Source organism: Oreochromis aureus, linkage group 4, assembly GCF_013358895.1.
Source record: "Oreochromis aureus strain Israel breed Guangdong linkage group 4, ZZ_aureus, whole genome shotgun sequence".
Taxonomy (NCBI): Eukaryota; Metazoa; Chordata; class Actinopteri; order Cichliformes; family Cichlidae; genus Oreochromis; species Oreochromis aureus.
In genome coordinates, this window is record NC_052945.1 from 10,608,477 (window position 1) to 10,678,964 (window position 70,488).

At 39.0% G+C, this 70,488-nt stretch overlaps 5 protein-coding genes across 11 annotated transcripts; 2 read left to right on the forward strand and 3 right to left on the reverse strand.

Moving 5' to 3' along the window:
* Positions 1-3,349: 3,349 nt before the first annotated feature.
* Positions 3,350-29,743, forward strand: zc3h7a (zinc finger CCCH-type containing 7A). Of its 2 annotated transcripts, none has more exons than XM_031737364.2 (23): positions 3,350-3,519; positions 4,787-4,889; positions 9,784-9,823; positions 10,031-10,234; positions 15,799-15,957; positions 19,653-19,733; positions 20,949-21,002; positions 21,089-21,128; positions 21,224-21,567; positions 21,655-21,907; positions 22,003-22,037; positions 22,127-22,271; positions 22,411-22,569; positions 23,704-23,909; positions 24,399-24,499; positions 24,659-24,840; positions 24,989-25,062; positions 26,990-27,126; positions 27,211-27,316; positions 27,440-27,548; positions 27,639-27,772; positions 28,776-28,939; positions 29,031-29,743. In XM_031737364.2, the coding sequence occupies exons 2-23, from the start codon at positions 4,822-4,824 to the stop codon at positions 29,218-29,220; spliced, it is 2,985 nt and encodes a 994-aa protein (XP_031593224.1). In that variant the 5' UTR covers positions 3,350-3,519; positions 4,787-4,821; the 3' UTR covers positions 29,221-29,743. The 2 variants fall into 2 exon arrangements, with proteins under 2 accessions (XP_031593224.1, XP_031593225.1); XM_031737365.2 differs by having other exon boundaries at positions 26,993-27,126.
* Positions 29,744-30,215: 472 nt separating this feature from the next.
* rmi2 (RecQ mediated genome instability 2) lies at positions 30,216-31,495 on the reverse strand. Its single transcript, XM_031737366.2, has 2 exons — positions 31,101-31,495; positions 30,216-30,538 (listed from the first exon to the last, which is right to left on the reverse strand). Exons 1-2 carry the CDS (start codon positions 31,387-31,389, stop codon positions 30,387-30,389), a joined length of 441 nt encoding a protein of 146 aa, XP_031593226.1. The 5' UTR covers positions 31,390-31,495; the 3' UTR covers positions 30,216-30,386.
* A 1,498-nt stretch (positions 31,496-32,993) lies between these two features.
* On the reverse strand, positions 32,994-40,477 carry ubfd1 (ubiquitin family domain containing 1). 2 transcript variants are annotated; one of them, XM_031737401.2, is made up of 7 exons: positions 40,414-40,477; positions 36,857-37,126; positions 36,532-36,740; positions 36,377-36,442; positions 36,157-36,262; positions 35,996-36,078; positions 32,994-33,474 (listed from the first exon to the last, which is right to left on the reverse strand). In XM_031737401.2, the coding sequence occupies exons 2-7, from the start codon at positions 37,107-37,109 to the stop codon at positions 33,364-33,366; spliced, it is 828 nt and encodes a 275-aa protein (XP_031593261.1). In that variant the 5' UTR covers positions 37,110-37,126; positions 40,414-40,477; the 3' UTR covers positions 32,994-33,363. The 2 variants fall into 2 exon arrangements, with proteins under 2 accessions (XP_031593261.1, XP_031593260.1); XM_031737400.2 differs by lacking the exon at positions 40,414-40,477 and adding an exon at positions 40,003-40,355.
* Positions 40,478-43,818: 3,341 nt separating this feature from the next.
* LOC116318381 (UNC93-like protein MFSD11) lies at positions 43,819-54,757 on the forward strand. Its single transcript, XM_031737367.2, has 13 exons — positions 43,819-44,354; positions 44,739-44,794; positions 44,891-44,998; positions 45,080-45,159; positions 46,192-46,288; positions 48,917-48,975; positions 49,119-49,263; positions 50,206-50,255; positions 51,906-51,971; positions 52,056-52,181; positions 52,276-52,450; positions 52,534-52,669; positions 53,818-54,757. The coding sequence occupies exons 1-13, from the start codon at positions 44,265-44,267 to the stop codon at positions 53,968-53,970; spliced, it is 1,341 nt and encodes a 446-aa protein (XP_031593227.1). The 5' UTR covers positions 43,819-44,264; the 3' UTR covers positions 53,971-54,757.
* Positions 54,758-57,109: 2,352 nt separating this feature from the next.
* Positions 57,110-68,410, reverse strand: kdm8 (lysine (K)-specific demethylase 8). Of its 5 annotated transcripts, none has more exons than XM_039611556.1 (8): positions 68,239-68,410; positions 61,995-62,479; positions 61,090-61,262; positions 60,196-60,328; positions 59,607-59,684; positions 58,338-58,487; positions 58,146-58,238; positions 57,110-58,061 (listed from the first exon to the last, which is right to left on the reverse strand). In XM_039611556.1, the coding sequence occupies exons 2-8, from the start codon at positions 62,454-62,456 to the stop codon at positions 57,897-57,899; spliced, it is 1,254 nt and encodes a 417-aa protein (XP_039467490.1). In that variant the 5' UTR covers positions 62,457-62,479; positions 68,239-68,410; the 3' UTR covers positions 57,110-57,896. The 5 variants fall into 5 exon arrangements, with proteins under 5 accessions (XP_039467490.1, XP_039467491.1, XP_031593266.2 ...); XM_039611557.1 differs by lacking the exon at positions 68,239-68,410 and adding an exon at positions 63,763-63,855 and having other exon boundaries at positions 62,001-62,479; XM_031737406.2 differs by lacking the exon at positions 68,239-68,410 and adding an exon at positions 63,763-63,855 and having other exon boundaries at positions 59,607-59,657.
* Positions 68,411-70,488: the final 2,078 nt, after the last annotated feature.

Here is a 70,488-nt window from a genome sequence, read left to right on the forward strand (position 1 = left end):
AGTCATTGTATAATCCACTCATACTTATGGATTAGTATTTGTAAGCTAAACCTGGACCATAATTTTGGCCATATTCCATAATTTCAATATTTTCCTGAACAATTCAAGTTTTTGTTGCCAGATGATCTACCAATGTATAATAGGATCATTATCCAATCATTTCCTATTTTCAGCTTGCTATTTAATACGTATTGTTTGTAGTTATTCAGTCAATTGTTTTCTATTTATTGCTTTTAGATTAATTTTACACTGCCACAATCTTCTTGACTCAATTTTCTTTTTAATCAACTTGTACTTTACAAAAGAAAGTACAACTTTAAGGTTTAACTTATTCAGTCATAAAAAAAAAGATCCCTCCTTAGCTGTTAACACACCTGACCTGCAAACTGCTAAAACCTCTTTTCACACTTGGTGGTGATTAATTAATTAGCAGCACCTGGCTGCTATTCCTCCTCCTAATTCTTATGGACGCGTGTACTTAGTTTTTCACACATGACCTCTGCATTTTGGCTCAGTTTTTGTTCAGTGAATAATGATTTTGTGTAATGAGTCATGTTTTGTAGTTCATCTAAGGTTGCATTTCCTAATTTTAAGGACCCAGTTATTTTTATTTTATCCTGACATGTAGAACTGAAAGAGGGTGTGCTTTCTTTTTACTATGACACTATCTGTTTTATTTTTTAAACACCACACAATTGCAACTTTTCAAGTATCCCTTGGAAACTACAAAAGTACCAACAAAGTTACAATTACCCTTGGCTGAGAATCACCGTCTTAAGGTATAGAAGCTTTCAAACAGCGCATCATTATTTATACGTCTCCACTTCTTCACAACAATTGCAACCAGACAAGCTAATTACGGTCATTATACCCTAATAATATATCTTTTCTTCCTTAATTATAAAGAGATGTGCTCATGTGTCTCATCTGTCATTCTTCTTTTTCTAAATAAACAATTCAGTGAGGAGAACAGAAGAGGCTTTCACTGCTTAAAACTCTCAGCATATATTGCAGCTATCATTATTGTCAGTTTGATTTACAGAGCGCCACTTCAAGTGTCTAACTTCTGAAACTGTTTCGTTGACAAATTTCAAGCCTGATTTGAAAATGGCACGCACTGTGTCGTATCACTGCTTCTCATCTTTTTTATTATGTTTTTCTGAGAGTATTTTTCCAGATCTGTCACACTTGACTCTGTCGTCATCAATAATGTGCCAATGTCAGGGAAGCTAAATCATAAAAAGGATCCCCGCTTTGGATTTTGATAGCTAAGACATACAGTATTCTTCACTTCTTTTGTGATTCAGCTCCTCTGGGATGGTTCTGCACAGTATGAGATAAGCGCCTCCTCCTGGCAGTTATTACACCTGGCAGACTGCTTCCTGAGGCACACATCCTTCAGTTCTTGTTTATCCGATCAACCTTATCTCAACGTAGCCATTGCCACAAAATATCCAGCCAGCAGTAAGATCCCATCAGCCTCAATGCACACTGCTGAAAATGTTAATGTTAAACATGAGCAAACTACAAATGTAAAATGAGTCAAATAGCACTAAGCACAATCCCCAGTCACTGGTGACATTCAGTGTGTTGCTTCTTCTTCTTTCTTTCTTTTTTTTTTTTTTTAAACATAAAACTCCCTAAAACTGGAAGCAATACTAATACATGAACAGTATTTGATCCTGGTTCAGACATTGTAGTTTACCCAGTTAGGACCAACCTGGGTTTGCTTGATGAATGACTAGATGTTACTGTGAGTCACAGATTACTAAACTGCTTTTATAATGAATTTGACATTTTAGTCATCATTTAGAAACTGCAGAAAGATGAAGGCACTTTTGAAGGTTTCCATGGTACCAGAGGATGATTACTGGCTTTTTACTGTTATTTTTAAAATGTCTTAAATGTTAAATATTTAAATGTGCGCTATCGGCCCTGCTGCCAACCTGTGGTCAAAATTTCCTGAATTTCCTGTAATACAGTACCTCCAACTGAGTTTGGAAGGGGAAAAGAAGCAAAAAAGAGGTTGTGTGCTTGCTCAAAAAGATCTGTGCAGCTATGTCTTTTTTTAAAAAATCAACCAACACTTAATATATACACACTAAAACCACTTTATGTCCTTATCACACACACTTTATGTGTGTGTCTATGTGTATATATACATATCGGCCCCGCTGACAACCTGTGGCCAAAATTTCCTGAATTTCCTGTATATATTATCACATCCTCTTCCCTTACAAAAACAGAATAATGAGTGTGTTGTGCAGACTGTGTTAGTAAAGTAACCTCGAGTTTGGTTTGTTTATAAGTGTGAAGCTCAATGTGAAGCAGTGGAACACTAATAGTTTTTTTTTTCTTTTTTTTCAGTTACAGTGGAGTAACATATTTTTTAAACTGATTTTTAGTCTTCTTCTTCTTCTTTCAAGTTGTTCCCAGCCTATCCCTAATGTCCTCCTCTGTTACACCAATCATACATATCTTCTCTCACCACTTCCATAAATCTCTGTGCTTATCTTCTTTTCCTCCTGCCTTGCAGCTCCATATGTCCTTTATTCAATATATCCACCATCCCTCCTCTGCACATGTCCAGAGTATACCCAACCTTGCCTGTCCAGCTTTGTCTCCAAATCACTCAACCTGAGCTGTTTGCAGGTTGCTCCGACAAAAAATGAACCTTATTTTACCTTTATCACCCGAAAGTCTCTTATGGGCTCCTCCCTCTAGTTTTTGAGCCACACTTCTATTTTTAAATGCTTTGTGTGCTGATAAATTCAAGGAGGAAACGCGCTGTCAAAGAAAGATTTGCACAAGAGTTGATGGAGAGGAGCTGTGGATGCCTCAGGCTCAGCGGTCTGAAATGTTGTGCTTTGTAGATTGTAAGGAGATTAAAACTGGGTGCCTTGCCAATGTATATGTATTAGAGAGAGTCTGAAGTACTGACAATCTTAGAATTAGGGTGAGCCCCATGTATGGATTTTAAAGAAGGGGAAAAAAAGAAAGAAAAAAGAATCAGTCAATGTATTATGTAATATATTGTAGAATTATATGCAAATTATACAGGTAACTATAATTTCTCTATATGTATATTTTAATGCATTTGATAATAATCACAACAGCAAGACTTACATACTGTAAGACAAACACTTAAACATAACAATAAAAATGAAAAGTGCTAAGCAGATTGATATTGTTGAGGTTATTATTATTGTTGTTGTTGTTGTTGTTGTTTTATTATTTGTTGTTGCTAATAAGAAAAAACAAATATCCACGTGTTTTGTCTTATTATTAATCGCCACACACCTAAATCCTACTTGCCACAACCTTTCAGCGCCTGTAGGGGGCACCAGAGCTAATGGACTCGATGTTTGCGCTCGCTTGCATCAGAGCAGAAAAAGAAGCAAAGGGCGGCCTTCAGCGATATCCCACATTTAGCCAAGTTCTTTTAGCTTTAACGAAAAATCACTTTCCCTCCCTTTAGATAGCCGATGTAAGGTTTGTGCGGAATAAAGGCTCATTCATGTAAGTGTGAACGACAGCTACTTCTTATCCATTTCTTTGATATTTATTGTGTGTTAGCTACAGCTAAACAGCTACACCTCGCTATTGTTTGCGTTGAGGAACTAGTTTAACTTAGGCATGCCTATGCTTTGTTAGGTTCAGTCTACTTCCTAGAAACTTAGGCGAGTAGCGTCGTGTTTTTGCTAACGTCCGCGTGTTTCCAGCATCCATAGAAGACGTGTGTTGTATCACTTCGGTATATTTTGGAACAGTATGAAAATTGCTAATATTTGCTAGCCGATGATGATGGCTGGTGAGAACTGGACGGTCCCTGGCCGCGGGTAACACACGTGCGCTAACTGTTATGCGCCCATTATCGGACATATCCACGAAGCGCTTTCCCTCCTCTCCTGTAAAACTTTGTTGAAATGAATGTATTCTCCACACTGTGCTGTCTTCATATAGAGGAGAGTGCTTAGTGGCTAGAAGAAGAAAAAAACGTGTCTAAACACAAAAGCACTGCAATAATAAAGTTAATTTTGGTCCGACCGTTAAGTTAATGGAACATAACGGGTGACTGTCTAAAGCTAGAATAACCGTCCGCATGACTCGGGAGCAGCCCATATTCTCTTCCGATTAGCAACCACAATTAAGAAGTGCCTTTGAAAATGTTTATAAATGACACCTGATATCATGTTATCTATGAGCATCCAGGGTTGACTGCTTCATTTACCGGGTTTATGCGCCGTGGCCGCAGTACTGTCAGAAGGTGATAAATGCTCGAATACTTACGCACATTGTTTAGCACACAGTGTGCATTCTTTGTTGATGAAATTCGTGACAAACCCAAAAATATTTACATGAGGCAATGAGCTGTCCGATGATGGAGCGCTTGATTTCAGATGCTAAGTTTAAATGGATCCTAACGGCTCTGCTTATTGTCAAACTCTTCAGGTGTGTAGATTTTGTAGCTTTCTATCGTTCTTTAACGTTATACTAACCCGTATCTGCTCTGTTGTTACTGTTATTACTTCGCAAGCTAACAAAATGTGTAGCGTTACTTTCCGGAACTAAAAGCATGTCGTCATTACTAAATGCGGAAGCTAGAAATAATTGAAGGCAATCGGCAAAGAAGCCCCTGATAAGTTGAAATCATATACTGAATGTTAACACTGAGCAAAGGAGCTTTTTAGTTAGTACAGTCTGCCCTTGTCCAGTCAATAATGAGCAGTATTTTATTTATTTATTTATTTTGCACCTGTCATTTTAAAATACTCTACAATTTCAGGTGCTGACTAAGTAAAAGGGACAAAACACGCAAACATGTCTGGAGCGTGTCTGGACAGAAGGAGCCGCTGGCAGGAGATTCAAAAAGGCCTCCAGTTCATCCAGTAAGTGTCCCTGGTTGTTTCTTTTTTTTCAGTGTGTGACTGTTTTCCTGAGCCCATTTATTAGTTAGTTTTGGTCCGCTTTGGCAACTATTTTGATAATCTGATAATCATCTTATTGGTTTGTTTATACATAAAAAATTAGGTCTGTGAAAGTGTGGTTTTTCATACTATTATGGTTTTGCATGTGATGTCATTTGCATATTGCTCAAGAGTTGTCTGCCTCATTAGATGTGATAACCGGTAGAGATCACATCCAATAACTCGTATTTTGTTTACATATTTATATCGCTGCCTCTTCTTCATCTGGCTCCTTCACCACTACTCTCTCCTGCTCATTGGTATCTCATCCTCTTTCTCCTCACTCCTGAACTGAAGTTAGTTGCCATACTTATGCTAGAACCCTATGCTTACTTATAATAATGTTTAGTAGGTTATTCACTCACTTGACGTGTCAGGATTGCTAAACATCTAAAATGGACGAAAAGTTAATGCCACATGGTAAGCGATCACGTGTCTGCAAAACCACAATCTCTCATTTATGATTTAAGATTCGTACATTAAAATTTTCATCATCTTTCTCTTCCTCCTCTTCTTCATCCGCCTCCTCCCTCGTCTCCACCTTATCGACTTCCTCCTCACTTCAAGCCTTCTTCTCGTCTTCTCTTGATTTCAATTTAGGGCTATAACATAAGAAAAGTGTATATAAAAATGTTTATTTATAATGAGTATTGTCACAGTAGGTAGGTTATTGTCACTAGATGTCATCAGACATGCAACCCTACTGTCTCTGGACAGCCGACGACAGCTGGTTGTAAGCTAATGTTATGCTAGTGTCCTAAAAAACTGTGACTTTGACTCACACTTTGATTACATTGTCAGACCGTTTGTGAGTTTATTTGCTAAGTTTACGAGTCGTTAACAACATTACACCCACTTCAAAGAAAGTTTGATTAATAAGCTGTGCTTACTTAAGTTCAGGAGATCCTCAGAAACTCTCCTTAGTATTGTGGTCAGAGGTGAGGTTCACTGACTCATTGACTCATCACTACAGGTTAAGGGAGAAACATGCTGGTACAAAAGCTTAAAATTCATAGGCAAAAGGAATCCTTGACAATAATATATCCTTGTATCAGAATATTAGATTACTTGAGTATTCAAACAAGTTACTTTTGAATTTATATATATATATATATATATATATATATATATATATATATATATATATAATTTTTTTTTTTTTTTTTTTTTTTTAACATCAGTTTGACTCACCCAAATTCAAAGGAGGAAAAAGTATCATTAACATATCTAGCGATGCCACGATACCAAAACATTTAGTAGTCAGTACTCAATAGAATCGCATGATTCTAGATACTCAAACAAAATGATCATCTTACGTAGTTAAACAAACTACGTATTAAACAGTTGTTGTAAAACATGGAGGCAGATCTTTTATTTAAAATGCATGCCTATTGTGTTGACAGAATACAGACTGAAAGGATGTTTGCAGAGTAGCCTTCTAATATTACAGCTACATTACATCAGCATTAGGGCTGCAACTAAAGGTTAGTAATACAAATTAAAGTGCTAGTAGGATTTAAACAAAAATTAATGTGCAAATAGGAAACTAAAAACGGCTTCTGTCCATAAGTTTGGGTTCAAATTAACTCAAAAAGATTTTCTTTCCAGTTCATGAATTCACGGTTGCAGTGGACATGCTCTGGAGTGACGCTTGCTCTTATCTTTGAGATGATGTTCCCAGCTGCCGATAACCATCCTAAAGATGCTCTCTGTCATTACTTGAGCCATTTGAGAGGTGCAAAGCCTGGAAACTCATCTTAATACTTGTAAAACAGAATTAGAAAAAACAGTTACTTATCAGAAATTTAGTTATATATCATAGTTTCTCAGATGGCGTAGTGTTCAATGTCAATTAAACTAAATAATTATTGACATGATCCAACCTACAGATTAACTACCTAATGATAGGTGGAAGACGTTTACTTTTCAGAAGAAACGTTAATGTGTGAGGGGAGGGAAAAAAACTTAAGAGTGTGGCTACTTCTGTTTAATTGTTTACTCTTGCGTATCACTCATCAGCTAACAAAATTTCCATAGTGTTCGCTTAGCAAGCATCATGCTGAGAAGTTTTCCAACAGGTAAGCTAACATAAACATTACTGTAAAAACTTAAACATTATCGTACAAACATTAACATAAATGAGACATCAACACAATGCACTAACTTAACTTCCTAAATCTGATCCATTCAGAGTTGACGTCACAGCTCCAGGGTGCTGGCATTTTAAATGTTCGTGCACTGCAGTATTGCTGTCGTGGAAGGTTTGGTTTATTTGAACACTGCTTTTTAAGAGTGAACCATCATCCCTTTGTCAGCCACCCTTGAATGCAAAGTACTCTCATAGCTGAATCTGCCTTTCTTGAGTTGGAGCAGAGCTGCACTACTTGCCATCTTCCACGTGTAGTTTTTGCTGTCCCATTTGTATTTTTCCCTGTGCTTGTGGGCTTTGTTTCTAGTATTGTACTTCAGCATGTTTGGTTAGATTAGACCACTTGTAGCCTTCTTCAGTTTCAGAAGAATTGCCACCTCCGTGCATACAGCGCCTGTGGATGTTGGTATGGAATCATAAGTAGTTTTGATTCTGGTGACATCCCTGACGTCCACCCTACAGTGTAATCCTGTCACACAACTTGTCTGAGCAATAAATATATATATATATATATACATATATGTATGCCTATAAATTAAGTAACAAATTATGTGAAAAAGATTTCTTGAGGTTTTAAGCGTGTAGCACATGGCTTTATCATATGATATTACACTAATTTTGCTCTGCACTCTACTCTGAGCCCCTCCCAGATGGATTAACTCCTCATACTATCTCTAAGGGAGAAAGCTGATTTTTAACGCTTGTATCTGTGATACTGTTCTTTCAGTCACTACCCAAAGCTCATGACTGTAGGGGAAAGTAGGGACGTCAACCAGTAAAACGAGAGCTTTGCTTTTACACTCAGCTCTCTCTTCACCACAATGGACCCGTACAGTGTCCGCATCACTGCAGCCGCAGCGCCAATCCGTCTGTCGATCTCGCGCTCCCCTCTCTGCTGACTCATGAGCAAGACCCCGAATACTTGAACTCCACTACTTAAAATACTTAGTCAGATAACACAATACCCATTGAATGATTGTAAAGGAACAGAGTGAAAATAAAATCTTGTCATTTTAACAGTAACAGTTAGTAACAGTAACTAACAGTCCACCACAATCTTATTGGGTTATTAAGATCAGTTGGAGGTCAGAGAGACTTCAGTTTTGTTTCTAGCTTCGTATTCAAGCATCAGGCAGAATTCCTTTATGACCACATATTGTTTTAGAGCTGAGCAAAGCAGTTTAGCTTTTCATTTCATCTAATCCACCAAGGGCAATTTGTTTTAAAACAAATGTGATACTTAAAATACTATGGTGAATGTCGTCACTGTTTCATAGTGTGCGTGTAAAGTTGACAAAGATGAATGAAATAGGTCTGCCACTTAGATTTGTTCACACAGAATCATTAAATACTTAATTGTTCAAAAACAATGGGCGAACTGGTATTTTGTTGTATGCAGAGGAGCTCATCATGCCGTGGTTGAAAGGACTGCCTAGAATATATCACCCTCCTAGTCCACTGTTTAAAAGAAGGAATGCAACTCTACATACCAGGCAGCAGCTGAAGTGGAAAACAGCCTTTGAGGAAAAAAACCCAAAACTTTTCCATGATAGCATTTAATGGCACAATGGAACCTTTTAGTGTAGCAATTTATCCAGCTAGTTTAACATTGCATCAAATAATTGATGACTGTTGATGTGTTGATGATATTAAGCTTGATAATGACTGTAGGTCTGTGTTGACCTCTAAATGAAATGTAGGTTGTGAACTGCTTGGTCAGAGATCAGTATTTTATTTGGTCTGTTAGAAACAATAAATTGTGACATAAACCGCACCCTGATTAGAATCATAATACAATTTTACTTCCTGCCAGTCACTACTGGTTAGTATAACTTAACAATACAGGAAGACTATCGATCGATTGATTGATAGATAATTTTCACATATACAAGGGTGAATGCTTGTTCACAATGGGTTGTTGACTTACTTGTCTTTGCTCTCAGCACCTGCACCCACACCAACCTATTGAACCAATGTCTCATACAACTACGCTTTCCTCTCCCAGTGCATCAAGTTTAGATCTGTTTTGTTTTTGTTTTTTTAGTGAAGAATATTACACGTGTTGTATGCATTCATCTGATCTGATCTAATATGAAAGCTCTGCCATAACATGCCTTCACATATATAATAATGTTCATTAGTGTTGACATTTAAAATCAAGTGTTTACTAATCTTAATGGGATTTGAGGTTCATAGTGGGGTTGAATTGGACTGCATTTTGAGGCATTCCTACTATTTTGTTCCCCATTACCAAGTATGGGAAAGACCCAATGCTAGATTTTTTTATTATGTAATAAGAGATAGACATGAACAGGGTTTACATGGCTAAGAATAGGCTTTTGGTGGTTGAATATGCACATAGGCACTAATTGGTCTTTATATAGTTGAGGCGGAGTGTTGCTTCACTTAACAGAAGTGTTTACATTTTCTTGTCACATTAAATTGTACAAACATGATCTGTCATTGTGTACATTTTCCTAATGGTAAACTACATGATTTAAACCAAACCTGTAGATGGTTTGGTTTCAGTACAGTTTTTAGGATGTTTTACTTAAAAAAAAAAAGAAAACAAAATCAGTGCAATTAATGTAATTTACAGTCTCTCACACATCCATAATTTATTTAATGGCTGGCACTTTGTAATTTCATTTATTTTCTTTCTTTTAGATCAACCCTTCCGTTTCCTGGGAGTCAGGAGCAGTATGAGGTAAGCAATGTAAATTTGAATGGACGGTGACCCAGTTTTCATCTTCCATCAAAATTTGATCTGAGTTAAACAAATTTGACGTCATTTTAATTTATTGGGTAAAAAAATAAAAGGCAACATGTAATTTCATGCATCTGTGTAAAGACGTATTACTATATTACTGCACTTTGTATGTTTTGTTTTATTTGGATTTTTAAAATTTTCCAGGTGTTCATAAAGGACCTTGTGTGGAACCTTTTTGGAGAAGGAAACGACGTGTTTAGAGAAGGAGAATGGACAAAATCCATCGAGATGTATACTGAAGCACTGAATATAGCAGATTATGCTGAATCAGAAGATATCTGTGTTCAAACAGGTTTACTAGAAAAGCTGTATGCAAATCGAGCTGCGGCATACCTAAATATTGTTCCGGTAAGTTGTGAGCACGACACTGATCACAAGTCACTTTCAAACTTTGCTCTTAAAATTTACATATTAGTTTTGTTAGTAAAATGCATAATGGTGAAAAGGAAAACTCTAAGGATAAGGTACTGTACTAAAATTTGGGATGTGAAAAACAAGCTACATTATTGTTTGGTCTGTTTGTGCTGTTGGCAAAGTGATATACTTAATCATATTGAGATAATACAGTTAAATATAGTTACTGCCCATTTTTTGTTGCTCCCCTGCTCTGCTGTGTAATTGTTATTGTAGTCTGTTGGTAGGTGGTTGCTATGACATACGTCATGCACTATTCAACTTTTGTGGATGGAAAGAGATGTTATGAAATTAAAATGACAGAATGCTTTAATAAGGTTTCTTAGGTGCATAAATGCTAGAAATGGGTCATTTTAACCCAGTGGTATGTGGTTGCTAGGCAGCATGATAATGTCATTATCTGCCATGTAAATAAGAAACTTCATGGGTTTAAGATTTATCTGTGTGCCAAATTTGGTTGCTCAACTGATTGCCAAAGCAATTTGGTAGTGAAGGAATACAAACAGTGTGTTCAGATTGAATTCAGACTGCATTGACAGGAGAAAGTTTCCTCTGTAAGTAAGATGGACACATTCCAGAGGCTCGGCACAGTCTAAATGCAGTCCAGAAAGTGTAGCAATGTCTCTCTGGAACACATCATACTACACTCACCATATTCCTTCTGGGACTTAATCACTGCTCTGAGCTCATCCATGATATTGTCCAGGGTCATCGCATTCCTTGTGATGATAGCTGGTACAGACGGTTTATATTTCCCCCTGTTTAACCCTGTGCTTAGCTCCTCTGAAAACATGTCGTTTTTTTTCCATATCTCTTCTGGAATTAAATTCCTGGCTCTGTACAGAAATCAGTGCATTCAGCTAGTGAAGATTCTTCATTGCCATGAGTATAATGCAAAGGAAAATCACAAATAGACTTGCAAAACTTGACATTTACCCAAAAAGTAACCATTTCACCTTTGCATCAAACAGTGAGCAATGAAAATCGACTTTATTGTGTGATAAAGTCAACAAAAATCAAACAAAAGTCAAACAAAACACAGTTTTAAGTTACAGATTAGTAGAGGTGGATGGTGATGACCATGTTATGTTTTAAGGGCTTCTTACAAGTTATTTTATCTCTGTTGTATAAAACAGATGATCTGTCATTGACATAATGTTAGAATAAAATCTGAATTAAATTCTTGAACTCTGGCTTCAGAGTACCATTTCACTGTCCTGAGTGTCCCAGGAGTTCTACTAAAGTGAAGCATTACCTGGCTTTGCTATTGCATGTTCTTTTGTACGTTGTCAGTTAAACGTGCATTAGTGTAACTAAAGGTTTTCAAATACTAACTGAATTGCTAACTCGCTGTAATGCTACACTTTGCATTTCCAGTTTGACACCCCTTAACATTAGGGGGTGGGGGGCTTAACTTTGATAACCAGGTTGATTTTTGCCATATATATATATATATATATATATATGGCAAAAATACACAGTACTCTCAGTGGCAAGGGAACAATAAGAGAACAGCATCACCAAGGCTGGAGACGGAGCAATACTGGAAGAGCATATGGGAGAAGGACGCAACCCATAACGGCAATGCTCAGTGGCTAGTGGATCTGAGGGCAGACCATAGCGACCTCCCTGAACAGGGTCCAGTAACCATCACAGTGGCAGATATCCAAGAAAGGGTCTCCAGTATGAAGAGTTGGACAGCACCAGGGCCCGACATGGTTCACGCCTACTGGCTGAAGAAGCTGACTGCACTCCACGAGCGTCAGCACAAATGAACCAGCTGCTAGTTAACGAGAGACACCCGGAATGGCTAACCGAAGGTCGGACGGTCCTGATCCCCAAGGACCCCAAGAAGGGACGTCCCATCCAACTACCGACCAATTACCTGCCTCAGTACTACATGGAAGCTCCTGTCAGGCATCATATCGGCTAAGATGAACAGGCACATGGGTCAATACATGAGTGGGGCACAGAAAGGGATTGGCAAGAATACCAGAGGCGCAAAACACCAGCTACTGGTAGACAGAACAGTCAGCCGAGACTGCAAGACCAGACTGACCAACCTGTGCACTGCCTGGATTGATTACAAGAAGGCCTATGACTCGATGCCCCACAGCTGGATACTGGAATGCCTAGAATTGTACAAGATCAACAGGACCCTAAGAGCCTTCATCAGGAACTCAATGGGGATGTAGGCACAACGCTAGAGGCCAACTCAAGCCCATAGCACAAGTCACCATCAAGTGCGGGATCTACCAAGGAGATGCTCTGTCCCCACTGCTGTTCTGCATAGGCCTGAACCCCTCAGTGAGATCATTAACAAGACTGGCTACGGATACCGACTACGGAGCGGAGCAGTTGTCAGCCACCTCCTGTACATGGATGACATCAAGCTGTATGCCAAGAGTGAACGAGACATCGATTCACTGATACACACTACCAGGCTATACAGCAATGACATTGGAATGTCGTTCGGACTGGAGAAGTGTAGTCGGATGGTAACAAAGAGAGGGAAGGTAGTCAGAACTGAGGGGATTGAACTACCAGAAGGCAACATTGCAGACATAGAGGACAGTTACAAGTACCTGGGGATCCCGCAGGCGAATGTTAACCATGAAGAGGCCGCTAGAAAGGCTGCAACCACCAAACACCTGCAGAGGGTCAGGCAAGTCCTGAGGAGTCAGCTAAACGGTAAGAACAAGATCCGGGCCATCAACACCTACGCCCTGCCCGTGATCAGGTACCCTGCTGGGGTAATAGGCTGGCCAAAGGAGGAGATAGAAGCCACTGACATAAAGACAAGAAAGCTCCTTACCATGCATGGAGGGTTTCACCCCAAGTCCAGCACCCTGAGGCTGTACGCTAAGCGGAAGGAAGGGGGCCGGGGACTGGTGAGTGTCAGCACCACAGTCCAGGATGAGACAACGAACATCCAAGAATACATTGGGAGGATGGCCCCAACTGACCGAGTGCTCAGTGAATACCTCAGGCAGCAGAAACCCAAGAAAGAGGAGGGAGACGAGGAACCATCATGGAAGGACAGGCCCCTGCACGGTATGTACCACCGGCAGATAGAGGAGGTGGCTGATATCCAGAAATCCTACCAGTGGCTGGACAAAGCTGGACTGAAAGACAGCACAGAGGCACTAATCATGGCAGCACAAGAACAAGCTCTGAGTACAAGATCCATAGAGGCTGGGGTCTATCACACCAGGCAAGACCCCAGGTGCAGGCTGTGTAAAGATGCCCCAGAGACAATCCAGCACATAACAGCAGGTAGAGCTGGGCGATATAAGATTTTTTCATATCACGATATGTTTTTTTCATTTCAGGCGATAACGATATATATCACGATATAAGCCAAATAACTATATTTGTAAGATTTAAATGTGCCGTTGCTCACAAGTAAAATGTGAAATAATTAGCAGCTTGTTTTAATTAAAATATTTATTTCCTATAATAAGTTCAACAGGGCAGATGTACTTAAGGAACATGAGACTTCAGTTTCAGATAAATAAAGGCAAATATTGCAAACTACACAAAAGGCAGCCGCTAAAGCGTTTAAGTTTCAAAATAGAACAAACAAAACAGACCACTAAATTGTCAATTCCACTTAGAAACAAAATATTAATTCTAAAACTAAATCTTAGGTCGTTTTACAGAAGAACAGACAAAATTGACTTTTGTCAATATCAAATAAACTGAGAACTAAAAGGAAATTCTCAATCTCTCCTTGTTGTATAGCTTAGCTTTTCAAACAGTTTTAACAGTTACTTTAGTCTGACAAAAGCCGAATGACGAATTAGCGCTGTCAGTCAGAGATTGAGCATGCACCGCTTTATTGTATTTCCAGACTTGCTTTCGGCACAATTTACAGTGCGCGCTACTCTGTTTTTTGTCAGACTTGAAATAGCCGAAATACCTTCACACTACGGAACTTCTGTGGCCCTTCCGTTCGACAAGCTCTCCGACATTGGAGCCATCATCTGTTTTTTCTTCGGTAACCTTCGCTCACGCTCTCGGTTGATTTTTCTCTAGTCCGCAAACTCATTTCCTTCATTACCCGGGCTGCACGGCTGCAAAAACAAATACACATGTGCGCCTTGGCGCTTGTGCTGTCACGTAACAAGTCACGTGACGTGACACTGCGGCTGTGATTGGTTCGGCTCTGCGCTACTTAATTTGGATTGGCTGTTCTTTTTTTTTTTTTTTTTAAGAGGACAAGAGTGATGAGGCCTATCGCAATAGTTTAATTTTTCTATCGAGAAAAAGTTATTTCGCAATACATATCGTTATCGTTTTATCGCCCAGCTCTAACAGCAGGGTGCAAGATGCTAGCAGGCAAGGCATACATGGAACGCCATAACCAAGTGGCCGGCATAGTGTACAGGAACATCTGTGCCGAGTATAACCTGGAAGTCCCAAGGTCAAAATGGGAGATGCCCCCAAGGGTGGTGGAGAATGACCGAGCTAAGATCCTGTGGGACTTCCAGATACAGACGGACAAAATGGTGGTGGCTAACCAACCAGACATAGTGGTGGTAGACAGACAGGAGAAGACGGCCGTAGTGATTGATGTAGCAGTTCCGAATGACAGCAATATCAGGAAGAAGGAACACGAGAAGCTGGAGAAATACCAAGGGCTCAGAGAAGAGCTCGAGTGGATGTGGAGGGTGAAGGTAACGGTGGTCCCCGTGGTAATCGGAGCACTAGGTGCGGTGACTCCCAAGCTAGGCGAGTGGCTCCAGCAGATCCCGGGAACAACATCGGACATCTCTGTCCAGAAGAGCGCAGTCCTGGGAACAGCTAAGATACTGCGCAGGACCCTCAAGCTCCCAGGCCTCTGGTAGAGGACCCGAGCTTGAAGGATAAAACCGCCCGCAGGGGCGTGCTGGGTGTTTTTTTGTTTTGTTTTTGTTTTTTTTGTTTTGTTTTTTTTATATAAAATATAATTTTTTTTTCTTTTTTTTTTTCTTTTGGTCTTTATAAAAACACATCCAAGAGTTCTGTGCTGCACTGCTGAAGCTGACATTCTAGATTGATTAGATTTTGGACAGTGATTTAATAACACGTGCTGCTTTTAACTTTGATTTAAATTGAAATGGCTAGTCTTGCTCTAAGATAATAAATTATAGTGTATGTCATGTATTAAATCCATTTGAAACTAGGTGAAAACGTATAACAATACACCAGAAAGGTGTAGGTTTCATGCATCAAAATGTAACTTGGTAATGGGAGAGACTGGGTTCCAGTAAATCAAACTGGTGGAAAATCAACCCTACTTTCCTGTTAGTGTGTTTGCCTGTATTGAGTCATGTTACATGGCAGTAAAACCACTCTGCTGTCTTCAGGGAGGCAAAACAACACACCACACCCTTACCTGAGTCAACTCACTGAACATGTAATGTCAATTTATGACACAGGAAACTTTTGTTTTGTGCACACAGACCATGCCTCAGTATGACTATTCTTACTCTGTAACATGTTTTTTTCCATAGGGACTCTATGACCAAGCACTAGAAGACTGTGAAAAGGCTCTCCGGTTGAATGAGGGCAACTACAGAGCTCTGTACAGAAAAGCAAAAGCCTTGAAAGAGTTGGGGCGACATCAAGAGGCCTATGAGGCTGTTGCCAAATGCTCTCTAGCAGTGCCTCAGGTAAGGAGGCCCAATCCCCCTGTTTTTTTGTTTGTTTTTCTCCTGGGATTCCCGTGGACAAGTTAGCTGGTAATTCTCGTACTGGATATATATACAGTTAAGCCCATAATTATTCATACCCCTGGCAAATTTTGACTTAAAGTTACTTTTATTCAACTAGCAAGTTATTTTTTGACTGGAAATGACACAGGCGTCTCACAAAAGATAATAAGATGATGTACAAGACGCATCATTGTGGAAAAAAAATATTTCTCAGCTTTTATTTACATTTGAGCAAAAAGTATCATGTCCAGAATTATTCATACCCTTTACAAACTGTCACAGTCTCTGGGAAAATCCAAAGTTCCATACCATTCCAAATAGTCAAAGCTGTTCTAAAGCATCCTAATTACCCTGATTAATTGGAAATAGCTGTTTTGATCAACTCAACAGGTGAAAACAGCAGCTCTCTGCAGGTGGTCTGTGGACATTCATGACTAAGACAAAGGAACTCAGTGAGGACCTGCAGCTGTGCATTGTGGCTGCTCACAAGTGAGGAATGGGCTACAAGGCCATATCCAAATGTTTTCAAGTTCCAGTGGCTACAGTGCAAAGTATTATTAAAAATACAAGATGTTCCGCACTGTGGAAAATCTCAGAGGACGTTGTCGGAGACCAAAAGTGAAACCTGTGCTGGCCAGGAGAATAGTGAGAGAGGTGAAAAGAATCCAAGGATCACCACCAAGGCCATTCTGGTGAATCTGGGCTCTGCTGGTGGCAATGTCTCAAGGCAGACAGTCCAACGGACACTGTTGGGTTCCACGGATGCAGACCAAGGAAAACGCCACTTCTCCAGGCACTTCTAAGGCATGCAAAAGCTCATTTGGCCTTTGCAAATGCTCATCTGGACAAAGAAGAAGATTTCTGGTCTTCAGTGTTATGGTCAGATGAAACAAAAATTGAATTATTTGGTCACAATGATGTTGCCTTCATTTGGCATAAAAATGGAGAAGCCTTCAACCCAAAGAACACCATCCCCACTGTCAAACATGGTGGTGGGAACCTAATGCTTTGGGGGTGTTTTTTTAGCCAATGGACCATGGAACCTAATCACAGTAAACAGCACCATGAAAAAAGAGCAATACATGAAGATTCTCAACAACAACATCAGGCAGTCTGCAGAAAAACTTGGCCTTGGGAACCAGGGGACATTTTAGCATGACAATGACCCAAAACATACAGCAAACGTGGTGAAGAAATGGTTAGCAGACACCAACATTAACGTTTTGCAGTGGCCTAGCCAGAGTCCTGACTTGAAACCAATTGAGAATCTGTGGAGGGAGCTAAAGATCAGGGTGATGGCAAGAAGACCCTCCAACCTGAAAGATTTGGAGCTCATTGCTAAAGATGAATGGGCAAAAATGCCTGTGGAGACATGCAAAAAGCTGGTCTGCAATTATAGGAAGCGTTTGATTGCTGTAATAGCCAATAAAGGCTTTTCTATTGATTATTGAGAAGGGTATGAATAATTCTGGACATGATACTTTTTGCTAAAATATAAATAAAACCTGAGAAATATTTTTTTCCACAATGATGCCTCTTGTACATCGTCTTATTATCTTTGGGGAGACACCTGTGTCATTTCTGCTCAAAAAAGAACTTGCTTGTTGAACAAAAGTAACTTTAAGTCAAAATTTGGCAGGGGTATGAATAATTATGGGCTTAACTGTATATAGAGGATACACCAAATGACTGCTTTAGCAAATGAGTAGGACTTAAGAAAGTTTCATAGACTGATATACCCCGGTAATTAGATAATTGGCTATCGGTTTTGCTTTCTGCCATCTTAATTTACTGATTTCTCTTCCTTTCCTACAAATAGTGCTCAAATGTCAGTTCAGGAGAAGTTTTAAATTTCCAAATGTTGCCAAATCACTGAACTCCAACTGGTCGTGGCAGATGGCCATCCCTCCCCAAGCCTGGTTCTGCTGGAGGTTTCTTCCTGTTAAAAGGGAGTTTATCCTTCCCACTGTTGTCAAAGCGCTTGCTCATAGGGGGTCATATGATTGTTGGCGTTTTCTTTGTTTCTTTGTGTTCTTGCAGGGTCTTTATGTTACAGTATAGAGCGCCTTGAGGCTAATGTTGGCGCTATATAAATAAAATTGGATTCAAATGGATAATGAGTTATTCATACTTAATGTTGTGAAATGAAAACAATACTGTGCTTTAAGTGTTACGAGTGCATAAATGCTAATAAGGCATGACTTAGATTTCTGTGGGGAGTCTTTACAGTTTTCTTTACAACTAAACCTACATAAATGGCTGACATTGTCGCAGGTATTTATGTTTGTGCTGGTGCTTTGTGTTAATTATCTTGTGGTTGTGTCCCAGCTGATAGAAATAAATAAAATGCTGGAGCTTTATTTCCCCCTGGGTCTCCCTTCTTTCTGGAGATTTATGCTTCAGCAGGAAAAATACAGTATCTATGTCGTAACTACAAACCGCTCTAACGGCATAGCCTTACATACACCGCCCGAGAGATGTAACTACATGTCAAGTTGGCACAGCCTCAAAATATTGTCATTAGCCTGTTCATCCTTGTTTCCTCCCATGCATTTCTATCTGCTTTTTTGCTGCAGTTTTTGAATTTATCGGTGAGAGGATAAAAATCATCATCTCAATATAAGGAATAGCAACCATAGCATCAACATAAGGATTCACAAATGTCAGCAAATTCTTGAAGGGTAATCGTGGCAATTGTGGTATACGAGGGAAATATACAAAGATGTGGAAAAGCGTGAGGGACAACAATGTTAGACCCTGAAGGGGAGAAAAACCTGACCATAACAAAGGCCTGCTTTAGACTTCCACAGGTAGACTTTGTACAGCGCAGAGACCATAGGGTTTTATAGGAGTTTGAAGTTATGAAGTAACTGAAGCATGAATCACCAGTAATTGGACATTTTAGCCTGATGGTAGGTGGTTGCTTGGCCACATGGCCTATATGACAGAGAAGCACCTTCAGGGGCAGACATACCTGTATGCCAAGTTTGTCTGCTTAACTGTTGATCGTGTAGGAGTATTTTGCAGACAGAGATTTTAAAGATTTTGTTATAGTAAGTCAGAGTTGGAGATCAGTTTCATAAAAGGTGTATTGTGCTGTATAAACCATATACCGCAAGTATGAATATGTGCCGTTACATTCACTGAATCTTTGTAGTAAAGGTATAAAAGTAGTAATTCTACATGCGCACTTTGAATCATCATAGATAATATAAAAAATGAAGAAAATTTGGTCTGTAGTCAGATTGTTGTCTACCTCCACCCACACCCATTTTTTCCCCTAACCTCTGTACACATTTCAGGTACAGAAATTTTCTTTGCTTGAAGGACTGCAAATGTAACCTTGGATACAAAAAATGTCAGGAAGACTTTGTGTTACAGCCGTGCTTTAAGAAGCTCTGCTTTATAAAGTAGTGGTCTCAACTGCACCATGTTTCTGCCCTGTATTTGTATAGAATACTATGAATGGAGGGGGTGTGTGTATCTGTCAGATTTAATTTTAGATAGACTCTCCAGGTTGGTGAAATAGTGCAACGAAAGATTTCGAGAAAAAAAAAAAGTCTTAATTTAACATGAATAGCATGTAGGAGATTATTAATAGCTGTAAAACATAAAGAATCAACGACAGTAACTGTCCTGTGTTGTTTCCCCAGGACTCCAGTGTCACACAGCTGACTCAGGACCTTGCCAAAACTTTGGGGTTGAAAATCCGTAAAGCTTATGTGAGGAGTAAGGTATGGATGTATATCCGGTTATTAAGCAATGACATACAAACCCTGCTTCCAGGTCCAAGCTCCAACTGTGTTCATTAAGGCTGTTCTCTTTTTTTACACGTTGCAATGCCCTGTATATTGTTTTATTTATTTATAAACAAACCCCTTAAAAAATCCTGTGATTGTTGTATGCTTCTTTAGCTGTTCATTAGCACAGTTCATCTGCGTCACATCTTTAGGCTTAGTTTTTAAAACCCTGTGATGTAACTGTTCTTCACAAAAGAATATCTCTGAGGCTCAGTAGGTGCATGACTAACCCTGTGTTGTGGATCGATCATCACAGGCATTCTCTTGACTGAAGTTTGGTCTGTTTTCAGCATCTCTTTCACTGCCATATGATTGCATTTGTCTCTGCCCAACAGGGACACTCAACTTTTAGAAAAACTTACCGTTCATCCTCCATTCCTGTTTAGTTTTCTGTCTCCATTGATGTTCAAAGAGAGAACAGAGCTGCACGTTTTAGTTTCCTTTTTAGAAATCCCTCAGTCAGAACAAGGTGGATCAATTTTAGATGGAAACTAGCAAGCTAACTTCCTGCTAACTTCAGGTTCCATTACACTTAAATCCTGTAAAGCCCCTTTTTCATGGATACCTGGATGTTAAACTTTATCGTAACACGTGGGAGAGGAACCACACGGAACATTTTATTGACAAGTTAGGGCCATTTTTAACTCTGTGATACCAGTGTTTGTTTGAGTTTGGACCTGGAAATGGATAATGATGTCAGACTTAAGAGGCAGCAAAAATATTTGACATAAACATGTAATCCCTGCAATCCAAAAGCTCAGGCTTCAGAGTGCACTAAAAGTTGAGCTTGAGTCAGATTTTACAACTTTTGGCTTAATGTGATGCTAATCAGTTGCTTTGCTTACTACAGTTGTCCCTGTCTGTGAGCCCACACCTGCTCTACACACATACTCCACCCAACCACCTGTTGTTTAGACTTTCTGTTTACAGTGGAATAGCCACTCAGAACAAAGTTTGCTTAAAGGAAAAGGAGCTAAAACTGCTCTGTCCAAAAATTAAATGCAGAGCTTGGAGCATAATGGGTCCCCGGTTATGGTCAAAACAAGTAAAACCACTCTGATTCGTGGAGGTGGTTTTCAGTGAATTGCTGTGTTAATTGAATGATAAGGAAGTGAATTCATAAAAAGATTTTATTTATTTATTTTACAGCCTGCCTTGAATGTTTTGAGAGGATCAAGTTATCAAGATGCATCATGTGACAAGGTAAGCAACCTCAGCCACACAAAAGAAAATATGTAGCAGTAGTTTTTCAAGACACAAGGTGATCAATAACAATTTGTATTTTCCAGTTTTCTTATGGCTCAGATTCGGTTGAAAATATAGAAATTGGTAAGTTTCGGTCCTTGATAACCTTTTTATTTGCATATCAAAAGATGCCAGGGCTAAAGTCACTCAATCTGTCCACCCTGTTATGTGTTTTTTAGAAGTGCCTCAGTTAACCCAGGATAGCAGTGTTTTGAATCCAGGACCAGCTCCCATCCAACCTCCGGTGGCAGTGCACCTACCTCTGAATGAAGCAGTGGTGGATGAACTCCCCTCTACCAACAATATTTCATCTGTCCCCTCATCTGAACCTCCGGGCTTCGAATCTGTCGCCCTGCCTGTGTCTGCGTCCACGTCCGATCCCCTCCCTGCGCTCACATTCGTAAATGGGTGCCGAGCCAGTAAGCCTTACCCAATTCTTGATACTAGTCAAGATTTTGATACGGACATCATTGGGGACGACCTAGATGATCTTCTGGACCAAGCTGGCCCCGAATCTACTATGGTTAGTTAGCAGAATCCCTGGCGAATAAATACGACAGTGAGTTTAGATTTGAACAGACGTGTGACTTTCCCTAATCTCCTCTGTCAGGTTATTCCTACAGTGAAGGGGCCTCTTCCTTTACCTGCCAGTATTGCCTCAGGCAGTTCCATGTCAAGTGCATTCCTGATGCCATCGCACATCCACCCTTTTCTCCCCAGTGGTCCACATCAGTGCACTGTAACGCTGCCGCCTCTCTATCACAAGTCGGGGTCAAGTGCATATTTTGGTATGGACACTTTTGACTCCATTTCACCACCACTGGACTCTCTGGATAGTCTCAGCATATCAGACTATAAACCAGGTATGCTACTTCACCTCTTTACTTGGGTTCAGATCACTATTTCTCCATCTGTATCAAATACACAAATAAGCATTTTTCCCCTCCTACTGTCGCAGTTTCAGATTATGCTCCAAGTGCATTCATTCCACAGGTAATTACTGTTTATCAATAATATCGAACCATCATCAGTTCAGTCTTTGTTACAGGCTCATATCACATTGTTTTTCTTTGTTATTACAGATCAACAATAATGACACCCCAATGGGGATGGCTGTGGGTATGCCTGATGTGAAAGGCCTCCCTGCTGCTGTTGATTTAGCAAAGAACCCCCTAGCTGAAACACATGAATTCAAACAAGCCTGTTCAGTGTGCTATGTCAAAACTGGTGAGGAATTGTTTTGACAGTACACTTATTTAACTGTCTGCTTTTTGTTCTGCTGTAAGCTCAAATTTGTCACCGTCTTTGAGGATGGGATGGGAAGTAGGGTTTGGTGTAACTTGTTTCATATTTTCTCTATTCACAGGGCCTGGTGTGTTGGATTACACACTTCATACGGAAGACCATAAATGCAAAAAGGATGTATTACTTGGCAGAATCAAGCATTTGCCAGACAAAACGTGGAAGCTCATTCGACCCAGACCAACAAAAACTCAATATGTTGGACCTTATTACATTTGCAAAGGTTAGTTATTGATTGATTGATTTATTGATTGTAAATTCCTTTGTCGCAGCCTGTTTCATTCACCGGTGTCCTGTAAGTTTTAGCTATCACCCTTGGTTAACACACCTGAATCAAATGCTTAATTCATTACCAGGCCTCTGGAGAACTGCAAGACATGTTGAGGAGGTAATTTAGCCATTTGAATCAGCTGTTGGATCAAGGACACATCTAAAACCTGCAGGACACCGGCCCTTGAGGCCTGGAGCTCTCCACCCTTTCACTAAATCAAAACATTAATTTACCTTTGTTTTGACAAGAATTATCTGAATTATCAAAGCTCTTTTTGCACATTTGTTTTGTTACAGTGGGCATATTTTATTATGTTCATTTTCAGCTCCACATTCTTATTGTTTGATAACTTGGCAAAATAACCCTTAATTATCATATACCAAGCTCACGAGTTCATTCCTAATCAAGCCAGTTTAGCTCCTCTCCCTTTAAGACTACGCTGTCTTTAAACTTTCTTCTGATTGGTCGCCACTCCCAAATAGAAGTTTGGTCTGTATTTTATTTGATCATCCACCATTTTAACTGTAAACATGACATAGAAAATAAGGAAAAGCTTAAAAGCCCCACTTTAAACTTGAATCGTTTACCACCTTTTTACAGAGACTGAATAAGATAAGATAAGAAATCCCTCTTAGTAGGTCGCATTCCCTCTTTGCTTGTTTACACTGACACAAACAAATGTGGTGTAATGCTGTCCCGGTGTGTGTTTTCAGAAAGCATGCCAGCATTCTGAAATCAGAGGCATGACGTGTATTACAACAGTGTCAGTGTCTAGTGTAGCATGTCCCCCCTCACTGGCTTTCTCATGTACACAGATGTCAGTTCAGCTCTGTGACTAAGTCTGCCTCTGGCTTAAAGGAGCAACAACAATATGCCCCATTCCCTCTCTGTACCTTTCATTCAGAAAAGCAAGGCAGGAAAAAATCATGCAACAGCACTGCTATTTCCTGTGTTTTAGTTTACCTACTTATCCCTACAGAACATGTACACATTTATCTCCAGAGGAACACCTGTAACATGCTTTATGACTGACACTTTGCTTCTAGCACTCATTATGATAATAAAACGTGACCTTGCGTGTTGCAGAGGTGGCTGTTGGAAAAGATTGCTTGTATCCTGGCCACTGCACATTTGCATACTGCCAAGAAGAAATTGATGTTTGGACTCTGGAGCGGAAAGGATTTATCTCCAGAGAACTGCTCTTCGATCCTTTTGGGCCAAACTCCAACGTCAGGTTGACTGTTCCCAAGATCTTGCAGGAGCATCATGGGATATTCATGTTTCTCTGTGGGGTATGTATGTTGATTTTGTGTCTTATCCAAAACTAGTGTGGATGTATGCAAGGCAGGACCAGTACTTCTGGTTAAGTTATATGGAAGTGCCAAATCTTCACTTTAAAAATTAATATTTTCGGTTCAGTGTTTTAAAAGTAATTGGACATACAAATTCAAGGGGGAAAAACATCCTCGCATGTTTTTTTGTTTTTTCCTTGTGAGTTGAGGAGAAAATCTTTGGCCTCGTTGTAGATTGATTCTTTTGCTCAAATATGTTAAATGCAGAAAACAATGCAGACAGTTACGAAATGAATAAACTGGCTCATTTAAGCGCAGCAGTAAATATCTTTTTCATTTTCATTGGAATGGAATGCGAGAAACTTTTTCTGCTGCTCACGTTTTATAGGTTATCAAAGTATGTATAGCATAAAGGTGTATATATAGTTTATTGTCTTGTTAGTTTAATGCCTAAAACAGATATTTTATGGGAAATGTGCTGTTCTGCAGGTATGCTTTGACCACAAACCCAGAATAATCAGCAAGACCAACAAAGATGACCCTTCACTTTGTTCTCATCCTGTGACAAAGCATGACTTTGAGGATCATAAGTAAGTGAATCACCATTTCAGCACATGAAACCATCTTCATTTTATTTCTGACTTAAAGGATTTACCCTTACAGTGTTTAGATCTTAGAATATGAAGATATTCTGGAAATATATAAGAATTATCAGATTGCGAGTTTGATCACTCTGTTTCTTTTTGAAGGTGCCTGGTCCACATTTTGAAAGAGAATACTGTCCGGTATTCCAAAATAAGACCCTTGAGTCCCCATTGCCAGCTGGATCTTTGTCGCCACGAAGTCAGGTACGGTTGCGTGAGAGAGGATGACTGTTTCTACGCCCACAGCCTCATCGAGCTGAAGGTCTGGATGATGCAGCATGAGCTTGGTAAGACTATTCTTTGAAAATGATACAAGAACTGGGTGGTATTGCATCTGAAATGCTCCCTTTTTCCCATAAAAGATTGTAATTTTAAATGCTATGTTTTCAAATATAAATCAAATTACATGTATATTTGGTTTTCTGGATTACACAGGTATCACTCACGAAAACATTGTCCAAGAGGCTAATAAGTTTTGGAATGCAACAGCTTCATTGCAGGGAGCTCAGGTAAAACCAGTGTTGTTGTTTTTTTCCTTTCTCTAGTGGGTATTTCTACATTAAACATACATAAAATAATAAGAAGAAGAATTTTATTGATCCCAAAGGAAAATTCCTGTCTCTGACATGAATTTAATGGTTAAGTGTAAAACATTTCTGTTTTACATTTAACAGTAAGGAAATGAAGAACCTATATTTTAGACAGATTTTTGCCCTGAATTAAAGTTACAGTGGGGGAAGTAATTGTTTGATGCTCTGCTGAATTTCTTTTTTTGCTCACAAAGAAATGAACAGTCTCTAATTTATATGGTATATTCATTTTAATGGAGACTAAATTTCAATCAAGCAAAAAATCGATTGCATAAATTGATTTGCATGTCATTGAGTGAAATAAGTATTTGATACCCTACAGCCCAAACAGAATTCTGACTCCCACAGATTAGGCAAACAGCCATTTAGTCAGTTACAGATACTTGTGCTCTCACAGAGAACCCTTTTCCACTAGTATGTACTTGGGTCAGCTCAGCTTAACTCAACTCAGTTTTAAGGGCTTTCCATTAGGTGATAGTACCTGGAACCAGGTACCTTTTTAGTACCTACTTGGCTGGGATTCCAAGCAATCTGAGGCAGTCCGACAATGTGACCGCATGCCACCGATTGACGTCACTCGATCAGTCATGAGAGCGTCTCCTTTATGAGAAAAAAAAAAACCAGCAATTTTTGAAATTTGAAATGGCTACCAAAAAAACAACACCATGGTCCCTTCATATACACCAACCAGCAGGTATGCCATCTCCTGGATGCCCTCCATTGTTGTGGTGTTTGTGTTGCATACAAATGACGTCATAGGACTTTCAGCTACGTTGCTATAATGACCCCATGCACATTTAAGTGGTGCTCAGTTGTAATGGAAAATGTCTTAAATCAAGTAAGTACTAGTGGAAAAGGGCTAAGAAATGTCTTCCATTACAACCTTTCCACCACCAAGACCAAACGGCTGTCAGAGGATGTCACTGACAAGACTGTAGACCTGCACAAGGCTGGAAAACTATCAGCAAAAAGCTTGATGGGAAGGTGACAACTGGTGGTGAAATTATGGGATTAGGATGATCATGTTGGTGGAACAGCCCAAATGTACATGGGAGGAGCTTGTTAATTATCTGAAGGCAGTTGGGACTGCAGTTACCAGAAACAGCATTGGTAACACACTACACCATTATGGACTGAAATCTTTCAGGTCCCTCAAGGTCATCCTTGCTCTATAAGGCACATGTACAGGCCTGTCTTAAGTTTGCCAGTGAACCTCTAAGTGTCTAAGAGAAGGCGAGACGAGAACCTCTTTCTCTCAACCAGAGCACTGAAGATGGGTAGTGGATGGGTCTTCCTGCATTGAGTAGCCTAGCCAGTCTCTAGTGCTAAATCCTATAGTAAATCTGTGGGAGCTCAAGCTTTGAGTTGCCAACCGGCAGCCAAGAAACCTAAAGGATTTAGACAGTTTCTATAGAGAGGAGTAGGCCAAAATCCCTCCTGGGATGTGTGCAAACCTGGTGACCAACTACAAGAGGCTGCAACAGGGGTTTCTCCACCAAGCTGCAAGATGTTTTGTTTGGGGATTAAATGTTATTTTACTCAGTGACATCCAAATCACTTTATAACTTATATGTAATGTGTTTTTTATGGATTTTTGGTAGATATTCTTTCCCTCCATTAAAATGACAGTACTACAAACATGACACATTGTTCATTTCCTTGTAAGTGAGCCAACTTACTTGATCTGCTGCTGAATTTGTAATTATTTTCCCCACTCTAAGCTGTTGCCATTGTCATTAGCCTTGCACTATATACATTTATTTAATTCTTTTAGTTGTTTCATTGTTGCAAAGGGGAAATTTATATTCAGTCACAGATTTTAACAAGTCCTTTAAAATCTAATCAGCAGCTTCCCAGTGCACTGAGAAGATTTGGGCCTCCGAATCTGAAGATGATGTTTGTTTGTGGCCAGTGCTGGAGAAACGGCCAACTAAGTGAAGCTGACAAAAACAAGAAGTATTGCACAGCCAAGGCAAGACACACGTAAGTATTTGGATGTCTTTGTGTATGTGGGGGACTACTACAAAATATATGTCATTATTGAGTCACGCTGTCTTTCTGTCTCAGGTGGGCAAAAGACAGGCGGGTGGTGCTTGTAAGTTCCCATGAAAGGAAAAAGTGGACAACTGTAAGACCGCTTCCAACCAAAAAACCCATCCCATCTCAATTTGAGGTATGTTTCCAGCACCATTTTCCATCTTGTATTTGCCAGACATATAAAATATTCATTCTTTGTGTTTCTAATGAGAACAGATTTCGAATAATGCTGACCAAATGTTTTCTGGTCTCCGTTTAGATTTGCATGCATGTGACAGCTGGCAAGAAGTGTCAGTACATTGGGAACTGCACATTTGCTCACAGTGTGGAAGAAAGAGACCTTTGGACCTACATGAAGGAAAACAACAGTGAGTTTTGTTGAAGCGATTGGCTCTCTTAATGTGTAAAATTTAATTGGTGAATGTGACGTGGCAAACACATTTTATCCCCTCATTTAGTTGGAGATATGGATCAACTTTATGAGCAGTGGCTGCAGTCTCAAAGGCCTGGCTGGGGTGATGAAACTTCCACTAACTCGGTCAGGGAGAATGGGAAACAGATCCACATGCCAACTGACTACGCAGAGGAAGTGGTGAGTTGACAAGTTAGTGGATATGAAATGTAGTTCAGAGGCATCTAGTTAATATTGTGCTCAGGGATGTTTGCAGCTAGACTATTACATTTTGGTTCTTTCCCTAATTTGCAAGTAAAATACACTACCTGGTAGTTTAATCATTCTAATTTCATTAATGTATAACAACACGGTAATTGTGTGGATGCTATTTCATTAATGTAGATTAATGTCTGATGTCTGTGTGCTTTTTGTGGCCGTGTGGATTCGTATATAAAGAATTTACATTATAATGCACTAGCTACACATGCGCCCCAGGCAGCACACTTCAGAATTATAAGCAGAAAGTCTATTTGTGTCCTATTCAGTGGAATGTAATTGAGGCTTTGTTCAGTGGCAACATCCTTAATTATGCATCCTGAATTATGAATGTCTTATTTAATTTTTTTTAAATGAAAGCAAAGCCAGTGCCAAATTTCGTTAAATGTGCCTTTTTATTTATTGGCCATGAGGTCAAAGGTCAAATCCTGTGGAAGTCTATGGAAAACTATCCCTCAAGCTGACCTCTGCAAAGGCGTTCTTGTCGAGTTTAACAAGCTCTGTCACTTGTTAAGTTTTATTGTATAGAACATTAAGTTCTTTTTGGAAATGTTGGTTATTCTAAGCATAGTGGCAATTATCCAGGGTTTCTGCTTGAATAGGTGTTAGCCAATTAGCATACGGTTTTACAATCCTATTCGGACGGCACTCGTCGCATCCAGCTTTAATTGAACAAGATGGCCAGTGTGAAAGTTTTATGTAACAGGGCTTCACCAACTAGTGGGTGATACCATGATAGCTAAATCCATCATTTATCCTGTCTTTCATGAAAGTGTTTTCATTAACAACAGTGTTATTCTGTTTTTAGTGCTATTTATTGATGAAGCAGAAAATAGTTGGACCTAGTGCTTCTACCTTGCATATTTTGATGACATTTCTAAAATGTATTTATTTGTTAATTAATTAAATGAAATTGTTTCTGTAGGCTGGCAATCATTGTTGGCTCTGTGGTAAAAACTGCAACAGTGAGAAGCAGTGGCAGCAGCATATCACTTCAGAAAAACACAAAGAACGAGTTTTCAACTCTGAGGATGATCAGAATTGCTGGCAGTATCGATTTCCCACAGGCACTTTCAAAGTTTGTGAGAGGTAGGTTTATCAAACACAACATGTACTATATGTGTCTTGTTACGAGTCTGATTGTTTCCGATGGTTGACATTTGCTGTCACTTTTTGGCAGGTTCCTCAAAGGCACGTGCACAGAGGATGACTTGTGTAAGCTGGCTCATGGGGAGCAGGAACTAAAAGAATGGAGGGAGCGCAGGGAATTCCTTTTGATGAAACTTGCCAAAGCCACAAAAGACCATCTTATAGCACCAAATGACAATGACTTTGGAAAATACAGTTTTCTGCTTAAAGACATTAAATAATGACGTGATCACAATATTCATGCACACTTGCAAATGATGCAGTATTCAGTCTCGAATCAGGTCATCTTTGAGGGCCTCTGACGTGCACAGGAAATAGCCTGATCACAGCATGATTTTAAAGGAGGGCATACAGGACAGGCCCCCTGAATGGTGGCTGTTTGCTCTGATCAGAATTACAGGAGTGTTATCATTGAACGCAAATACTGAGTGTTAAAACACTTTCCAGAAGCTTTGCAGTGCACCATTCTGTCATACCTGAAAATGGTGGGGAGGGGGGAAGCATGAGTAAACCTTGATCAGAGTCATGTTCAGATTCTTACAGTTGACCTAAACAATTTTTTTTCCCCACAAACAGTTTGTATGTTAATGACCTTTTACTGTTTTAAGTATCAATTACTTAAATAAAGAGTTGAGTTGACATTCTTTTATTTTAATCAGTAAACATAGGTCATCTTCACTTTCCATTTATCTAATAGTGTTACCGATGTAATGGGCACCACACCAAATAAAGCTCCTTTTTTAATCTGTTTTGAAAAGGCTTTTATTTAAGCATACACATGCACAATTCCTGTAACTAAATACAGAAAAGGTGTCCATCTCACTGTAATCATTATGAGAGCAGTTTCATACATTGTTGGTTATTGTATTGTCTTATAATGGTCCATATATTACAAGCCTGTATGTTGTCAGGTAACATTGTTAGAGTTGAAGTAAAATAATTTCCTACAAACTTCATTTACATTAAACACAAGTTCAGAGCAATCCTCAGTGATGGCTTTATGCACAATGGGGAGTTTTGAACTCTCATGTCAATACTGATGCAGTGTTTTAATAAAGAACTGAAGCATTATTGAAAAAAGTTTTTTTTTTTTTTTTCGACCATGTTTACTTGGTTAACAAAGGTATTTGATCTGAAAAAGAGGCAAAACCTCAAAACAGTACTATTAAATACAATGAAGATAGGTGGATAACTTAATCTTGATCAAAAAACTAACAGCTCCAGTGACAACTTTGGATTAGGAGCCACACACACCAGTTTTCTTAATCACTTAAGCACTTGACCTCCATCAAACAAGTCCAGCAGACAGGGAAGTCATCTTTTAAGTCTGCTGAGGTAACATTTGACACTTCAGTAGTATGTAACAAGCTACAGGAGGAGGAGCACTTCAGGCCAGCACCTGCTGCAAGTCATCCACCTCAAGCTTCCACATCCGTCTGTGAAGTGCAGCTAGCTCTGAGAGGTCTGCCATCTTCACTGCACGGATGACTGGCTCTGGTGAGACCGCCTGAATGATGCCCATCACCATGACATATTTCCCTGTAAGAACAGCAGCAAGTGGTGAACTGTTGACCGACAGTGATTTCAAAGGTAAATCGTGGTTGGAGAGATAAATCCGTCGGCTTGCTGCCACAGATTTTAGGATTCATGCTCTCCTTTCAGCCTAACAAGCTGTGCACTGATGAAAACATTGACATTAACCAGGATTCTCATTAATTCAATAACAGGCCACTAATATCTAGAGTGAAAACGATCTCATTTAAAAATTGTTGTTCAACTACAGCTTTTGAACTTTATTAGAATTTTAAATACAGGTCTGAGTTCATTAACAATAGTAGTTCTACTTTTTAGTTGTAATTAAAAAAATAAAAGAGCCTATCCTCTTTTTTTACAAAGCTACATTTTTCTCTTTACCCAAACACAATGTACGTCCCCTTTCTAATTGGTCCCAATAATAATGACTGAGTAACAAAAGCAGTTTATTTTCACTTACCGGTATATATGCCTAATAGCTATTAATTGTTCTCTTGGGGGGGGGATAATTTAATTATAGCTTCTGTGTGGATTGAAACAGAATCTAGCTTGGTTCTGGGTCAGTTACCTTGGGACAAGCACGGTTTCCCTTTGGGGATGTTGTTAACACCCTGAACAACGAAAGTCCCCGTCTCATCCATCAGCAGCACGGTGTCTCTGTCCTGCTGGACTTCCAGCACAGTCCCCTGCATCCACACCAGCGAGACAGGCAAAGAGCGTCCTCTGGCCAGTCTAATTACACAGCTGGCCCCGCTATCAGCGGTGCCCCAGTTCCCTGCCGCCCTCAGCTGTCCCGACAGCACTTTAACAGGCGGAGGACGTGTCCTTTCCACGTCTGTCTTTTCAACTTTGGACATCACTAACAGATTGCTGCTGCCTTCAAGCGATGGACAACTTGCAACAGCGTTTTCATTTCCCGCCTCCCCAGGAGCGCAATATTTACCGGAAGTCGTGGCAGCACTCTTTTCCGGCAATAAAATACGTCCTCGCCTGATTCCTTCAGAGTAAAAGCATCAAAACTGAACTTCAATCACAGACAGGTGAATAGGAGCCAGCATATGATAGAGGGGAAAATCCACAGATAAAGCACATTTAATTAGTCCAACTGTCATTTCCGTATTGTTTGCAAGCATCACAGAGGGGATCTCTGGGCATCAGGTCCATTTGTGAATGTTACAAAGTTTTAGTCTGCTGTGATAAAGACCTAAAAACTTGTATAGAAATCTATCCTCTATTATCACAGTCTGACAAACTGTGATAATGAATGAAATGTATAGTAGTGTATGTTTACAATCCGACAATCCTGAAGCTATATTAAAAAAAATAATTTTTTTTTAAATGGACCAAATAGAAAGTGTCTCCCTTGGTATTTTTGTTTTTCTTTTAAATACTGATAGCCATTTATGCAAGATTGCTGCAAAACATGGCTTTAAAACAATTTGTTAAACTGAATTTGTGTTTGATTTGACTTCAGTGTATGCATCATTATTATAATGGTTGTGATACTTTAATCAAAAATAATAAGGAAGGGAAACCAAGAAAAAAACACGTACATCTGAGCCCAAGGAGCAGCTCATTTTGTTCTTTAAATCAGATGCATACTCCATGGATGCATAGGAATAGCTCTGACTGCAGCATAATATTCACTAAAGCCACATGGGAGGGGGGTCTCAACAACTGCTTTAGTTGCATATTATAGGGGTGAGTGATGCTGATTAATATTACTGTGAAAAACACTGCAGCACAATATACAAAATGAATAAACAAAATGAAAAACCACAAATTAATACTAATTTAAAATACAAACAACTGCTGTTGTTCACCTCCTAAAAATACAGAGCTGTTTATTAATCTGCCAAAAAGTGTTGAAGACTAATGAACACTACATAATGCCACTCTGGACATGACAATAATCATGACAAATGAGTTTATTACTAGAATTTATGCAACTCACCTCCACTATGACAAGACTAATAAGTCATTTTGAGAAAGTTGCATAATGTGGTTTATAGATTCAGCTTCACTTCCACCCCTCGTGTAACTTTTTCTTGAAAATTAAGGGTTAGAAAGTCTGAAGATTTCGAGTCCATAATCAAACTTTTTGTTGGCTGTTTAATACAAGGCAAGCACTTCACATCACTGCAGGGCTAATAACAGAGCAAAGTCCTGGAGGAAAACATGCTGCGGTCTGCAAGGAAGCTGCTACTCTGGAGATTTATTTGTCTGTAAGACAATGACCCACAACAAGAAAGCCAAAACTGCACAGGATTGACTTTAAAGGTTCTGCAGTGGCCTATTCCAGACCTCAATCTAATTCACAATTTGTGGCAGGACATGAAAATTGCTGCTTGTTCACAGCCTCTATTCCACTAGACAGCATGAGCAGTTTTTTGCCAAGAGAATTGGAAAGAACTGCATCTGTTCTTAAGTGTAAAACTTGGAAAAATAAAATAATGCAGACGAAGTTTGCGTGGATTTAATACTGAACGGAGAAGACAGACAGCAATGATCTGGCACATTCAATTCATTAAATAATTTTTTTTATTTCTTTAAGAATAACTGAAGAAAAGTGTTAGCAATTTCTGTACATTTTTTGTAATTGTTTTCCCTTGGATTTGCTGGAAACCTTGAATGATCAACAGGGCTGAGAAGTGTTATGCTGCCACATAGTGCACTTTAAACCTAAAAAGAATATGATTAGTCCACAGGCATCCGTCAGTGTCCTTGGAATACACTCCAAGAGGTTCCTTAAACTGCTGACACTGCTGACTCCAGTTTCATGTTATCATCTCCTCTCAATCCCAGTTCATCATTGTCAAAAAAGAGGCACATTAGAAATACTGCCATTTTCCAAGGACTGTGTCTTTGATTGCATCGACAAACTGTGCAGGCACCCAGTAGACCCAATACTGCGAAGCTTCCGTTGGACCCAGCTGAAAAGCCTGCAAAGGTGAAAGACAAACTGGTAAGTACATTAAGTGGTTTCAGAGGCATTTGCAAATTTAAACATGTATTGAGAATAAATAAACACATTGTGTCTTGTATAGATTTTAAAAGCGAATTTAATTTATAGAAAAAAGAACTTAATTTGCAATAAATAAAATTCAACCACTTGCAGTATGATCAGATGTTAAGACACAAAAATCTGGACTTCAGGAGGCCTTAAACGTCTACTGTCATACATACTCACTCAATACTTTATCTGGCATACCTGTTCTAATGCAACTCAATGCATTTAGGCACGTAAACATGGCCAAGACTATCACCAGAAGTTCAAAACACCAGAGCACCAGAATGGGGAATAAAGGTGATTTAAGAGATTGTGAACGTGGCATGAATGTTGGAGTCAGATGGGTTGGTCTGAGTATTTGAGAGACTGCTGGTTTACCGGGATTTCGCCCCACAGATATTTCTAGGGTTTACAGAGATTGGTCTGAAAAGAGGAAAATATCCAGTGAGCAGCAGTTCTCTGGGCGAAAAATGACTTGTTGAGGTCAGCAACTGTGTGATGCTGTCAACTGAATATGACATGGACCAAAATCTCCAAGGAATGTTTCCAGTACTTTTTTGAATCTGCACCACGAAGGATCTCTAAAGGGAAAATGGGGTACAACCTAGTACTAACATGTTGAGTATGTGCAGTGCCTCTTAGAAGCCCTTTCAACACAAAGAGAGTCCTTTATTATAATCCACTAAAATGTTATTTTGCAATATTAATATGATATAGTATGCTTAATGTAAAAACAGCCACTGTACTGAATTTTTCTTTGAATTTAAAGTAAACAAGCTGGCTAACCAAATCCAATGTTTGGCTTTTATCTTTCTTCTATCTTAAATCATTCCCATCTCCTCGTCTATCTGCTGTGAATATCTTTTCAACTGTTGAGTGATGCAAAAACACACTCGGAGGAAGCTGCAGGCATCGCTTTTCATTTTTGAGCCAAAAACATGACAACACAAAGCATTGTTTTGACTCCACTATCATACATTTGAATATATCTGCTCTACAGATGTAACATTATCTGCATTTAGATCTGTTACACCGAGGGTGATATCTGATGAGGTGGTAATAAGCTCAATACCAGGGAAGTCCCTCAAAGCCCCACTTATATGTGCTCAGACACTATACTATTTGATTGGATGCACTTATGTGAAGCTGCTATGAAATTCAAACAAAATTACACAGAGACATCACTTGGTCTCAAAGTCTTTTTTGGTGTATTGATCACTTCTATACATACACAAAGTATCTGCTTGTTCTGATGTTGTTAGCCATTTCTGGGTACAAATACTCCAGAACAGCAAGATACTCCTGAGAGTGAAAAATACTTAACATTTGTTAATCTCCAATAAAATAATCAATGTGGCTGTTTGACTAGGTATTACAATAAAAAGCAATAACTGGATGAAGAAGGGGATTTGCAGCAATAGAATTAGCAATTAGCAATACTGTTAGTTAGCTAAAGATGATATACCATGTCCTGACGAACATTTTATATAGAAAACAAACAAACAAGAAACAAACAACAACAAAAAGAACCAAAAAGTGTGTTCAGGAGGTTTAGTGAAGTTGGGCTAATTGCAATACTATAATGACCTGTAGCTAGCCAGAGATCTATTTTCAGGCTAATACGGACACTGGACAGGGAAGATATAGGATGACAGGATGAGTACTAAACTGTCTGAGGGTCCACTCATTCCTCCATCTTCCAATGGTCTAAATAGAGACCTCCCTCTCGCCAATACCTCTCCCAGCTCTTCCCCTGGCCACAATGAGGTCTTCCCAAGACAGCAGAAGACATGAATGTCCTGGATCTACCTTGGGGCTTCCTCCCAGTGGAAAATGTCCAAAGCACCTCACCTTTGAGGCGCCCAGGAGGCATCCAACCCAAATGACCAACTGTATCCTTTTGATATGTAGTGGCTCTACACTGTGACCAAGCTCCTCGACCTATTTCCACCACTTGTATCAACAATCTTACTCTTTCAGTCACTACCCAGGGCTCACAGGTGAGGGTAGGAACATAGACCGACTGGTAAACTGACAGCTTTGCTTTGACACTGAGTTCTTTCTTCACCACAACAGACCAGTACAGCACCCACATCACTGCTGCCACCGCACTCTGTTAATCTCCCACTCCTTTCCTCCATCACGTGTGAACACAGCTGAAATATGTGTTGAGGGCCCTGTAAGTGACCCTTTTGGGGGTTTGTATCTATTCGCAAATCAAAAGAACAAGAGACAAAACACTACAGCACTTTAAAAAGACAAGAACCCAAAACCCTAGCTAGGAACAAGTGTCATTACATCACTACTTAACAAATGGATAGTATACCAACTAAAGAAACTTTTTTTTTTAACTGAAAACCTTCGATTACAGTGACTCCATCGTTGAGGCACACATAGTTCAGTCACTTTAGTGAACAGCCACACCAGCTTTTTACCACACAAAAGACAGTTACCATCATGTGATAGTCCTCATGGCCTTCGATGGGTTCAGACACTATGTTTTTAATGGAGCCCATTGGGACTTTCTCCGTCCTCTCTGCAGATGAGAAATTTAAATTATCAGCATCTTTATGTTGCAGTGCAGCTTGCAAAAGTACGTTAGCTATAATCTTACCTTTTGTTCCAATCCACAACTGATCTTGCTCCAGTTTGAATGTGAGTCTAACTTTTCCTCCGGATTTGTTAAACATTCCGGATAAAGGCACTGTTGGTAATCGTTCCTGTTAAGCGGCACAAGACAGCTGTCAGTTCTGTTCAGTTATGTATATTCAACACACTGTATCAATGTAAAAGCACCTTTATCTACAGCTAGTAACAGGTTAATTTTCTCTTACCTTTGCTCCTTTAATAGCTGGCATGATGTCATCAGGTTTACCTTTGTCCAAAACTTTCCTATGTTGCTGAGATAATAGTGCAGATTTAAAATGACAAATAGTAACTAAAAAACAAAACAAAAAAACTATTTCTACAGTAAGGTGACAAATCATACCTTTTGCCTGCATAAAGGCTCCTTCTTGTTTTCTTCAGCTTTAACTTCCTGCTGGATGACTTCTTTGGGTGTATTTACAGCTAATACATCATTTATTGTAGATCCTACTACCATTATTTTTGCACCATTTGTAATCTTTATTTCACGTAGCGTCTTGTCCTCTGGAAGCAATCCTTTATACATCACTTTCTGCATTGCCGGTGGAAGACCTAAAATAAAAAGAAAAGAAAGAACTATCTTTGAGTTCTTATTGTTTATGCGTTGCTAAACAACACTCACTGTAACAATTAATTTAAAAAAAGAAATGTATGCTGTTGGCTCTCACCAGTGAGTGAGTGAATGCTCTCTTTTAGTTTGGCTCCGGTGCTATCAACAGGAATTTTCAGATCATATTTATTTTTGTTCCAAATGATCTTCAAGTCCACTGTTTCCTTGTCCTCTGTATCATCCCCATTGCTAATATTAGAGTCCTGAGTTGTGGAGTTTCCTGCATCTGTGTGAGACGTCGCTTCTGCACCACCTTTTTCAACATCTTCACCTAGTAGCTCAGCTTCTTTTGGTTTTGCCTCAGTTTCCATTATGACTTCTTCACTTCCTGGAAAAGAATGAAATCTTAGACTTATGTTCCTTTAAAGTAACCCTTCCAAGTTTAAATTATTATATCTCAAATTTTCCATATAAGATGTATGCATTATGATACTGCCTATAGAGATGTGGTCAAAGGTTTCCATACACTCACATGTGGTGGTAATTTGGGGATTTTAATGATTTCTTTGAATATTTCTTTTTCCAAGATCGAATGATAGTACAATATACATCTTTAATGGCAATAAAAAAATAATAATTGGGTGCAAAAGCATCCTAATCAATTTCCAGTTTGTTTCTTCTTCCAGCCCTCAGCAAAGTAATGACACATCTGACTAACTTCTACTAATGTACAATTGTTTGAACTAATGATGTTCAAATCAGCAGTTGTTTATAAATGGCTCCAAGAGACCTTTACAACTTGTGTACATCTACAATTCTTCTTAGATCTTCACTGAGTTCCTTGGACTTTCCAATTGTTCTGGTTATTGGTCACTCAAATGAGTGCTGTCAGGAAAATCTTTTTATGCTAGCGAAGGGAAACTCCCAGTTATAGTCAATCATATTCACCATAATCACCAAAGAGATGTTAAAAGACACACATAACAGAAGCTGATTACAGGAAGGCCATCAGTGCCAACAACAGCACTGCAGAAAACAATGTATCACAATAACAACCACAAAGTTTTCTAAAGAGAGAAAGAAATGTGTTGTCTCAGCCTATCAGCTGACTGCACTTGTCTCCTTTTTACAACAGAGAAACTTTTTGCATTAAAAGTAACAACAGACCAAAATGTTGATAGTCCTATTATATTCACTCTACCATGACATTTGTTACAAATGTCTTTCTTTCAGGGAGCTTTTTTATTACAAGTGTTTCTTGTGTTTTATGCTGGAGGTTGACCACCTTGCCTTAAATGATAACCATCTGCACTGTCAAAGTGTCCTATGAATTAGATTAGTATTAGGGCAGACATACATATATAATATCAGATTTTTACAGAAAGATTAACAGAATGATGGTATCTTAGTTGTCAGAAATTGTGGCTATTGTTCTCATTGTTAGTGGGGGGAACAATCATCCTCCCAGCCTTGTTAGCCTAAATTAATAAGACATTAAATACTAGTACCTGCAGTAAATGAGTTTAACCCGGTCATTGCATAACAAAATGATAACGGCAATCTATGAGCAGACCAGCACATAAATAGAACTATCTCAACTAGCTGTATGTCGACTGCTAATCCCAGCACAAGAACAATTAAAGAATGCTAACAGCCTCAAATCATGATATTTTTTTCACAAAACGTCCACTGAAATATCAATATCTGTTTCAAAGCTTGAATCCAGTTTTGTCCGAACTCAAAGCCTCATGTCAACCTACTGCCTTTGGATGACATGTCAGTTTCTTTGCAAACTGCAGCAAAGTTTACACTAGACATTTTGGCTGTTGGTTATAACAAAATGCAGCCATAACATCTTTAACACAATGTCAATTAGTCTGGAAGTGACTCAGATTAAACATAAACAGAGCTGTGATGCTGAGCTGAAGTTTTTTCCACAGTTTTTCCCACTGAAGGATTTGTTTTGAAAGACTGTTGGTAAGCATATCAAGCAAAAATGACTGGCTGACCAAGAGACTACAGTCCTAAAAATTACAGGAGTAAAGTGCCAGGTTAAAATTCATCCTTTGAGTTGTTTATTATGTATTTTGACTTTCTGGGGCAAATGTGGCGCTTCCCACAGAATCAGACTGTATCTGCTGCGGCAGCGAGGCAGAACACACACATATGTATCCTTAAGCGAAAGGTAACAATGCTTTCTTTCCATGGAAGACTCAAACTACATACAATCGTGCAGGTTGTATTTAACACAAATAATTTACCAAAATTGTTGTGAATTAGCTGAGTGACTAAGTGTCAAAACTCTGCATCTCATTAAAAACTAACAATGAAACTACATGAGGTTGAACCTAGACGGCTTACTCACAATAACTTAAAATGAAACAAAACGGGGAAACCCAGCTCACCTTTATCACTTACAAAATACATTCCTTTGAACTATATTTAGCTACCTATCATATCTATGTCTACTTTGCAACTTTGAATAAGAGTGTTTTTTGTTTTTGTTTACCTTGATATAATACAAAACATCGACGTGTTTGGAAGCGTTTAAATCAATAAACTATAAGTTGACTTAATACTCTTTAACATATATATATAATGAGAATCTCACTTTAGTGCAGTTCCCGATAGTTTCACACAATAAGCAGTTATGTATGGAGATATAATGAATTAATAACAAAGATGTAACGAAGTCTAATTTAGTCTTCTTTGCTAACCACTTTCCCCCTCGTGGTTTTTCTAGGTCTTTCCACCACTTCTAGTAAGCAGTCTTTCGATGTGTGCTGAGAAATGGGATACATAAACGCGAATAGCGGCCAAAAGAAAACAGAAAAACGTTTTTAAACAACAATAAGCACTCGCAAAACAACACATCTCGTAAGAAGAATGGCCTTACTGCAAAACTAGTAAAGTAAATAGGCTGTATGTTAGTGTTTGATCGCTACCATACTTAATCCTATACAGTTAAGTCTTTAACAGCTTAAGTTAACTTGATAAAAACAAAAAAACATTTGTTAAATAACATCACGTTAACCGCAGTGCTTCACACATCCAGCTAAATGTAAATGGACGTTAGCAATCGTTAACATTAGCTAGCCGCAACACTAGTGAACGTTAAAAAATTACTCTGCGGAAAGACGAAAATGTCCGTTATTAGTTCAGTATATTTACAGTATATTTAGAGGTACGTGTAATTTCATTAACATTATATGACCTCAATTTAAAGATATTATGGAAATACTGCTGAATTTTCTCAATACCCACCATCCTGCGTCGCCATGATGATTGTGTACAATCCGTTGTAGGTTGTGGCAAAGATACTACAGGAAGCAGGATGGCTCCAGTATTCAGGAAACAACAGCTAAAATCGTTCTTCTGTCCACACTCGGGCGTGACAACGTAGAAACAGAAACAATTTAATCATTTATTTTAAAATCGCATTATTAATATAGCTATACGCAACCGAACAAAGTTTAAACGTTAATAGTTTCAGTTAGCTCGTGGACAAACAGGGATAATGGAAATGCGCATGCGCTCGCGAAAACAACTGCAGATAACTTTTTGTTGTTTTTGTAAAAACTGTTACAGGTTAGCTAACGCTACTGTCGACACATTATGGCTAAACATAAAGGCAACAAAACACTTTTTCAAGCACGAACAGTCCAATGTACGTACGGCCAAGATAACGAACACGGAAGTGAAGAGACGTAATACTCTCGCTTGGCTTCGTTTCTTTGTTGTTGTGAAAGCAAGGGAGACACCGGGAGGTGGCACTTTAATCAATAGCTATTGGTTAAGTCTTTCCTTTAGAGGTGTAAAGGTTCGAAATTTAAAATGACTTTACTTCGCCAACTCTTACAAAAGAATTTCAGTTATGGAAAAGTAAAAATAGTAGTAAAAAAAAAGTAAAAAAGCATTTTCCCAAGCAGATGACGTTAATGAACTCATTTTGCAACCGATGGCGCGTTAGACATGATCGTAATAGTTTTTTTTAAGGCAACATGACACCTAACAACATGCATATCTTACTTATGAAAATATATTTGAGAAATTAACATACAGTGTAATAAATATATACATAGATATGAGTTACTGGTTTCATACTGAAATAGTGTCACGGATGCTGGATAATTAGTCCACAAAGAATAATCTGACTTGAACAGTTTCTGCAGACTTAATGAACTTTTTGCCTTTTTAAAGCTGCGGCTGTGGTTATTCTACAGTCTCTTACACAGTGTGGAAAGTAATTTCTCTCTTTTATGTGCTGCTTTGGTCCCTGATTGCAGTACTGTGCAAAAGTCACTTGCTATCTCTTTATATTTTGTTTCCACAGAGCCAGACTTGCTTGTATTTTTTTTTTTAAGTGGCAATAGTTCTACCAGGCCTTCTGAAGGTCTTTTAAAGTATTTATTTGGATATTGTCTGCTTTCTCGCACATTTATAGTCCAGACCTTGTACCTGATTTTCAGAGGAATTGTTTGTTTGTTTGCTGAAGCACTCAACACTGACCTATGAATCATTCCATCATTCAATAACACAGGGCACCTCAACAGATGAACCAGTGTTGTGTCTACATATAAGAGAAAACTTAGCAAATTGTATAGTTAGGCACTTCTTTTCACTACAGCCTGTTGCAAAAACATTACTTGTTCCTATTTCTTTAGTTGAATTTATGAAAAATGCTAAAGAAAATACAGTTCGACAGGCATAAGATAGTATTTTTGCACCAACAAAGCGATTCCCAAAAAGCTATTAGCTGAAAATGTGGCATATCTCAGCATACTGTGCAGTGTGTCCTTAAAAAAAAATGGATTGGACAGTAGAAGACGTGGCAAGCGTAAAGAATATCTACAGGCTCTTTTATATTGGGAATCTTGTCAAAACTGATGGACTTATGAAGGCAGAGAAGTACTGTTGGGATTTTATTCACAATGCACTGCCATCTAGAAAGCAGATGATTAGCAGGGGCTTCATTTTTCCTCATGATAATAATCCCAAATACAACAGCAATGCAATAAAAATATACCTAAGCAACTTAGGACTCAGCAGCTTACTGTGCAGCTGGATACTGGACTTCCTGAGCAACAGACCCCAGAACGTCAGAATGGGAGAGCACACCTCCTCCACCCTCATTCTGAATGTGGGTGTCCCACAGGGGTGTGTCCTCAGTCCCCTCTTATACTCACTTTTCACCCATGACTGTTCACCAATCCACACCAGTAACACCATTATAAAATTTGCTGATGACACCACCGTCATAGGACTGATCGACAACAACGATGATTCAGCCTACAGAGAGGAGGTTCAGCATCTGAAGCAATGGTGTGACGATAACAACCTGCATCTGAACACAGCCAAGACCAAGGTAATCGACTTCAGAAGAACAAAGCGATCTGAGCACTCTACCCTCTACATTGATGGGGAGGAAGTAGAAAGGGTAGAAAGCTTTAAGTTCCTCGGAGTCCACATCTCGGCCAACCTTACCTGGTCCACAAACATCTCCCACCAGGTAGGGAAAGCACAACAAAGGCTATACTTCCTCAGGAAACTATGTCAGGCCCAATTACCCCAAAGATTGCTAGTAAACTTCTACCGCTCCACCATCGAGAGCCTTCTGACTTACTGCTGCACACTCTGGTTCAACTGCTGCACCGCGGAGGACAAAAGGAAACTGCAGCGGGTGGTGAGGGCAGCAGAGCGGGCAATCGGCACTTCACTAACTCCCCTCAGAGACATCTATACTGGCAGACTTCAGCAGAAAGCCAGCATCCAGACTCAACAGAAGTTTTTACCCACAGGCTGTCAAACATGCCCTACCTCCACCCTGATTGGAGGATAACTGCACTGCCAACACTCATGGACATTACACCTTATTTATAAATCGTATTTCTGTTTATACTTCAATGCAACCAACACCCCTACCTCTTTAAACTGCATTTATTATAACATTATTTAGTATAGTTCCAACAGCACCCCCCTCACTCAGTGTGCAATATCATCCCCCCCACACACTCAATGTGCAATATCACTGATCACACTGCACCTCTCAATGCACCTGCTAGTTAGATGGCATGTATGTGTATGCATATAGATGTAAGCGTGTATGTGGAAATATGTGTGTGTATGTATGTACGGATGCATATATGTATATATACATATATGTATGTATGTGCGTGTATGTTTGCAGGTGTATGTATAACTTGTACATATCTTTCTTGTGTAAATGTAAATTTGTCTGTTATTGTGTAAATACTTACGCTATTGTGTACTTCACACACATGGAGAGATGCCAAACTGCCTTTCATTGTTCTTGTAACAGTGACAACAAAAAGCTATTCTATTCTATTCTACCTGGACAGAAAAACACACATTTGAAGACTATCGGTCGTAGATTGCTCTCCCCAGAGATCAGACCTCAACATTACTGAAGTAGTGTGAGATCATCTGTAAAGAGACCAGAGGAAAAATCACCGAACATCCAAAGAAGAGCATTGAATGTTATCCAGAAAGCCTGGAGAATTATTCCCAAGGACGTCTTAAAGGAACAAGAAAGTTGCCTAAGAGAGCTCAGATGGTTTTGAAGAATAAAGGTGGTCATACCAAATATTGATTTATAAGCTCCTTAGAATTGTGTGAACTCTCTTTTTGCCTTATATAGTGTTTTTCCATATGTCTGCAGAATGTTTCCATAAACCACCCATTATCCATTTTCCTAGCAAAATAGGAAGAAATGAAGGGTGCAAGACTTTTGCACAGTATTGGATTACTTTTTTTTGAACAAGTGTTTTTTTTTTGGTTTTTTTTGTGTATGTGTGGGTTTTTTGTCTTTTAGATTTAATACAATAATTATAATACAATAGCAACAAAATTATGTTGATCAGTCAAAAATGAGATATTTAGTAATAATAAGGATGCAATGCGAACTAATCATCTCTCTTTTCCACTCCAACGTCCTTATGCGTGGAAGGGACATGTACTCTATAAACTTTTTCCTATTGCGTCATAGCGCAATAAAAAAAAAAGTCATCTATTTCCCACGGGGAATGTTTCTCCTGGTCACCTCTGGAAGGCAGCAAAGATAAAATGCGTGTAAATGTCCGCAGATTGCACAAGAAGAAGAAACTGAAGGCGAAAAGGAGCGTGACGAAAGCCATGACGAAGAGGTCACAGTAAAAGGAAGATCTCAAAAAAAAAAAGAAAAAAAGAAAAAAAAAACAGCAACTCGCTTTTAATTTAAGTCACAAGTTGTCATGCGTACTTGGTGTAATAGGAGAGACGTGTTCTCAGTGCTGCTCCCTTAACTGTCTGCATATACGCCACACCGCTCATCTCCGGCCGCTGTTCGCTCACTAAACGCGAACTTTACAGTTTGTGAAGTGAACTTTATTTTCGCAGCTGCTGAAATGGATCCACGCGAGTGCACATGGGAGGCTTTAGGCTTATAGTTCAAAGTTAGCGACGCTACCGAATCGCGAGTCTGCAGTGAATTCAACATGTGTTTGATTTAACACGATTAAGAAGACGCCATGGCAGACAGAAGGACTTTCAACGTTGTGATTTTGGGTGTGGGATTTTTGTTTATTTTCACCGCCTTCACCACCTGTGGAAATGTTGAGGTAACAGAGTTCGTAAACTTCGCTTTTTTAATTATATTTCATTTTTACTTTGTCCCAGAAATCATGTTAGAGGACAGCGCATTCAGTTGAGATTTGTATTTAAGGAACAGGAGGTTCCTTTATGTTGCTCATATAAAACAACGTGTTTTTCTTCTCATAAACGCTTTTATAGTAATTTCTAAAGGAAAAAAATTAACCGTCTCATGGGATGTATGAAACAGGGCAGTCAAAGGAGTATATGAGGCGCATCTCGTGTTTCTAATTTTCGTCAATGATCACTGAACTAATCAAATCTTATGACTGACTTAAGGACATTACTGTGACTTATTATGTAAATTCTAACCCTGTGGTTCACATAGACTTTTATTCTTTTCCTATTTGCAGCAAACTGTAGTGAAAAGCCTTGGAAATTCTACTTTCACTGGAAGCGGGTACCACAGGTACGTCATGGTGGAGAAACGGGGGGAAAATGCTGGTGTTCATTTCACCAACTTGTATTTATTTACTTACTGCTACTTACTGCCCCCACTTTACAGCCTTGGAATCATATATGGAGTCTTCTCGTTCTCCAATCTCCTTGCACCAATGCTTGTTACAGTTGTTGGACCAATAATTACTATGTTTCTGAGCGGCCTGCTGTACAGGTAAGTACTGACGTGCTGTTTGCATAAAGAAGACAGACAAAGATGCTGAAACACGTTCATCATCATTATGTTTTTCTCTAGTGGTTACATTGCGATGTTCATTGTTCCCTCGACGTGGTCCTTTTACTTGACCTCCGTTCTCATCGGCATAGGAGCAGCCAGTAAGTCGCTCTCTCCTAAACTGTCTTTGGAACTTCAAGCCTGGCTTTTAAATGTCTTTAAATACATGCTTGCAATTGCATGCAGATTATATACAAAGTGAGAGTTAGTCTCTGTTTAAAAGACATACAGAATGGTGTGAAAATATGAACATTGCAGTACGGTTATTATAATTATTTAACTGAATAATTATTAATATAAATTTGAAATGTGAGTGTGTCAAGAATTACTGATTGGACTGTTTTTTTGGTTGTTATTCTGGTGTTTTTACTGGCTATTTTATTTTCACAGCTGGGTTGCAACTGATCAGTTTCATCATCGATTAATGTGTTGATTTTTTCTACATAAAATATCTTTAAGGGTCAGAATTTGGCATAAACCACATGAAAGCCGTGTATGAACAGTTCAGGCTTTCATGTTTTATGTTTATTCTTGAGTATATATTTGTATTTTTGATTTGTTTAAATATTCACCTTTCAGAGTTTTCTTTGCCACATGCATCACATCACAGCCCACTTACTAAAATCTGCATATGAACACTGAGGCAGGATACAGTGTAGTAACAGATGAAGACTTTCAGCAACATAAATACTTGAAGGTGGCTGTTGTTGGCTTTTGCAGTCCATGCAAGCTCAATTTCTGTGCCGGAATCCAAATGCAGTTTAATCATGCATACAGGGATTATCATGGCTGGGATATGATGATGAACATAAACAGTATATCCCAAATTAGACCTTAAATGGGTTAGGGGCTGATTCTGCAAATAGTGCTTAACACCTTTATAAATGTAAGTGGAAATACATAGAAAGCAGACCTCATGGTGAGCATGTGCTGCAAAAATGAAGAAAAAATGTTTTTAATGCAGCCTCAAATCACTGCAGAGCAATGAATTTTTATCAAGTCCTAGGGCTACTGTATGGTATGATGCATTACTTGACAATGTAAAAAAGATTAAAATTCTACATTTATTAATTTGGGCAATTGACTGACCTTTTTTCCTACTTCAATGACCCCCCTCATTCACGTTCCTTCAGTGCTCTGGACAGCTCAAGGACAGTTTCTGGTGGAAAACTCAGAGGCCTCCACCATCAACAGGAACACTGGAATGTTCTGGGCTCTCCTACAGTGCAGGTATGGAGCTACTCCAGTCTTTGTGTCTTTTAAAGACAAACCTTTAACATTTTAAAGCTTTTTTAAACCAGAGAGTAATTCATTTCATTTAATTGATTTCGTTTTCATTTGCATCATGCTGTGTATGAGACTGTTTAACTTTGGGCTGTGTGAAATAAATAGTAATTTTTTATTTGAGAATATAACCGTCTTCCTGCTCATCTGCGCTCTGAACAAACCCAAAGTTACAATTAATTGACCTTGCATCAAAATATTCATTTCCACCAGTACATCCGGTGCATAAAACACGACTGATCACCATGTTTTCACTTGTTATCTTTTTGTTTTGCTGTTTGATGAAGCTTCTCCAGTTGATCAAAGGTGTAACTGCAGTGCAGCTGCCAACATTTTGTTCTGTCTGTATTTTCAGCTCGAAAACATATATTGCAAACTACAAAGAAATAGAAACATTTAGTAGATCATTTTATAAATGATCTTTTCTTTAAAGCAGTTATACGTTTGTCTGCAAATCTAAAAAACATAAAAGCCTCTTAAAGTTTGCTAGGTGACAGTTATGGCCTTTTCATCTTCTCCATTTGGCCCATTGCTCTCGCACACTGGCTCGGACGACTAATTTGTATTTGTTAAAATATGCAAATTGAATTAGTATAATAATAACATTGGCTGTCACCTGTGCCAACGCTCCCAATAGGGCAATGCTAATCTGACTCTGCAGTGGTGATCACTGCCACAGTAAACTTATGAATCAGTTCTTCACAGCCTGCAGACACAAACACAGAATACCACTGAAAATCACTGTTATCTTTCATGACTAACCCCTTTCATCCATTGCTGTGGCTCTGGGACAGACTAATTGCTCATCTACATTTTTTAGTTTAGGTAGATATGTAATTAAAGACAGAAATAGATCACAGAATTTTACACAACTCCAGTGTTAACCATGAAAGGCAAATAAACAGCTTCAAAAAAACGAAAGAAAAATCCTCGGAGGCAAAAATGCAGATTATTATGCTTATAAAGTCAGTGTTTGATCCAGCCAGTAAATAAACTTTGTCCACATTTTCTGTCTATCATACATGATTTCTCAAATGATTCAGCTAACACCATGTCCACAGTCTTTTCTTTTAATTACTCTGATTGTCCAAATGGGAGCACTTTAATTAAAGGTCACTATTTTGAGGTTTGAAAGGCCCAGAGAGGTTTGGTGCACATAAAATTTGATGTACACATAATAAATTGCACCGAGAGCAGAGAATGTTTAACTGAACTAATAATGAAAGTCAATAGTGGTTAAACTGTGATAAAACCTGAAGGAATTTCTGTGTTCCTCATTGGCTCGCATGGTGTATTTGCCTTACCAAAAACCAAAAACAAATGCGTCCTCATGAACCTTTTCCTTCTCCCTATTTATACATATACACTACATTGCCAGAAGCATTTACCCACACATCCAAATAATAGAATTCTGGTGTTCTAACTACTTCCATGGCTACAGCTGTATGAAATCAAGCACCTAGGCATGAAGACTGCTTCTACAAACATTTGTGAAAGAGTGGGTCGCTCTCAGGAGCTCAGTGAATTCCAGCATGGTACTGTGATAGGATATAGGATAGGATATATTCCTTTGATACTAAATTTTCCACAGTCAACTGTTAGTGGTACTATAACAATGTGGAAGTCGGTGACAATCTCCATTTGGCAATCAGATAGACAAATCTGGGTTTTGGTGGTTGTCACTTCTGTAAAGTTTGGTGTGTGTGTGTATGTTTCTGACTTAGTGGTAAATAGTTTTGGGATGGCGTTTTGCTTTATCCACCAGCGCACAAAGCAAGGTCCACAAAAATATGGATGAGCAAGTTTGGTGTAGAAGAACTTGACTGGCATGCACAGAGTCCTGAGCTCAATCTGACAGAGCTAGACCAGATACTGTGAGCCAGGCCTTCCTGTCCAACATCAATATCTGACCTCACAAATGCACTTCTGGAAGAATGGTCAAAAATTCCCATAAACACACTTTTAAACCTTGTAAAAAGAAAGCCTTCTCAGAAGAGCTGAAGCTGTTATATCTGCAAAGGATAGGCTGACATCATATCAAACTCTGTGAATTCACATGTTCATATATGTGTGTTAAGAAAGATGAGCGAATACTTTTGGCAGTATAGTCTAAATGATATCTTTTAGATTATTTTCTCAGTAAACCACCGTCATGATCAGACACAGGCGTTCTATCACACAACATCATTTTTACATCTATAAATGCAGCTCATCCAAAGCAGAGTCCTTGACACCGAGTACATTTTGAATGCCACTGTGGGGATTTTGGAGAGTGCTGTACCCCATAAATTTTTTTCGGACAACAGTGAAATGAAAATAATTTGCCATGCAGCATAGCTGCACCAATCAGCCATAACATTAAAATAAATGGCATCTCGCTAAAATGCACCAACTAGCTGAGAAACCTTGGCTTTTGGCATATAGGAACGTGAAATTAAGGAGGAGGCAGTTTATTAACTTTTCCAAAATAAAGGAAAACAAGAATTTAACCTATCAGCAAGTCCAGTACATCCCTGCTTTGTTTGAGAAATGTTCTTTTACTCATTTTCTTTGCACCTTTTTTTGTCTTGACAGCATGTTGTTTGGTAATCTTTACATTTATTTTGACTGGAATGGAAGAACAGAAATACCAGGTAAGGTCAAACTCGTGTAAGTACAGCCAACAGCATGAAAATGGTAGTAAAATGGTTGTTATTTTGAGTATGCTCCAGCTTAATGTTATTAATATTTCTAGCACATTTTCATTAAGCGATTTACTTTAATCTTCCTGTCTCAGACAACAGCAGGAGAAACATTTTTCTGTCCCTGCTGGTTATATCCATCCTCGGCACGCTTAGCTTCCTGGTGTTGAGAAAGAGCCATCATGAAGAGGAGATGCTCTCTGAAGAGGAAGGGCAGTCACTGCTCTCAACTCGAACGATGTAAATGAACATCCTTTAGATAATTACACATTTTTCACTGCAGACCCACAGAATGACTCAGAATACATAAAGTGTTTGAACTACTGCTCGGATAGGATACATAACGGCTAACATAGCCAAAAAATGTCCGTTTCATCCAGTTGACCTTCTTAAGGAGTTTTCAGAATTCCCACGAAACGTTTTTTTTTTCTTAACCTTAAATCACCCACTTTTTGACTTACTGCTGCTCTTCTACAAGACTTTTAAATCACTCTTGTCCTTCACAAAAAATGGACTGATCATTTTCTCTAGATCAATGCAATTTCGACAGAGTCTTGTCTAATCACAGCACTTTACATAAGTAGGGCGCAATCAGGCAGATTTGGGGCAGAGAAGAGAGAACATTTCTCTTTGAGAGAGACAGCAGTTAAAGACCCCAACCTTCAACATTTTTAACACATATTAAAATTTTAATGTCTTGAATTATGAACAAAGTTTGACTGAAATCACAAGATGGAGAAAAAATCAGTAAAAAAAAAAAAAGTGGCATCAAAGGCAAATAAAAGTCATAGGGAAAATTAAATTACATTCCATAAATGTATCATTCACAAACATCCATCGCAAAAAACAAACCATGAGGCTGAAAGTCTTGTTAGCAAAACATACTCTGCCCATTTCCATCACTCTTGTGGCAGCAGATGTGTGTGAAAAACTGTTACGGGTATGCGTGATGCATGTATGGGTTTTAGTGTTTATTAGCCAAGTCTGGAACTAAATAATGACTCCAACAGAATAACAAAGAATCCCATCGGGAGCAATCCTTCCACTGTCTGATTTTTAAATTCCTCCACCTGTTCTTTAGTTGAAGGGACGTTTGAGATTGTCTGTGTATGCAGTTTATCTCTGTTGATTAATTTCAGTGTTGTGGAAGTTGTTATTGATTTAATTGTTGTTGTTGTTTAGGTACAAGCACAGAGCGAACACTGCCATGCAGGATACTAAATCGGAGTTCAGTAAGTTTTATCTGCACTTTTGGAAAGCCACATTGAGGCGTACCTAACGAGCTTTGCTAAAATGATACTTGCTCATTTACATACATTTACTGGATTCATTATCCATCCATATAAATGTGCATATTGAATGCAGTAAATGCATGCTGGTGCAAAGTGTAATTGAGAAAATCCCATATGTGCTGTATATATGGATACATAAGGAACTTTGTGTAGTAACAAGACTAATGTGCTCTAAATGGATACTGTGAGCTCATTCAAGGTTTTTATAATCCGTTTTATTCATGCTGGAAAAGTGAAAAAGTGACACTGTTGAATATATTCCTGACAGACAGCATGGATAATAAATGTTCTTTCACAGGAAAATAAAGAGCTATACACACACACACACACACACATATATCTCTCTTTCTCTATCTATCTATATATCTCTATCTATATCGATCTCTCTTCCTCTCACTCTCTCTCTCTATATATATACATATATATATGTATATGTATATATATATCTAAGACTATTCTCTTTAAACCCTAGACATGGTTATGTGGGAAAAATCCCAGTAGAGCAGCAGTTTCTAAAAGACCAGCCCATCTGGCACTAATAACCATGCCACGTTTAAAGTCACTTAAATCACTCTTCTTCAGTGGATAGTTTTCACCATGTCTACATATTTATATGCACCAAGGGCTGATTAGATATTTGCGTTAATGAGTACACAAACAGGTGACCTAATAAAGTAGTCGCTGAGTGTATATTTGTAAGGATAACTGCAGTGACATTTCAAAGTCATTAAATTCCAACACTGTAGTTCTCTTCCTGTTTGTACAACAGAACATATGTCAGTTTTTTGTTTGTTTTTTTTAACTCTAAGGGGTACATCCAGATTTCCTGGAATTCAGCCAATATTGAACCAAAGAGCTGAAATTCCTGCCTGTACAGCTATTCACTGTTTTTTCCCCCTTGCACTGTAGATGGGTATCATCTGATATACTGAGCATTCAAAAGGAATGTAAGATCCTACCAAAGTATTTATTTTCCCTTTCCCTCTCTGTTATTTGCATTGCTTTTCATTGCTCTTTTTGTGAAACTAGCAGGCACTCACAGGAGGTTTTGTTTTTCTTGAAGGCGAAAATCGCTTTCATATGGATAAAAATCTTCTAGCATCACAACAGAGTACATAGAATCTGCCTGTGTGTTAGTTTATTTCAGATTCTATCTGTTTGTCAACTGGAAACTCTGCTGCTGCACTTGCACCTGCCTTCAGTGCAGCCTCAAGTTGTTTGGATGATCAGATTGCACCTTGTCTCGCGTGTATCTCTATGTGCATTTAGACTCGTGCACACCTGCCTTAAAGGTATCGGCTTTTATCAAAGATGCAAGCTGATTCATGTCAAGAAGGGCCATCCAGGCATATATAAACAAGCCTAGTGGGATTTCCTCTTTTAAAATCTGAATTTTTCTAACAGCCAAGTCTCTCTTGGCTGTTTCTTTTAAATTAGCATTTATATATGGCTTATCATGACAGAATATTTTCCTTCTGCATTGAACTGTCTTAAATTCTCAGCTCAATACCGAGCTAAAGGAGATTTTATCAGTGAAAGAACGGTATTTATTAGCATTTTAAATCATTGTATTGTAATTCTCCCTTTTAGAAACCATCCTACGACTGCTGAAGACTAAAACTATACTTCTTCTGAGTCCTTGCATGGCGTACAGCGGTAAGTCAAATTCTTTTGCATATTAAATATTTTAGCCTCCAGTAAAAATGCCTGCAGCTACAGCATGCACTCCCTGTTCTCCAGGCCTTGAGCTATCTTTTTACAGTGGAGTGTACGGGACGTGTATTGGAGCAACTGCACAGTTCGCAGAAGCAGCTAAAGGCTTGATTGGGATCTCAGGGATTGTTGTAGGCATTGGAGAAATAGTAGGTACGTTCACTTTCTGCTCTTAGCAAAGTTATTTAAAGTCATTCAAGGCCGTGCAGATTGATTGATTTATGCAGAATATGCCCTTTTCCATCAGGTGGGGGTTTGTTTGGATTGTTGTGCAAGAACAGCCGCTTCAGACGAACTTCTGTGGTGTTTCTGGGAATGGTTGCCCATTTTGTTGCTTTCTATTTGATCTTTCTTAACATCCCTGACGATGCCCCCGTTGTTTTTGAAACCACGTCCCTAAAGAAGCCATATCTAACCCCAAGGTATCCAGTTTTTATGATAATTTAGCATATAAGAAAAAACTGTTTGAGATTATGCTTTGATTTTATTTCTTTTTCTTTCTCAGTGTATCCATTGCCCTGCTGTGCAGCTTTTTGCTTGGACTCGGGGACAGCTGTTTCAACACACAGCTCTACAGCATATTAGGCCATGTTTATGCTGAAGAAAGCACGCCTGCTTTCGCCATTTTTAAATTCATCCAGGTAATCCTGAGTTGCCAGCTCTCAGACGTTGTTAGCAGAGCAGACCAAAGCTGCGGCAAAATGTATTTCTTCCAAGTGAAATAAATTCACCTGAAGTCAGTACAAAGAAAAAAGGCAGATATGCTATATATTATACCCTCTTCCTTTTTCTTTGATTTTGAATTGGAAATTAAGCTCTAGAAATTAATGTATGCTTTATAAATATTCAAAAAAAATCTTTGATTTTGTCAAGGCGTTGAAAATGCATCACAATAGAATGAACATAAACAAATTGAGAAATCTTGACATGGTTGCCACACCTAGTTGAAGTCCAGCTCAGATTTTGCTGTAACTGGAAAACAGTACATCTGAAAGTAGGATTCATGAGTTTGAAAGTAATAGTATGTTTAGTATCTTATAAAGCTCTCTGATTCTGCCCAGAAAAATGAAAACCACATGTGATTTAAACACATCTGATCTCTTCTTCAGCGCTACACTGCTTCCAGTGCTGGTGCTGTTTTTCATGTTCTCTGCAGGCCACACCACTCCCACATGTGCATTTCCACTTGAGAAACATTCAGACTTTTATAGGGGTCAGGATATAAACCCCACCCCAAACTGAGAGTGGAAAGCACGCAGAATCCAAACTTTAAGACGGAGCATCGGGTCAGCTCAGGAGCATGTTTGGGGTTGATTCACCAGGTTCAGACTGTTTATGAAGATTTCTACGACAGTATAATATCCTGTGGTGTATGAGGGAGAGCATCATGTGAAAATGAACTGAATGGTGTGGTTTGCCTTTGTAATATCATGCATTGGCAGACAGCAAATTGAAAATACAGGAACCCTTTTGGCCACTTCACCATTATCGTCACTCACCACTAGCCACATTTTACTCACTGTGGCTTTTTCCACTCCTTCAAAATAAAGCTTAAGTTGAAGGGTCATTGTTTGGACTCAGTGTAAATGTTTAGAATGGCAATGATGTGAAAATAGCAGACATTCGGGAAGTTGTGCCGTGCTACACAAGGAAATGACTTTCAGGGGGTGATTGGTGAAGCTGGACAACTTTATAATCGTGTAATAATTTGTGCAACTTAGTTTATTAGATTTGTAAAAGCACTTTATCATATTAATCAACAACATTAAATCTGTCTGTCCCTTGTTAGTCTGTCTGTGCAGCAGCTGCGTTCTTCTACAGCGGTTACATCATGCTGATGTGGCAGCTCCTGCTGATGGTCATCCTGGGCTTCACTGGAACACTCTGCTTCTTCATGGTGGAGAGGATGCAGAACTTCTCTGTAGATATACAGGAATTTTAGGATTCATCTCAGCATTGATGGCTTTCTGAAACTCATTTTTGGGATAAAATGAGGCCAGCAGAAATCCTGTAATTTTTAAAAATCTCATTTCATGAAGCGCTTTTTAAAATCTCTTTCTATAATGAAGCACCGAGGGTCATGCACATTTGCATAGCATCGACACTAACAAGAGTTCGAATTGATACCATAGCTGAAACCAAGCTGCCTTACAAGTCCACGCTGTACTTTGCACAATCCTTTTTTCCTCTCACTCTACAAAGTGGTCATCAGACGTCTTTAAAGTTATTTTTCTATTACTCTGTTGTACTGCACGTGGTCTTAATATGGAATTTTAATAACTTACCTTATCATCTGCTTTGCATTGTTTTGGAAGCTCACGTTCGTAATAACGGTGCCGTTGTTGAAGTTAATTTATGTATCTCAAGTCTTACTGCAGGATGTTTAGTGTTGTTTATAATGACAAGAATACATGATACTAATTAATGCTTGACAATCACTTCATTTTTTTTTTTTTTTTTTTACAATTTTGCATATTAATGTAAATGTCACCAATTTTGCTGAATAAATTTTTAATGAATTTTAAAACACTGGGGTGCTCAACTATAGACTGCGTTGTGGTCTACATGATTATTATAAATGATCATTTAAGTCAGCGGTGCAAATGTTTCAGTCAACGCAAGTGGTAACAGCTGACAAAAGGTTTGATCTGTAGATAAACATTAATGTGCTCATGTGTATTAATTAAATTATATGTGACCTGCAGACAAGTTGAGAGCCTGCACTTTAATTTTTGGGTTGTTTTCTTTCATTCTTCATTCCAATTCACAAATTGCAACATTCACAATCATGCAACATTAAAACAATGTTGCATTATTGAGCTACTTCTATTACATATCTGTACAGAAATAATCTTGAGCTTTTTCCAAATCTGTGTTTCAGATTTGGGTTCCAGTATTTTCTCACTAAAACTTGTACATCCAGAAGTAACTGTATTGTCTATTGCCTACTGTAAATCGAATGGATCTAATCCTGATTTGCCAGATTTATTTGAAAATCAATCGCCATTAATCAAAAAGAAGGCGAAGCGAGGTCTAAGTTTAAGGGAAAGGGTTACAGGCCCAGAGGTCCCACATTACTTCACTGGTAATTGAGTATTGATTACATTATAATGAGAGTAAGCAGTTTTGTGTGATCTTAAGTCAATTGTGCCAGTTACTTGACAACAACAAAGCACTGAAGGGCTAAGTGAAGTGTACAGCATTTACTTACAGAATTAAATCCTGGCAGGGTTCATATTATTAAGTTTGGAGAGATAAGCTTGTGAGGAAAGTAACCAACTTTGGATAGGTCTATTACCTGAAATTTGCAGAAATCAGGCCAAACACTGGCATCTCTAATGCAGGAGGCAATATTTATCACGCCACCTGTATCTACAGAAACAAAAAAGGGAAAGAGGCCTCATAGCTAAACTTGCATATTTTTAAATATTAAAACTACTTTTGCTTGGTTTTACCAACATTACAATACTGCAGTGTAGGTTGGGAGAATTTAATTGACCCAGAAATAAACTACAAACAGAATATCTATGCCCATTTGTGATAATGGGTGTTTGTAAGTATATTTAAGATAAGATAAGATAAGATAACCTTTATTAGTCCCACACGTGGGAAATTTGTTTTGTCACAGCAGGAAGTGGACAGTGCAAAAGTTATGAAGCAAAAATTAGAATAAAATAAGAATAAATACAGTACACAACTGTACAGAATAGAATACTATATACAGTAGAATAAAATAGAATAAAATATACAATAAGATAAAAATAGAATACAAATGCTATATACAACTGAGTAAAAATACAAATTTTTAGTTAAACATACTAAAACATGAAATTTAAATTGTGCATAAAAATATTAGGAAAAGTAAGTAAATCAGAGGCTGCAGAGGGCATTGCTATTTTACCTTAGTACCTTTAGAAGGAATGGTTTGTCCCTTTTTTCTCCTTTATGATTGCCTTAAGCTGCTAAATGATTAGTGTGGTGCCGTGAATTCTTAAGATTTACCAAAAAGAAAAAAATGTTTAATAAAACAAAAAATATGAAAGCTTGTACAGTAGCTGCATCCATCTCACCAGCTAGCTGTATAATCACTGGTCCATTTGCAGTCATTAAAACTACATCTGTAATACAAATACATTAATATATTTTTTTCACAGGACTCTGTGCATTCCTGTGAAAAACTAAATACACCCTTCTTGCTTTCGTAGGAATTCGAAGATAAGTAGCCAGATGTTGCTAATAAAACCCACTTGATGAACTGATCATCAGCAAGTCTGACCACTTCTATCAAAGTAGAGATTTTAAGTTTGGTGTGTGTTAACAATGCTACAATTTCCCCAGGAGTGGACATACCAGCAAATCTACCCCAAGGTCAGATGTTTGAAAGGTTTGAAAACCCAAACACAGCACATCTGCACAAACACCTCAGACCAACTGTGTAGGGGTGAGGATTTGGGCTTGTTTTGCAGCCACAGTACCTGGGCACTTTGCAGTCATCGATTCATCCATGAATTCCTCTGTATGCTGAAGTATTCTAGAGGCAAATGTGAGGCCATTTGTCTGACAGCTAAAGCTGGGCCAAAACTGGGTCATGTAACAGGACAATGATCCTACGCACAGGAGAAAATCTACAACAAAAGAAAAGAATCACGGTGTTGCAATGACCCAGTTAAAGTTCAGGCTTCAACCTGATCGAAATGCTGTGGGGGGACCTCAAGAGAGCTGTGCATAAATGAATGCCCACAAGCCACCATGTTCAAAGGAATGTTTCACATGACTATTTATGCTTTTTTTTTGGCTAAATCATTTTCAGAGTCAGACAGTATATAGCTTATGTTTTCAGAAAAATATTTTAGCTTGTTGAGGCCACTTTGTTGTTTTGAACTACAATTCCTTTGTATTTTTTACCCTCTTAAACTGAAGGAAAAAGTGTCTATTATATATCCTTTCCTTGAGCTAAAGTGCTTTATCAAAGCATTCCCCACAAGTCTTCAAGTTCACCTGTCTGACACTGCCTTGATTTCCCAAAACACCGCTACTTCTGACTGAATCCAGATCAAACACACACATTAGGGCAGATCTGCTTAATTTTGTCACTTCCTCACATCATAGTTGTAATAACCAGGCTTGACTGAACAGGACCTACAGGATACACGACTGTGGCTTGTCAGAGGTCTGAAATCTGCTGCTCCCTTTGTTGTCAGGTTTTGCGCTTCTGGTGCCAAACAAGAGTTGTGCTGTCAAAGTACTTTACCAATGAGATGGTTTTAATTTCAAAGTCTGTGTATGCCCAGGGGATTAATTCATTTAATTTATTAATTTTCATCTGTGACCTGCTTGATTAGCTCAGACTGTCAGTTTAACCAGAGAGCCGTGTTTATTACCACATTTCTGTACCTGTAGCTCACTTGGTTATTAAATTTGAAGACTTGCCTCATTTCCATGAATTATGGAAATCACACATCTGAGAATATTTGTGGGAATAAGGTTGAGAACACAATTAAATAAGCCAATTTGAAAAGAGAAACATACCCTATCAAATTAGATGACTAACAACCCTCTGTAAATTATATGCAGAATGAAATGAGCAGAAACACTTTTAACTGCTCATTTGTTGTTTTCTGTGGCTGCCGGTCGCTTTCCACATAATAGATGTTGCAATCATCAGCAGCACAATTAAAGTAATCATTGAGCAATGTGTGTGCATAGTTCATGGATCAAAGGTTTTTGTAATCAGAGGTCGTCCTAATACTTTTATTAGCCTCACATTAGTTAAAAGCTCTCCAGTGACCTTCTTCAACAGCAGGAGAAATCAGGATGAACTAGTTTCATTACACACATGCTATATGGTTTTTTATTTAGAAACTGCAATCACGACCACCAGAAGCTGACAGAGAAGCTGAGCTCTAAGGAGCGGACGTAGTGCCAGTGTAGGACAGGGATGAAAAGAACGTCTCCAGGCTGTAACACGCATTCGAGATATGGAGCTTTGGCAAACTCCGGGAAGCGCTCGGCATCTGGATTTTCCACCTCCACCTACACGGAAGAAGTCAGAAATTGGAAATACTGCATACATTTGCACGTCCAACATGTGCTATCTCCATGGACTGTCAATCCTACCTGACTGGTATTGTGAAGCAACTGTGATTGATGAGGGTACAGCTTGCCTGTGTCCTCAGGGGAATATAGGCGAATGTATTTGCTTCCCACTACCTGTATATACAGAAGGAATCCCACGTGGTAAGGAAACTGTTATCACGTGATCAACCTTTGACATGAATTTAATTCATAAAGCATTACAGTTAACGTCACCTGTGCCAGAAAGTTCTGTTGAGGATCTTGATGAAGAGGAGAGACAGTACCCCCGGGACCAAACCACGCGTTCACAGTAATATCCTCTTCGTCGCCTTCACCAAGACAGCAATAATCAGGGAGGCGGATATCATCCTTGAGCTCTGGTATCTAAGGTATAATCAAACAGTAATAGGGCATTTAAGACTAATTTCACTTACTAAATAGTATCTTTTTTTCTCATGAGAACTTTGCCAACATTTCCTGGCAAGTAAAAAGAATTGCTAATTATTTTTCCACCTTCTGTCATGCAAACTAAAAAAAATGCATGACTCCTTTTTGTCAGTATATCCACCATAATTTTCCGACTGAAAAATATTCATAAATACTCGATGGATTTCCATGAAAACTGGCACAGATATTCTGCCATAAGGTTGGTTTTTACTTAACTATTACTGATGAGCTCCCGTACAGCCTCAGAGAGCCACCCGAATGTCTGCAAACAGTCTTATTAATGTCTGTTTATTTATTGGAATTTTCAGTCTCATTACAGCCCAGAGATATTTATCAGCCTGATAAATATCAGTCACAGATTGGCCTCCCCAAAGCCTGGACCTCAATATTACTGAAACAGTGTAGGATCATCCTGACAGGGAATTAAACAAAAGGCAGCCGACATCCAAAGAAGAGCCGTGAGCGTCCTTAAGAAGCCTGGAGAACTGCTCATGAAGACTACTTAAAGAAATTACAAGAAAGCTTGCCTAAGACCGTTCACACTGTGCCACATATTCACTTTCGAGCTCATCAGAATTGTATAATCTCGGTTTTTGCCTTTTACCTTGTATTCTCATGTATGTTTGCAGATGTTTCAACAAATCACTGCACGGACTTTTTCCAAGTGATATATAAAGAAATCAAAGCTTTTGCGCGTCAAAAATAAATGTTTCATTTAGAAACATGGCACTATAAAATCCCTAAGAAATGTAAAAAAATATAGATGCTGTGTGAAAATCGGTCTAAATGGTGACTCTGTGGTTGGGATCCTTCTAACCTAATCATACAGTCCAAAAATTTGATCTTAATTATCCAGCCCTGATGTTGAAATTACTGCTAAAAAATACCACTAATGTTAAAAGCAATCTTGTGTTAGGATGACAGCTAGAAAAAAAGAATCCCATTCTTTATAGTGCTGAAAATGTCATTTTTAAAGAACTAATTGTTAAACTGACACAATTATTCATTATTCACTACAATTATTTTGTGTTTTAAAACTAAAATTCTGAACTCTACCTGGTCAAAAAGCTGGTGCTGAGCCAAATAACCCAAAGCTTTCACTCCATCCTGTTCAATGTTGATACACAAAACAAACAACAAAAGCCAAAATTATGTTAGAAATCACAAGGTCTTCTCTTTCTCTCATTCACATAAATCGGCGGTCCCCAACCTCCGGGCAACGGACCGGGCTGTGAGAGTTGAGGCTCGGGTGTGAAATTTATGGTTTCCAGGGTTTTTATCGTTAACTCTGTTTCCCTGGGTCTTTTTCCTGTGTTGTAGTTGTGTGTCTTATTTTGAAAGAAATATTTATGTGTTACCATAGCGACCAGAGAGCGAGGAGGATGTTACTCTCAATGTTGTTGTTCAGGAGGACGCTGCTAATAAAGTAAATAAAGAATAAAGAATTTGCGTTTAGTGTTATATTTAGAAAATACCACAGTTTTTGTCTTGGTTGTATCATTTTATTTTGTTGTATTTATCCGCGATACCTTATAGCCGGTCCATGAAAATATTGTCTGACATTAAACCGGTCCGTGGCGCAAAAAAGGTTGGGGACCGCTGATATAAATAATGTGATTTAAAGACTTGCTCAAGATGTACTTACTTTATTCAAAATGTATCTATCAATGAATTCATTGACCGTGAGCAGCGTTTGTGACCAATCCTCATCAGTGTACCTGGATCCCACTTCAACAGGAACAGTCCGGCAGCCGGCCACAGACCTCAGGTATTCTATGCTTTGCAGGAGGGAGACAGTTACTTGAGTGAGTCACACATAAATGTGGCGATCCTGGTTTCAAGCAATGCTTCAAAACATCTTATATATAAGCACGTCAGGATGTGACTAAGGTGCCAGAAGCTGTATGTCAGATGCCAGAGTGAATAGGCTGCTGTCAGGAGTGAGCAATGAGAGGGAGGACAGTGAAGGATATTGTTAAATTGAAAGAAAGTTATATCAGACGCTGGTGTCAGACTTGAGAGTCAGGAATCACATATGCAGAGATGAGTAAACAGACCCGTTGTCCCCATTTGCTCACATAGTTAAGGAAATGACAGATAGATATCAAAGTGATACACACTGCATACTACATGTCAGTTGCCTCTCTGTACCAAAGTCCTTCAGATTTTCTGTCCTCTCAGCTTGATAAGTGCACTCTGCTGCTGCCGCAAGTGTAAAATAGTCTGATTACAAGGCTGGACTGGACGTAAGTGCTGTATTTAACCAAGGTGGAGGAGCACAAACATGCTAATACTGTGAAGCTTATTTTCACAGACAGAATGTACAATTTTGAAAGTGGTTTTCAAATCTACTTTAACCTTTTCAGTGCATGATTGAGATTAGCATACTAATGAGAGTAAATTGGTTCATAATTGGGGGAAACAGCTGGCTGGTGTCATCCGGACAAAAATATGCAAACGACAATGATTGATAATAGCCAATTAATTAATACAAATAGCAATCGTGAACTGAACAACAATACATTCTGTAGAAACAAACCTCCAGGGGTGTTTGTTGAAAGCAGGCCAATGGTCGATGATTCCTTCTAAAATCACCGGTTTGAGGGGGAGCAGGTAGTTTGTTTTGAAACTTTCCAGTGAAGGACACCTTATCCTGGGAACCGCCAACTCTTCTTTGATTGCAGAGACAAGCGGGCTTTCAATCTTTATTCTCTGAAAATGATTTCAAAATGAAAAAAAAAAAAAAGTCAATTCAACCTTTAGAGGAAAACGATAAGAAAAACAAGTCCTTGATTATATCTCACAGATGTGAGTAAACAACTATCAATTAAGTCTTCTCTGGGTTCCAGCTTATACTGATTTCAGTGTTCTTTTGTACTGTAAGTGTGGCAGGCAATTTAATCATAGTATGACTTTAAGCTTCTGGGAAATGTGTTGCTACTTTCTACAGTTTCCTTGACCTGATTAACCAAGAACAAATTAAAGAAAATTTCTAAATACTTGTTAGTTGCAGCCCCACTCCCCACTGTGCAGCTCGTGACAGATGGGTAGAATATTTCAGCAGCTTTTTTAAGATGATAGCTTTTAAAGGGGGAAAAAAAAGCAAGAAAAATCCTGCCAGCCCTGTGCTAAACTCTCCATCTCTATTTAGATGGTGTCTAAACAAAGTGACCTGACATTTGAAAAGTTGCTGCACTTAATCTTCAGTGACATCTGATGGAGTGCAACAAAATGAAGGTCACAGAGGAATTTCTTTTCTAAGCGTCCAGAAGATTTACTCTGAAATGTCCCCATCAGTCACTATTAGTTCGAACAATGAATCAGGTTAAATGAAATGTACAACAATGTTTTCTAACTAGTAGAACTTACAGTTAGTAATTACTAAATAAACTAAAGGACTGACAGAAAATTGTGCATTTCAGATGAAAGAAAAAAATCGTTGACCTTGACCTCAGCACGTTCACTCTCATCCTCTTCTTTAGTGGAGTTCAATGTCCTTATGTGACTTTGCAGAATCCGAACAATAACCTGAAGTATATCACCCATGATGGCCGCGCCCATGATTAGACCCATGTCGCAAGTCCGAACAGCCTCCAGGATCTTGTCTTCGGACGGACTTTCACAACACAGTGCCGCCACTTTGAAGAAGCAGCCATACGAGTAAACGCGCCTCCACTCCTTGTCCACGTGCCGCCATGTTCCGGTGTTGAGCTTCTCCCATGAAATGTCCAAAATAATCTGAGCATTAAGCAACCGGCTGGAACTTGTGATGTCGCTGTACAGCTGCTTCCTGGACCGTTGCAGCATTTCCACCACACTCAGCTCCACTTTGTCACTGAATTGCAGTGGAAACTGGTCTTCATTAGCAGGCAGTACTGGAGAGATTTTTGACCACAGCGATGCCATTGACGAGAAGGTCGTTATTTTTACTGTCAAATGAACAATGAAAGTGAGTCAGGGTTAACAGTGAAGTGTCAACTCAAGTTCTTATAATGAAGCACTTAGAAGTTAAATTTGCTCAGATTTAGGCTCACTTTCACCAATTCACTGACTTTTCTTTTTTTAAAGGGAAGGGATGTAATTTAATGACTCCTTATGTATTTAGCTGGTTATTGAGCCCACCAACTGTTAAAACCGCCTGCCATTGTCGTACAAATACACAGTACGCTTGTTCAGCCTCTTTGGTGCTGTGAAACAGATGTATACAACTAATTACTAAACTGGCAACAACAGAACACAGGTGAGGGCATCCTGAGCCAGAACCGGGGGGCGAGACACATGCATGAAAACAACACTTTTGCCGCATTGTTTCTGGAGCCGCCAACTCCGCCTCCATGTGACTCCATCAGCGTTTGGATGGTCTGTGTTGCTGGAGATGATGCCAAAGCAGGAGGCAGCCAACTCCGAGGGCCTGATTCATTTGAGTACAGAAATGCAGCCCTGTGAACTCAGAGGCAGACTGGACTAAACAAAGCAAGCATTTGATATGCCACATGCCTAAGCCATCCACGACCCTGGAGTGCACTCCAGCTGATTTTTACACAGTCACATGGGCTGAGAGCATGTGCAGCAAACCCAAAAATCCAATGGAAACCCCAGCGACATAGGATATTTGGGGAATTACAGTCCCTTCAGTGAGATTTCATTATGGAAGTCATCAAAGTATGAGCAAAGAGTGGACTTTATCTCATTCATTTTTTTCCTTTATGCAGCAGCGGGAGAAAGCCAATTATATTTTTCTTTAAAGCCTCGGAGATTAGACTCCCGCAGTGCAATTCACTCTATGCTCAATTTTATCCCAAAATCTCACAAGAAACAAAGATGTAACATGAACGCAAGACTGTAGCTTTAAAAACGTGGCTACTTACACATACACACAGAGAGATATATACTCCTATAAATACAAATGTTCTTAATTTTTTGCTAATAAAGCTTGCCAGGAATTTCCCATTTAAAGCTATGACGAAACGCACTTAATACCTGAAACAGGTTAATGGACACAGGAATAGAGGACCAGACCTCATGAAAATATTTACAGTTTTCCATATTTATCCCTTTCTTCCTTCTGTCATTCTTCGTCTCTTTTCTGTTACTTGCAGTCTGTGAATTTTGCACACTTGTGAAAAACGTTTTGACGACAATGTTTCACGATGACTCGTAAACACGGAGACTTATTTAAGTTCAAATTAAATCCCTAAAATGCCACATTTACCTTTTACTAAGCCATTTACACCAATAATCCGATAATATCTGTGAAATTACGGAGCAACTCCACACACACGCCCGCGCTACTCTGACGCCTGTGGCACAACAAAAACACACCGGGAGGAAACTCGAATAGCTAAACATATTGGTTCCACGCTGCAGTGCAGATATTCAAAGCTATATATAAAAAACAGATCCCCTCAAATTAATAATGACAAAATATTGCTTTTATGGTTTATTTATTTTCAAGAACTTAAGCTTTTTCTTTTCTTTCTCAAAAGGCAGAAACTGGGATTCCCTTTGTGGTCCAGTAGATGGTGGCAGCATCTGCACTTCCTCTAACCTGTGAGGTTACAGTCCCAATGCAAAGGCAGGATGGCATTCAATTAAATGACACTTTGCTAAGTCCTTGGACTCTGCGACCCCACGCCCTCCCCTTCTCCAAGTCAAGCTGGCACGCTGCACACCCCTGTTTGTTTGTCATGTGTTGCCAGTTTCCTGCCAAGCATACACACTCCCACGCATATCCTACTCCTACACGCACATTTTTGCTCACAACCTCTCAGACTACTGGCCATTTAAAACCCGTTTCTGTCTCATTTCTGTCTTTTTAGATGATTAACCAGATGCTCTGAAGCTCAGTTAAAATGAAACAGCGCTCTGGTGACAGCACCACCTCATTTACATACAATTATAAATTTGGCTTAACAGGTGAAATGACAGAGTCCAGTCAATAGACTGTCTTGCAGTGAGACCCCAGCTCTTTTGTCACATTAAATGACAGCACACAACTATTTGTTTTTCCTCCCTTTTAATTGCTCCCACTGCTCGAAACGATTTATGTAAACACAGATATTCCAAGAAGGATGATTGATATTTATCAGCTCAAGTGAAACCATATTTGGGTTTGTCTTTTTGATGTCACACAGAGATATTTGGAGGGGCAGGGCAGTTATATTGCTTTTTTAGGGGGTATGTAGCCTGAACAAGCATGATAGGAAACCTTCGGTAGAAGTCTAGAATCTATAAACACAGTGCACTATTATCAAATGTCAAACACTCTATGAAATTCAAATATTCTCTCAGTGCAAACTGCACAGCCGCTCTTGTATGTAAAGCAGATGGAAACAAGAGAGAGACAGCCTGGCTTTCCAGGAATCACGGGGGATTTTAAAATGTTTCAGACGTTTCTATTCATTCTCACAGTGTAAACAGCAGAATCCTCGTGGCTTGATCTTTTGTTCACCTCCTGCATGGAGGTGAGAAATTACTGTGACAGCCAAAAAGGCTTTGTGTTTTTTTCTGCTTTTTAAGCTTTTCCTCTTTAAAAAAAAATCAAATAAAAGGACTAACTGCAAAAACAGGTAATTACAAATTTAAAAGAATAAAGAAAATCAGTATTTGAGTGCTTGACAAGATACTTGTGGACAATTGCCTAAAATAATGACCTACTATAACAATGTTAAAGGTTTAAAAAATAAAGAAATACGCCAACCAGCATTGAAGATTAATCAATCACATAAGTTCCTATAGGCAATAAATGTTGGACCAAACCTCAGCTCCGCTCACTATTGTGTAGGATGTCGAGGGACACAAACCTTACACTGTGGATGTGAATGATCTGTTTCTGAACCTCTGCTTGTGTGAGCAGTGAGGGTGGTCCCAGCAGGAGAGGTCGATGTATTATTCAGATGTGTCTGATTCTGGTTGTAAGACAGCACAGGGCTGAAGGTCAGAGGCCCAGCACTGTTGTTCCTCCCTGTGCTCACAGCACTGACTTCATGTGCAGGCCGTCCTTCCAACACTTCATCGACAGGGGTCAGCAACCTTTCTCCTCTTTATGTAGAAGGAAAGGCCCATGACTCTGTTCCTCCCAGGGCCTAGTTAGAGCGTGCCATCCAGAAAATATCTTGGTATTTAATTTCAAAATATTTTTTTTACATCTGATTTAAAAAGATTTTCTTGATTTCAGCTAGTGAGCCCACCAATATGTAATCTAACACATACATGCCAGTAAAACCATGGCATGTTGCTCATCCTAACAATTAAATGTGGGGCAAAGACTGTGCTTGTGTCGAACATCTTAGCAACTTAACTTTAAAAAATTAAAACAAAATAAATAATAACAATAAACTATGCAGGTCACATTGTCATTTAGCACGTTAAGGAAACATAAATTTTATTTGAAACAACTTGTACAACACCTTCACTCCAAAAAGCACAAAAGGCAACTCAAGTGTGTTGTCATGGTATCATGTGATAGTCTTAATAATCCTGTAGCCAAAAGATTTGCACGCCTGTTTCAGCATTTTTAAACCAATTATCACACACACACTGCACACTACAACATATCTTGCCTTGTGCAAAACTGAAAACAAAAAACTATATTTCCCAGTATATACTGTGGCTTTCTCTGTTCCAGCATTGGCATCAAAACACATGGTTACTTGAATCTGACTACAGTTAAATGCCTTCCCTGTTTTCTTCACATGCTTTGGGTAAAAGCCAGACTTTAGAAAAGTGAATTTCCTTCAAAGCTTCCCAAAATGATATACAGTGTCTCCATATATTTGTGCAGTTCCATATAAAGGGAGACATCTGGTAGCGCCACCTAACTTAACGTCTTTGAAGACCAAGCATGCTCTCCATGGCAACAGCATCCCCCAATGGCAGTGGCTCTTTTAAGCAGGGGAATATACCACCGTTAGTAAAGCGTAAACCATAGCAAATGTGCTATTAACTATTTAGTTTTATTTTTTAACACGTTTTTGGTTGCTGATCAATCTGGAAGCATTAAAATGACATAATCATTGTATCGGTAAGGCTAGCAACCTGAATCACAACAGGACACATCAATTTATTCATTTGAGCTTCCTAGAAGATGCATTTAACTTATGCACAACCTTTCGTAATGCCCAGAGCGACATCAACCAATCACACACATGCAAAACAAAAACATCTCCTCAGAGCACAACAGAGTCTGAACCAATTCAACAACAACCCTTTGGACTGTTCTAGGCTTGCAATTTCCTTGGATTTGTAGTCTTCTTTTCAAGAAACAACTGATAAGTCAAATGATTTTAGAAAGACTGCAGGAGCTCTGTTGAGGTTCAAGTCATCTTATATGATCTTCATTTGCAGATGAAGATACAGGATTTGCCAAGGAAAACGACAATGTGATCTGAAGCTCCAGATCAGCTATGCTGTGGTCCTTTTGGTAAGACCGATTTGTAAACAACCGTTTCTGACACTTCAGTTTTGTTTTTTGTTTTTTTTTAACAGTTAATCCACTTTACCTAAAAAGTTTAATTATTTATAGTGTTATTAGTCCCTGATAACATATTTCAGCACCTAAATTTCACCAGATTTATATTATATTACCTAATATAATAACATAATAATAATATACGTACTCTATAGCCGTTTCCTCTCTTGGTCAAGTTGAATGATTTCATTTCGTAAAAGTGCTCTCCAAGTAGATTTATTTAATTCAATTTCTTTCCAAGTAAACAGTTTTAATTTTATGCCTCTGCAAGTAGGAGGCTTTCCTGATACATTGTTTGGAATCTCAGCTGTGCCCGGGTTTGTGCAGTAAACAATTAATTTGGTTTGTATTATCATAATTCCCTTTGAACCTGGGCTTGTCTCAGCAGTGGTACAACAAAAAATCTCAGCAGCAGCAGCTCTGGGCTTGCCAGCAGTCAAACAGGGCAGCAGGGCAGCATGGACCGTGACTGTCAGTAGCATATTCCCAGAGGCCGTGAGGGTAGAACCACCGAGGCACCACAGGAGGGATGTAATCACCACCATTACGCTCCAGGTGCTGCTGAAAAAAAAGGAAGATGGAAACAAGCCTCCGGTGGTGTTGCCATGGATCAGAATCCAATTAAACACTGTTTAGCTTGACACAAACTGCCAGTCGTAGCCTGTTGACTCATGAAATTAATGTATTGTCATGGCACAAAGAAATTGTTGCCACAGAGAGTGCAGCATGACCTGAGGCAGTACCCATTTGAAGCGCTGCAGCTTCATTCTGAGGTCATGTAAATTTCATCAGGCAATTCGAGTGTCAGAGAAATCACACAATATTGCCTCTGTAATTTCACAATGAGTATTTTTTTTTCTCGCCACTACTCAGTTTTAGAGGTCACCTGTTTGCTTAACCTTGCACAGGAAAACACATCATGTCACAACTACCAAATTCAGTGTCACATTTATCCCCAAGGCAATTTATGCATACATAAAAGCTAGCGGAGGTTAAGGGTTGCTACATTCCTTGGAAACCTGGTAATGGATATTTGGAAATGCCCTGGAGAGGTAACAAATGAGAGGTGTAAAGTTAAATGTCCTGTGAAATCATCAGGAGATCTGAAACAAGCTGCCTTTACAGCCTCGGGGAGGTTTCCACAGACAATTATCTCTGGCACACCCGGCCGTCAGCTCAGTGTGACTACAGGTCAGCGTCGCAGGGCTGCTCACTTACAGATGTTGCTGGTAAGTCAGAGGCAGGGATGACAGAGCCGTCCCCTGGGTCACTGCGAAGACATGGGCTTGCCAGCTTGGCATACCTCCACAAAGCAGTGTTAGCGGAGCGCTCTTGCCCGCGTGCTCCAAATAGGTGCTCAGTTCCACTGGCTTTCTGTGGGACGCTAGAATGCAGACAGTCCGTCAAAACCACTTTGGATCAAATTAATGCAACCAGGTGTGCCCCTGCAGTTGGGGCTCAGGTGACACCTGCTACTTCCCTTTAATTAGAGCTCAAACAGCTGTTTCAGGGTAGACAGAAAGGGGGAAGGTCCCCAGGTTACTCTGCTTCCTCAGTCACCACTTGATACTGGTCATGCTTGATTATTGATGGAAGCTTGGGGTGATGCTTATACGCAAATCAATACCAGGCGGTGGGGAAATATACCATTTCAACCTTTCATCGGAATAGAAAAAAAATAATGACACTGAATGTGTTTGCCTGCTTGAAAAATCCCCCCCTTTTTCAACTCTTCCCTCGGTGCATTTCTAAGAAGAGCATGGCACTTCTGGCCAAAAAGATTCACTTCTGACAAATATGACTCACTTGGTAAGCAAGGTGGAGATAAAAGTGGAGGCAGTCTTCACCTCGTTATTCTAGTACTGTGAAAAATCTTCAGCGGGCTGCAAGCTCTGAGGGTAGTTTAGGTAGCTTTGATCTTTCTTGGATGCAGTAATAAGCATAGTATATATGAAGAGAAAGGGTATCATCTTGAAATATGATTTCCCTTTGGTTCTTTAACAAGGCTAAAACGAGGTGGGTGGTCACCTCCAGGGGTTCTGCAGGAAATTCTTAGCTTCTGACAAGGTGCTGGTGTAGAGCTCATACATACAACCGTAGCATCTGAACAAAGTGATATTACTCCAAATGTCTTGGAGGCCCCTGCAGCTGGAGAGCCTACGAGTCATTAGTAAAACTGCCGCTGCCATGCAGCCTGTAAATCTTCAAGTCACAATGTGGATAATCTGTAAATGAGGACAACACATTTGCCTATGTTCTGCGGTGCATGTCTGATGTACTGCATTTCTGAGCTACAGAGAAAAAAGACGTTAATGACACTGGTTTGATTGATTGCTCTCAGTGCATACATATGCAAATGTGAATAATATGCATTTTTAATAACAGGCTAACAATGAAGAGTTGAAGGACTGGAATGATTTCAGGAGGTTTTTGCTTTTTCTGCCTCTTTTGTAGCTTTAAGCCGTTTTCTTGAACAAATACAACCTCGACTCCTTAATCTCTCCTTATTCTAGCCTGCAAATGTTCAAAGGTCAGTTCAACACAAGAAGTTAATTTACCAGCAGAGAGCAGTGTTGTGGCAGCAAAGTGCTCCTCCTTCACGGCTTAACAATTTAGTATGCAAAGAGGAAACAGAGATAGTTGCGTATGTCATGCTTTCTTTGTTGACAATTCTTGACTCCAAAGGCTTTTCATCAGGTCAGATTTATGAACGACACCCCCAACATTAGAGAGAGAGGCTGTAGAACAGAGATTAAGACTTCAAAAGCGAGTCAAGACACAGAGGAAAAAAATAGCTATGTACACCACAGAAAACTCTCAAAATCTTTTTCATCGCTTCATGCTTTTCAACGCACAGAACAATGATTTTATTCAGGTTTATGAATATTATGGTAGACCCATGCAGTAAACAGAACATTTTCACTTGAGAACTCCTCGTAGAATTCTGCTCATTTTCAACCGCAACTTGAATGCATCCAGTTATATTAACAAAATATTTCATGTTTTCTGCTTTCTCCTGTTTTGCATTTGGCAAAATTAAAGTTGGAACATAAAAAACAAATTCCATCCAAAGACCAAAACTGTGATGCACAGTCGCTTATTCCTGTGTGTCTCCGTGTAAAACAGGAGAATGCTTTTTGTACCTATTACAGGTTCCAGAAACATCCCTTATCCTTTTCTTCATGTTAGAAAAAGGTTACAGAAGATCAGAAAGGCACTCAGAATTGAAAATACATGCACTCAGAGACTCCATAACAGTGCATGCACCAAGTCAACAATGCCTTTTGGTGGTTTGTGTACAAATAAAAGCTGTGGATGTCTGACCTTGGCACACATTACCTGCTTCAACTGGGTTAGCAGTCACCTCCACTTGTGAAGAGGAGTCTATTCTTCATTTGTGCACAAGCGGAAACCTAATGCTTCAGGAGAATGCATCCACAAAGTTCTATTTCAGTATAAGGGAGGGTA

Excerpts from the sequence above, each read along its gene's own strand:
- zc3h7a (XM_031737364.2), top strand. The coding sequence starts at position 4,822 with ATGTCTGGAGCGTGTCTGGACAGAAGGAGCCGCTGGCAGGAGATTCAA. Across the intron at positions 22,038-22,126 it reads CAAGTGCATTCATTCCACAG|ATCAACAATAATGACACCCC; the intron begins GTAATTACTGTT and ends TTGTTATTACAG. Across the intron at positions 24,500-24,658 it reads CATGACTTTGAGGATCATAA|GTGCCTGGTCCACATTTTGA; the intron begins GTAAGTGAATCA and ends TTCTTTTTGAAG.
- rmi2 (XM_031737366.2), bottom strand. The coding sequence starts at position 31,389 with ATGTCCAAAGTTGAAAAGACAGACGTGGAAAGGACACGTCCTCCGCCT. Across the intron at positions 30,539-31,100 it reads GAAACCGTGCTTGTCCCAAG|GGAAATATGTCATGGTGATG; the intron begins GTAACTGACCCA and ends CTGTTCTTACAG.
- ubfd1 (XM_031737400.2), bottom strand. Across the intron at positions 36,263-36,376 it reads CAGCTATTAAAGGAGCAAAG|GAACGATTACCAACAGTGCC; the intron begins GTAAGAGAAAAT and ends GCCGCTTAACAG. Across the intron at positions 33,475-35,995 it reads ATGAGGACTATCACATGATG|GCTTTTCAGCTGGGTCCAAC; the intron begins GTAACTGTCTTT and ends TCACCTTTGCAG.
- LOC116318381 (XM_031737367.2), top strand. The coding sequence starts at position 44,265 with ATGGCAGACAGAAGGACTTTCAACGTTGTGATTTTGGGTGTGGGATTT. Across the intron at positions 49,264-50,205 it reads CTGCTCTCAACTCGAACGAT|GTACAAGCACAGAGCGAACA; the intron begins GTAAATGAACAT and ends GTTGTTGTTTAG. Across the intron at positions 51,972-52,055 it reads TCCTTGCATGGCGTACAGCG|GCCTTGAGCTATCTTTTTAC; the intron begins GTAAGTCAAATT and ends CCTGTTCTCCAG.
- kdm8 (XM_039611556.1), bottom strand. The coding sequence starts at position 62,456 with ATGGCATCGCTGTGGTCAAAAATCTCTCCAGTACTGCCTGCTAATGAA. Across the intron at positions 61,263-61,994 it reads GTGAACGTGCTGAGGTCAAG|AGAATAAAGATTGAAAGCCC; the intron begins GTCAACGATTTT and ends AATCATTTTCAG. Across the intron at positions 60,329-61,089 it reads TTCAACAAACACCCCTGGAG|CATAGAATACCTGAGGTCTG; the intron begins GTTTGTTTCTAC and ends CCTCCTGCAAAG.